Source organism: Alosa pseudoharengus, unplaced genomic scaffold (genome assembly GCF_046254945.1).
Source record: "Alosa pseudoharengus isolate Yale_2024_CS ecotype anadromous, Long Island Sound unplaced genomic scaffold, YU_APseudo_1.1 YU_APseudo_1.1_scf_4, whole genome shotgun sequence".
NCBI lineage: Eukaryota > Metazoa > Chordata > Actinopteri > Clupeiformes > Clupeidae > Alosa > Alosa pseudoharengus.
This window is the reverse complement of record NW_027468774.1, coordinates 23,704,765-23,776,466: the sequence shown is the minus strand read 5'-3', so window position 1 is coordinate 23,776,466 and position 71,702 is coordinate 23,704,765. Positions and strand designations below refer to the sequence as shown.

General features: G+C 43.3%; 4 protein-coding genes across 6 annotated transcripts in view; 3 read left to right on the top strand and 1 right to left on the bottom strand.

Annotated features, from left to right (window-relative positions):
- grin2ba (glutamate receptor, ionotropic, N-methyl D-aspartate 2B, genome duplicate a) overlaps positions 1 to 13,333 on the top strand; it is a 57,183-nt gene extending 43,850 nt beyond the window's left edge. Inside the window, exons 11-14 of the mRNA XM_076266661.1 lie at positions 21 to 181; positions 752 to 939; positions 4,828 to 5,066; positions 11,051 to 13,333. Of these exons, the coding sequence (XP_076122776.1) occupies positions 21 to 181; positions 752 to 939; positions 4,828 to 5,066; positions 11,051 to 13,333 (2,871 nt within the window). The remainder of the gene's footprint in view (positions 1 to 20; positions 182 to 751; positions 940 to 4,827; positions 5,067 to 11,050) is intronic.
- Positions 13,334 to 28,735: 15,402 nt separating this feature from the next.
- tcf20 (transcription factor 20) lies at positions 28,736 to 42,944 on the top strand. Of its 3 annotated transcripts, none has more exons than XM_076265411.1 (6): positions 28,736 to 29,210; positions 32,835 to 41,350; positions 41,461 to 41,554; positions 41,961 to 42,010; positions 42,144 to 42,243; positions 42,543 to 42,944. In XM_076265411.1, the coding sequence occupies exons 2-5, from the start codon at positions 34,034 to 34,036 to the stop codon at positions 42,201 to 42,203; spliced, it is 7,521 nt and encodes a 2,506-aa protein (XP_076121526.1). In that variant the 5' UTR covers positions 28,736 to 29,210; positions 32,835 to 34,033; the 3' UTR covers positions 42,204 to 42,243; positions 42,543 to 42,944. The 3 variants fall into 3 exon arrangements, with proteins under 3 accessions (XP_076121526.1, XP_076121524.1, XP_076121527.1); XM_076265409.1 differs by having other exon boundaries at positions 42,538 to 42,944; XM_076265412.1 differs by lacking the exon at positions 42,144 to 42,243 and having other exon boundaries at positions 42,538 to 42,944.
- Positions 42,945 to 46,530: 3,586 nt separating this feature from the next.
- gsg1 (germ cell associated 1) lies at positions 46,531 to 51,107 on the top strand. The gene is made up of 5 exons (XM_076266659.1): positions 46,531 to 46,831; positions 49,186 to 49,233; positions 49,543 to 49,707; positions 50,007 to 50,118; positions 50,600 to 51,107. The coding sequence occupies exons 1-5, from the start codon at positions 46,531 to 46,533 to the stop codon at positions 51,105 to 51,107; spliced, it is 1,134 nt and encodes a 377-aa protein (XP_076122774.1).
- A 545-nt stretch (positions 51,108 to 51,652) lies between these two features.
- On the bottom strand, positions 51,653 to 57,085 carry LOC143102045 (epithelial membrane protein 1). Its single transcript, XM_076265408.1, has 5 exons — positions 56,978 to 57,085; positions 55,320 to 55,402; positions 54,644 to 54,752; positions 53,110 to 53,250; positions 51,653 to 52,803 (listed from the first exon to the last, which is right to left on the bottom strand). The coding sequence occupies exons 2-5, from the start codon at positions 55,395 to 55,397 to the stop codon at positions 52,643 to 52,645; spliced, it is 489 nt and encodes a 162-aa protein (XP_076121523.1). The 5' UTR covers positions 55,398 to 55,402; positions 56,978 to 57,085; the 3' UTR covers positions 51,653 to 52,642.
- Between the last annotated feature and the right edge of the window lie 14,617 nt (positions 57,086 to 71,702).

Here is a 71,702-nt window from a genome sequence, read left to right as displayed (position 1 = left end):
TTTCCCTGTCTGGATCGCAGTTCCAAAGGCCGAACGACTTCTCACCTCCCTTCCGCTTCGGCACTGTCCCCAACGGCAGCACAGAGAGAAACATCCGGAACAACTACCCGGAGATGCATGGCTACATGGTGAAGTTCCATCAGAAGAATGTGGACGAGGCCCTCCACAGCCTGAAGACTGGGTGAGGAGTTAAGGAAAGAAACTTAGCCCTGCAAAGTCATTGTAATAAAATAAACAGACAAACAAACAAATAAACAAATAAGTAATCATAAAGAAAAAGGAATGCATGAAATTAAGGAGGCATTTTAACAACAACTAACTCTAGCGCACATTTGTGCTTCTGTGCAGTTAGTCATGCAGAGAGTAAAAAATGTATGAAAGTTTGAGGTTAGATTGAAGTTCATGCAAATAGATTTCCGATGGAGTAGCGCTGCAGCTCATTGGGACTTGCTGGTCCTCATTTCAATTTCACATCGGAGTCATCTGCTGTCTGAATCACACACCTCATTTCTGGTATTGTTTTGCAGGCGGAATACAATCTGCATTGTTTTGCATTTTTACAGCAAGAGGGTTAATTATCTTGCAAATGAGAAAATTAGGATTTGAATGAGCAAACGAGCGACTCAATTTGGCAATATTGCCAAATTGAAAGTGTCCAATTTTCCCCCTTTCTGTTTGTTATTCTGTTTCCTTTGGTCAATGTGTTTCTCTTTTGCTTTGTTTACTCTCTCTCTCTCTCTCTCTCTCTCAGTAAACTGGATGCCTTTATCTATGATGCGGCTGTGCTGAACTACATGGCCGGTCGAGATGAGGGCTGTAAGCTGGTCACCATTGGCTCGGGGAAGGTGTTTGCCTCTACTGGCTATGGCATTGCCATCCAGAAGGATTCTGGCTGGAAGAGGCATGTGGACTTGGCCATCCTGCAGCTGTTTGGAGATGGTAAGTGACATCCGCGGTCTACCATCCGCTGTCCACCATCAACTGTGTGTGAGATCCCCAGAGAACTGCCAGTGGGGCCATGCACTCATAAGAAGCACAGGGTTTAAAACTACTGGAATGAGACATTTGAAATTCAATTTTAAGTGCTACTTCCTGGGGCGAGTTTAATTTGCAGTAACTGTGTTTCCTTGGGTCAGATACATTACAGCCAGGGATTGGATAAAATAAAGAATTTGGCCAAGAACATATAATGCAGATTGATAGGAAATGACAATGTATTTATCTTTACGTGGTGTATGGATAGTTTTCATAGAACATTAATTGAAACTATAAATTAACTGTCAGTGTGAACCCTTGTGAGCATCTTGATTGGCTGGAGTTATCACATATCACGTAAAATGCTGTGTCCCCCATGTGGAGAGGAACAATGGTTCCTGAGATTTACCACCCCCTGGAGTCCTTATCTTTTATATGTTGACATCAGGAACTCTTGACTCTTCACATGCCAGCAAGGTTTCTGTGCTGAATGAGCAGGAACACGCCTCTCAATCAATTCTCTCATCAGTCAGCCGATCAGACCCACCACCATTATTTATTGTGTGTTTAATATTTTGGCTAGACTGCATTTATGGCTACCCAACAGCTAGTGATTTATTTTGTTCTCCATTGATGACCTGACCAGCCCCACCATACTGACCACCAGCTGTGATGGACAGAGCTCTCCTGGAGATTTAACTCTCCCTTCAGAGTTTTATTTACAGTGGTGCACCATAGCTTATGAGAAGCAAACAGCCTTCTATCAATCTTGTCCATCTTGTGGGGTAGCAATAGTGAGTTCTACATTGAAGTAAATAGTTAGTTCTCATTGTGTGCCCACTGGATTGTAAGAGCCAAATAAGGGTGTTATGAATATAATATTATTAAGTTTAATAACTTAGTAAGTTGTGAAGTACATGTTGTCAAGTTCAAGTTGTCATGAAATTAACTTGAATAGAATAATTATTTGTAATGATATAAAATCAGGACCATCAAGTTCAACTTAGTAGTAGAGAAGGTAGTAGAAGCTTTGTTTTAGCAGTATGAATTCAATACTTAAATCTAAGTTTAATAACTTTATCGTTGATGTACATGTATACTAATTGGTTTCCTCAAGACATTGTAGCAAACTGATTAAAATCATATTTTGTGCGTACCTATAGAGTAAGCTGTACAATGTACTCAGGTGTGCCTGCAATATTCTGAAGAACTTTGGATTAAAGGCCTATACTGTACATCTAATGCTATAATGTTTTTGGGTCTGTTGTTTCGGTAGTCCACAGGTTACACAGGGCACAATGAATTGTGCACACTGTCTTGTGGGGCTATTGTTGTTATTGGGCATCAGTGTGTTTGGGTTTGTTTGCTCCTGTTTCCATAGACTAATAGGTTGTGGAGCCTTTGGGCTTGCTCCAGTTCTCTTTCGAGGATCGGGATCCTGGGGCACTCCGGAGCCAAGTGTAGTGTCCTAGTTAAGGTGCCAGTAAAGGCACTGTTGTGTTTCTTTTCTCTGTGGACGAGCATGGGAATATGGGTTAGGGTGGAGAGTCAGCTCTCCATGGACAGAGAATAAGAGTGTGTGTGTGTGTGTGTGTGTGTGTGTGTGTGTGTGTGTGTGTGTGTGTGTATGTGTGTGTGTGTGTGTGTGTGTGTGTGCGCCTGGATCTGTGTTCTCCGGTCTGTGGTCTTTATCTGTTTCTTCATGCGCACTTTTTCCTATACAAGTGTATCATTTACATCAGTGTTTCTCAGTGTGGTCCGGGGACCACTGGTGGTCCGCAAGCTATCCCAAGTGGTACGCGAGCAGACGTGGTAAAATATAATATAGATGAGTTGTTTGCAATATTGAACCAACTTGTATGTAAATCCAAACAGTTCTGCAACACTGTCTAAGATATGCCAGTTTAAATCATATGAATTCTCTGATACAATAAGCAAAGTGCAAAGATAATAAGCAAGGTCGTTCAGTGAGTAGGCCTATTGTGTAGGCTAATATACTGTTGAAGTAGGTCTAATCTTTTATTTTTTTTCTTTCATTTTTTTTTTTTTTATTGGTTAAGTGGTCCTTCGTCTGAAAAAGTTTGAGAAATACTGTTTTACATCTTTGTGCTTCGCTGAGTTTGTGCTGAGTTTTGTTCGCTTGACGGGGTGTCTATGCCTGAATGGATCTTTGACTAGATTGTGTGTGTGTGTGTGTGTGCGCGCGCGCGTGCGTACGTGTGTTTGCGTGTGTGTTTGCAAGCGCGCGTGTGCGCATGCGTATAGGTATTACTATGTGTGTGTGTGTTTGTGTGCATAGGTATTAGTGTGTGTGTTGATGTGTGTGTGTATTGCCGTGTGCTTACATTCTTATGCGTAAATGGGTCATCAGGCAGTGTTGGTGAGTTAGTGAGTCCCTTGCCCCTCTCTCCCTCCCTCCCTCCCTGGATTTCAATGTCGCTTTGACACGCTCCAACATGTAGTCCTACCCGCTGTGGCCTAGTTTTCACTACCAAACCGCCCGCTCACTTCCTCCCCAGGACGGGGGACCAGTCCTGACTTCCACCGCAACCAAACCAGGGACCCTGCCGCGTGACTGAAGCCCAGAGACATGACCTCTCCTTGGGGAACAAAGACGGGGAGCTGGTGTGTGAGTCTGGGGTGGGGGGCGGACACCAGCCCATCCGGGCGCTACCCAACATCCCGCTACATCTTCAGCAGCCTGTAGCGAGCCCGCGGGCCTTCCAGTCACATGGGTTGCAGTGTGAGTCTGGCTGTTTAGACAACAGTGACGCACTGGGTTGTACGCCATGATTAATTAATGGCAGAGTGTCCCTAAGCGGGCCAACCATGTGCAGGGATGTGGGATGAGTCTGGGGTGACCCAGTAAATGGTGTGTGTGTGTGTGTGTGTGTGTGTGTGTGTGTGTGTGTGTGTGTGTGTGTGTGTGTGTGTGTGTGTGTGTGTGTGTGAGTGAAAGTAAGAGAGTCTGAGATGCAATTGCTTAAGTGGAGGATAGCACACAGGCGGGTGAGTGTAAAAGGCGTGTGATATTTGTGTCACCGGGGACTGTGTGATCTCCCTGTAATGTGATCTGATGTTTGAGGAGTGCACTAAAATACCCGTCTGTGTTCCTCTGCCTGAGGTCCATCATATTCATAGTCTGTTCGGTCGTCCTCTATGGCCTATTTTTGCCCCAACCTCTTTGTCCTCACACTTTGTCCACTGTTGTCACACCTCACACCCATATCACTTCATCCCGGTCCATCACCACAATGACCACACTTCTCTGTCCCCAATCAAATGTGTGACCTTTCCCAGGACAGAATCACTATGCCTCTTGTAAGAATATGCAGTATACCCTGTCTGAGAACATCAGATTTAGCATAATCTCCCATATGCTGATTTTATCAAGATAACAAAGAAAGGTCCATGTTGTGGCAAACTGAGGTGTCAATGATACCAACCAATTGTAGAATGGGCATGGCTGTAGGCCAATGAGAACCATCCCATTCCCAGGCAAGGGGGAGAGATAATTATCACACAGAATAACAGAAGGTTGCCAGACCTGTTGGTATTAGAAGCCTCGTGTAAAGTTATTTTTTATTTTATGTGTGATTACGTGTGTATTCACTTGTACTGTAGCTCCCTTTCAATTGAACTTATGACTTGTTGAGTTGAGCCTAAGATGATCTTGTGAGTATCCCTTTCTATTGCCTCTCTCTCTCTCTCTCTCTCTCTCTCTCTCTCTCTCACACACACACACACACACACTCACACACACACACACACACACACACACACTCCCCCTCCCTCTCTCTCTCTTTTTCGCCCAGTCCCCTCTCACCTGTTCAATCTGCTTGTGTCCCGCAGGTGATATGGAGGAGCTGGAAGCTCTGTGGCTCACTGGGATCTGCCACCACGAGAAGAACGAGGTGATGAGCAGCCAGCTGGACGTGGACAACATGGCCGGCGTCTTCTACATGCTGGCGGCCGCCATGGTGCTGTCGCTCCTCACCTTTATCGCCGAGCACCTATTCTACTGGCAACTGCGCTTCTGCTTCATGGGTGTGTGCAACGGCAAGCCTGCCTTCACCTTCGCCATCAGCAGGGTGAGTGCGACGTGGCCGAGCAGCATTCATAGGAAGGAACACAAACAGCATGCAAACGCATATTGACTCATGAACACAGAAACAGAGACATCCAGAACAAAAAAACGTATGCAACAGAGATAGCTTTGTTAAAAAAGACTATTTTCAAGACCATTAAAGGTGCGATTTGTAGGATTGTTACCGAACGTTCTGTAGGCCAAAATCAAAACACTGGTGAACGTTCTCAAGACTACCAGACGCGAGCCTGTTCTGGGTTGCCAGATGTAATGAAGACATAGCTAACGTTAGTTGACCTGCAGCTGCTTTAACGTTTCTCCAACCATGACCCAGCTACACATTACGGAAACAGTGGAAACAAAAAATACCTCTCTAACCAACGTAACATATTTAGCTGAAGTTAGCGATGCAGATGAAGTTTAGCATAGGCTACCTGTTGTGGAGAAATATGGCCAGCTCTGCGTCAGACTTGATATTCTTCGTTTCACGAAGACGTCACCATCTCAGGAAGCTCCTCCGATGTCCACTTAATTTGTTTCTTGTTTTAATTTTGGAAATTTGCCTGCCTCTCGTAGGCGTTCATGACTACAACTGACAGCTGTTGACAGTTGGCCTTTGCTAATTTGGCAACCCAAAAAGGAGGATGCGCTAGCCCATTATTAATACGCTATTCTAGAATGAATCGTTCAAAACATAAACGAAAATTCCAAGAGATTCCGCCCCGTAACTCATTTTTTTTCATTGGTTTTAAGGGGTTTTACAGGTTAGAGTAATGTTGTCAAATAAGCCATTACTTCAATTTATCGTGTTTCCTTACTCTCTGACAACATATGGTGATCATTTTTGGAATGGTTACAGTTTATTTTCCATTATTTCCTACATACTGGTCCTTTAACCAAACCATATTAATATACATGCAAGACATACAATTACATTTATTTACCGTAGTTGTGTATTTCAGGTAATATCAATAATTTGCAGTTGTGTTGTTAGCAATAGCAATACTCAATTATAGTTCTACTAAAATGACTTTGAAAAAAAAAAAATGATTTATGAAAATTCATATATAGCGTTTTGGAACCAAACATTTTCTTAAACATGGACAGTTTTCAAATGTGGTAATGATAGTTGTCAGTAAAGCACAAAAAAAAAAAGATTCTAATGCTGTATTTCACCTGCCAGAGGATTTTGAGCTGGCTGATTTCACTCTGTTTTCCATTCATAGTCCTATAAATACAATTTGTTCAGCAAGGACCAGTACCAGTACTCCCTCTGTTTGTCTCGTGGTTTCCTTTGCCTTTGTGTCCACAAGCAAAGCTGGCCAAGCATATGGTCTCCGGTGGCCAAGCAGAGCCAAGCCCAGAGTGTAGACTGACTCTTATTCCCTCTTTTAAGCCTTCAGTTTTTTATCCCAGCACCCATTTCACATCGGGGGGTAAATATTTACTAAACGCTGAGCCAAAATCAATTTCTAACTCAACGAAAATTAGCCAGAGGAGCCGGGAAGGTGGATTTACTTGCCCTCATGGGAGGAAAGTCACCTCCAGGTATTTTGATTTGCATTCCAATTGTTTTGACGTGGGGGTGGCGGCAGAGCTGGCCCCTCTTGCTGTAATTCTGAGTGCCTGGCGAGGGTGAAATGCCTGCAGTCGAAGCCACATGGCTTATTTACCGCTTCGCCACACGCCGTTGAGTCATTCAAGACTGCCCCGAACTTCCCCCACCTGAGCTGCACGAAGCATTCTAGGTATAGAGAGGATGTACTGGACCAGAGAACTCCACTATCCCATAATATGACTCTTTGTACTGTCACTAAAAAAAACAAAGAGCTTTGAAATGTGTTCAAATATGTTTAGATTAATTATCATTTATCCCTGTAACTATGCAACAACCCAACAGTGTAAAACACTTGAGAATGTACTTATTATTCCTTATCTGATGAATGTGACTTGTTAATTACATTAGAATCAAACAATGCAAACATCAGTTTATTATTAATTTGAACAGAACATTATAAATTAGGTTTCAAAGGTTTCAGATATTGACTGATTCAATGACTGAACATCAGTGCATATCCATATAGCATGGCTTCCTCATATGCACACACAAATCTTTCAATTCATTAAATAAAACACAAGGTTTTGATGTCAAAATATTGTGAAAGTACACAACAGTATGAAATAATTGAGTTTAAGATTTTTCCTCAGCCTGCACATTATTAGGACCTTTCCTGATGTACTTTTATAAATATGACACCATACCAGAACCTCACCAATGCAGAAATTACGCAGGCCACTTGAATTCGTTTTTTTTATGTGCATCATCATGCCATCTGCTCTAATACATGTATTTAAAATACGTATTTCAAATACAAAATACTATTTTGTAATTTATTGAGATGATGAAAATGCCTTCGTATTTTGTATCAAAATACTTCAGTGTATTTTTGTATTTTCAAAATACTGCAAAATACTTTCTGTGAAACACTGTGATAACACGTATCTAACTATCTATAAAGCACAACATCTCTGTCTCTGTCTGTCTGTGGCACCATTACATGGTCAAGCGTTTATTTTCCTTTGCTTCCTTCTGTTTTACAGTTTTTTTCTAGACTTTATATTTGTTCTCTGACCTATGAAATATTTCAGTGCTATGGTGACTTGATAATTTCCTACCTCAAACAAGGACATTTCCAACCTCTTGCACATTTTAAATAAGAAATTATTGATAATGTCATAATTATTGGCTTCTAATTGGCTTAACTGATTGGATGGTATTAATGTGACAACCTGATTTTTTATTTGTACTTTTTATTTTGTATCTACATTGATAGAGGTTGTGCACACACCAGTTTCAGGTGTATACAAAATTATTCAACTGTGATGAAACTGTGTGGTGGTGATAGTGTTAAATAACTTAACAGGGTAAAATGCTACCTAGTTTAAATTTCTAAATAAATTATCAATTTGGATAGCCTGACGAGCCAGACTCACATCAATATGTAGGGTCTGGGATCTCACCATTGGCAGTGCTCAATCCGAGGGGTGGGATAACTTTCATATCTTTCAAATTCCCTCTGCACGCAATAGGATAGCGCTACAACTCATGAGCCTCATGTGTTTTGCCACCAGCAGAGCTAGTTGGCTAGTTGATCAAACTTTTGGCAACTTAACAGCTTAACTCTTGTTGCGCTGTTCGCCAGCAGCAGCATTCATATTTGTTTTCAAGTAGCAGGAAATTCATGCGGAACCGTCGCGACTGTGCCATCATTATGTTAAGCGTGTCCACCGACTCTATACACGATGTGATTGGCCTGACCGAAGTTTGGTTTTTACAGCTCGCAAGCCAACGGAGAGTTGCTAGACTACCCTGGATGCAAATTGCATTTGCTGCCGCTAGGGTGCGTCTAGATTCCTAGGCTACCATTTAGATTGTTTGTCTGAGCTATTGTCCCTTATTCGGCAATCTACACCAATAGAGTAAATAAGTATACTTAAAGAAAGGGTTCTTTGAGTTACCGAACATTTCTCAGGGCAGAGGTTTATATTGGGAAGTCTAACATGGGTCATCATATCTAATCTGTTGACTGATTATGGGAGGAGTCTCTTGCTTTCAGATGTTTTTCCAGGTAGTGTACAAGTGAAGGGATAGACGACAAAAGGCTTTTAGAAAGAAGTATTTTGTAGTATTTTGAAAATACAAAAATACAGTATTTTATTTTGATACATTTTTTGGCTGCTGTATTTTGTAGCTTATTTTGATACATTGCCTCCGAGCTCATGTAGATGCAGCGACACTCAACCTAATCTGCATCCACCGCTAGCAGTAGAGCATTACTGACGTCATACTTTGAGCACAGAGTTAAATGTTGTACCACACATCCATAATCTTTTATGGATTATTTTTTTTATTTCTTGCTCACAGTATGTCTCACTTTCAGCCTCAGGCCATAACTATTAGTATTTACACATTCCACTTAAATAAGCTGAAAAAAAGTCCTTGCTCTTTTTTTTTTTTCACCGGCTCACAAATACTGGCATTCGTTATGCACCACATCATAGTGTGGGGGAGAGCATTCATCCAATGCCAGATCCCATAGGACAATCAAAGGGAACGTGCGCTCACACACACACGCACTCCCTCTCTATCTCTCTCTCTCTCTCTCTCTCTCTCTCTCTCTCTCTCTCTCACACACAGTCATAATTGCAAGAACATTCTGTCATTTAGTTTGTTTGTTTTTGATATCTGTAAACAGTTCATAAAGAAATAGTGGAAGTGAGCCGCCTTAATGGAGATGGAAGGCCAGTCCTGTCATTTGACATTAAACAGGTTTGGCAATGAGAAAAGGAAGTACATAGAAGAGTGTCAGTTAGAATTCTGCAGCTAAACCACAGTCAGGCTAAACAATCAGACAAGCATGTAAACAGGCAGAGAGAAACAGGAGGCCATAATGGAGGAGGATGAGGGAAAGGAGAAGCGCACTGCCGGACATGTCAGGGCTGAGGTGTGAGGACAGGTGCAGTCACACATGCAGATGGCCAAAGGTGAGGAAAACAAAACAAAGCAAAGGAGGAGAGAGAGTTGTTGCCTCACACCCTGGAGACGCACTGTATAAAAATAATCTCCATTTGACCCATCTCTGACCCCTGCCCAACACGCTCACCCTAACTGAGGCTTGCGGCATCTTCACCTTTGACCGTGCATGTTGGCTGAAGGATCTCATTAATTGGTCAGTCATCTACAGACCAGAGAGAACCAGGAAATCATTTGGGGGCATTGATTTTAGCCTGTGTCTATCTGTCATCCCAATTTAGTCAAGTCTTATTTGCAGTTTTTTTGTTTGCATAATGGATTAGACATCATGGGCTGCAAATGGCACACTCCATCTTTCTGTCACTGTAGTGGCTGTGGTGCCTCCCTCACCCTCTCTCTGTCACTATATGTAGTTTTTACTTTATGATGTTGTGTTAAATGTAGTCAATGGTGCATGTATGAGCCAGCAGGTATTGTTGCATGGAATTCTTATCACATTGATCAGAGGTATTGATTACTTTAATCCAACATCTTCCCAAGGCCTGCATTGTTATCAGTCATTAGCTCCATCCTCCTCATCTTCCTATCTGCCTTGTCCCACTTCACCCAGCTACAGCTGTTATTCCTCCATTTTTTCTATTTTATGGCTACATTGGTCATAGGTTTGGTAATGCGACAGCAGTATCAGTTTGTTGTGTCAGTTTCCATATTAAAAACATCTGCCCTCAATTAGCCTCATTGATTGGAATGTATTAAGTGTAAGGAGAAGATCATTATCAATAGCTATAAACCATGCCATTTGAAAATTGTCACCCCTAAAGCCATTCTTTGAAGTGACCTGCATAGCCTATGGCCAGTAAAAAGTATTGGCATTTAAATGTGATCAGTAATTTGAAACCTCAGGTAAGATCTTTTGATATAATTTTGTAAAATAATGTCAAAAGGCTAATGCAATTTCAGCTCAAAATCTGTTAGCTTCATTGGCATAAGTTTCCACATTTTACAGTGAAATTAATGAAGGGTAAATGTTCTGTAAAGTGTTTGAATAAAAATAAACTAAATTAAAATGGTTTGTTGTACAGAATGCTGTATATTATGCTCACTGTAATCCCTGATGTATTGATGTATAGTGACTTTGCTGTTATATTGTGAGTACATCCATACCATAGATAGTCTAGAAGCAAGAGTGCTGTATGTGTTCCTGATTATCCTTCCCCCTGAAGGATGTTACATCCTCCCCTACCTTACTGCCCTCCCCTATTTCAACCTTTTGTCTGGGTCTTTGGTCGCCTCCTGTTTACTCCTGTACACTTTTTCTTTCTTAGTAGTGATATATGTCTCTTTTCGGTGGCTTGACACAGAGCTCACTGTTTATGTTGCCATAAAACGGAAATCAGTTGAATTCAATTGGCAATTTGTAACGTCTATGTCTTCTTATATCTTCGTTCCTACAGGAGATCTACAGCTGCATCCATGGGGTTGAGATCGAGGACAAGCCCTCAGCCCTCAATTCACCCTCTGCCACCATGAACAACACTCATTCCAACATCATGCGCTTGCTGCGCACTGCCAAAAACATGGCGTCCCTCTCCGGCGTCAACGGCTCCCCACACAGCGCCCTGGACTTCATCCGCCGTGAGTCGTCCGTCTACGACATCTCCGAGCACCGGCGGAGCCTGGCCGGCCACTCCGACTGCAAGCCGCCATACCTGCCCGACGACAACATGTTCAGTGACTACATCAACGAGGTGGAGAGGACTTTCAGCAACCTGCACCTTAAGGACAGCAACCTCTACCAGGACCACTACCTGCACCACCACCCAGCCTCTGGCTCTATGCTGGGGCTGACTGGACCTCTGCCCAATAGGCCTCACAGCGTGGGCAGCGGTAGTTCCCTGGAGGGGGGCATGTTTGACTGTGACAGCCTTGGAGGGGGAGTGGCGCCGATTTTCACTACACAGCCAAGGTCTGCTCTGACCCACAGGAATATGAGCAAATTTGACTTGTTGTCCAGCCAGACTCCGCCATCAGGACCAGGCTTCAAACAGGGCCTGGCTGACCTCTATGGGAAGTTCTCCTTCAAAGGCGGGGCATCCAGTTCGGGCTACATTGCTGGCCACGACCGGTACTGCGGTGGTGGGGATGACGGCAACATCAGGTCCGATGTCTCGGACATCTCCACACACACAGTCACCTACGGCAACTTGGAGGGCAACGCTAAGAAGCGTAAGCAGTACCGCGACAGCCTGAAAAAGCGGCCGGCATCAGCCAAGTCGCGGCGTGAGCTGGACGAGATCGAGCTGGGCTACCGCCGGCGGCCCCACCACAGCCACCACCACTACTACGGCCACCGCTCCGTCTCGCCGCCTCCGCTCTTGCCGTCGGAGCGCAAGCGAGGAGGAGTCACCTCCTCCACCTCCTACCTCTTCCAGGATAAAGAGGGCCTGAGGGACTTCTACCTGGACCAGTTCAGGCCCAAGGAGGGCGTGCCCCAGTGGGAACACGTGGACCTGACCGACGGCCCTGGCGGCGGTGGCAGAGTTGGCGGGGGCAACTGCGCCAGCCTGGTGTCCGTGGACGACTTCCTGAAAAGCAAACCCAAGAAGTCGGAGAGTAAAGGCTCAGGGGTCGGGGATGTGGCGGGCAGCGGCGGCGACTGGGAATGCCGAAACTGCAGAGCCAGCTCGACTAGCGTCGGGGGCAAGCAGATGTCACTGCACGGTGCAGGAGGCGGCGGGTACTCTGGGGTGGGCTGCGGGGCATCCGGCGGCGGCGGGGGAGGCGGAGGGGTCAGTAGCCGCCCGAGCTCGGCCACGTGCATGCGCTGCGAAGCGTGCAAAAAGACGGGTAACCTGTATGACATCAGAGAGGACAGCAACCACCTGCTGGAACAGCTGGGGGAGGGGAAGGGTGGGCTGGGGGGCCCGACTCAGGCCCAGCGCAGACGTTCCGGCTTCAGTGGCAAGCCCCTGCGTCGGCAGCACTCCTACGACACGTTCGTGGACATGCAGAAGGAGGAAGAGGCCGGCGTGGGCGGCGTCCTGGGCGGGATGGGCCGGGGCGGAGGCATGGGTGGCGTCGGGATGGACGCCATGCTGCCTCCGCCACGGAGCGTGAGCCTCAAGGAGAAGGAGCGCTACATGGATGGCAGCAGCCCCTTCGCTCACATCTTCGAGAGGCACGGCGGCTCAGAGCGCGACCGGGACCGAGACCCCTTTTACGCCGGCGGCGAGCGAGCCAAAGGCCCCGGGTCGCCCTTTGGCCTGTTTCGGGGCGAGGGCCTTCACCGGCGCTCGGTGGGTGAGAGGGACATGCGGGACCGTGGTTTGATGGAGGGAGGGGTTTACTCACTGTCGAAATCCCTCTACCCCGACAGGGTGAACCAGAACCCCTTCATCCCCACATTCGGCGACGACCAGTGTCTCTTGCATGGCGCCAAATCGTACTACATCAAAAAGCAGCAGCAGCAGCAGCAGCTGCCCAAAGGGAGCCGCACGGACTTGCGGAGCTCGGTGGGGGTCACCTCCTTTCTGCCAGCCTCCGCTACAGCAGGGGTAATGTCCAATGTGGCCCAGAGGTTCCCCAAGGAGCTGTGTCTGGGTGGACTGGGCCCCATGGGCAACCATCTCGGTGGGCCCAGTGGGAGCAAGCTGGGTCTGGGTCCTCAGCGACCCTTCAACGGCTCCAGCAATGGCCACGTGTACGAGAAGCTCTCCAGCATTGAGTCAGACGTGTGATGGGGGGGGGGGGGGGTGCGGGGGGAGAGGGCCAGAAGCGTGGCAGAGTTCAGAGAGTTGGAAAGTGGCTAATGGGGGATGGGGTGATGCCATCTCCGCTGCAACCACTCTCCTGAGAGACTAGAGTGTGGTTACAGAGAGCCATCGGAAGATGGGAGAGAGGACAGACACAATCAAACTGGCTAGCCGTTATGGGGAAATGTTTTTACATTTAATGCCAGGAATAGAAGTGTTTTGTCCATGTGTGTGTGTTCAGCTGGGTGGGTGGGGCTGGGCAAAAAACTGCAGGAATCAAGAGAGCAGACACACAGGTACACACACACACACACACACACACACACACACACACACATTTGCGGTTGTTGCATAGAACAAAAGGTTCTCGCGTTACCTCACTTAGCATTAGTCACCAGTTACAGGTAGAGAATGTTCCGTGCTCTGCCAGTGCTTCGGCAAAAGGGAAGGCTATCATTGCCTGCCATTTTAGCGCAAAGCGCCAAAGCCAAATGGAGATATTCAACCCCCTACAGAGTGCTAAGGAGAAAGGGAAGTTGTGGAGCAGAGTGTCCATCTGGTGAAGTGGCAGGAGAGTGAGAAAGAGAGTGAGAGAGAAGGGGAAAGAGAGAACGCGCTAGAGAAGGAAACGAAAAAAACTCTTGTGAATGAAACCAGGGAATGGCTTAGTTTAATCTCCATTCCTGCCCCCACCTGTTCACTGATGCTCTCTCCTCTGCTCTCCTCTCTTCTCTCCTCCACTGCTCTCTTATTCTTGCCCAGCGCACCACAACATGTGTCTTTTATCCTTATTTGCTATGGAAATACAATCATGAATGAAAATATTGAATTCTTACTGAAGTTAACAGGGTACTATAAACCTAATAATACAAATATCATTGTGAATATCAAGGATTAATACTAGTAATGATTATGATAACACTGGTTATGATATTAGGTTTGTGTTTTCTTTCTTTGACGTTTAAAACCTTTAAATAGTACCAGTTTTTTCAATGTCAGCCGACTACGGCAGGAAACTTGTCAACCTTGACTTACTAACCTGAGTGACTATGAAGGTCTTAGGGTTGTTTGTTTTTATTTGTTGTCATCCATGTCTTGTTATTATTTAGTAATTAGCTAATTGTTGAAGACATTGTTTGCTTAGTGGGTAAACTATTGTGTCATCGGAAAACAAGAGATTGAAAAGAAACACTGCAACTGTGATGTATTGATTAAGATTGATAGTGGAGTGTTTCCTGATTGTGGATGGATTCTGACCTAATGGTTGGATGACATGACATGAGCATTTGGTACTCAGAGGTCTTCATCTGTGGGTCTACAAATAATTTATATAATAAATATTTTACGGGAGATTTTATGGGCTAACATGATGGCGTCTGCTGATAGGGGTACGTGAAGGACATGCTAACTAATTGTACCCTGCTGTGATAAAATTGGAATTGATGTGGATGTTGTGTTACATGGACACAGGCCTGTTCTGTTTCCAGTTCCATAAATGCAATGCTCTACTAAACATGAATGTGTTACAGTCCTATAATGTCTTACATGTTTTTAATGTAAGACTAATGTATGGGAATAACAATTTAAAGCAGACCCAGTAGGTTTAATTACAAAATTACAAGAAGCAGCCTATTGCACAGAGTATACCATTTCTCAAAAAGAAAAATGATGGACATATGTAAACCATGACAGAAACTCTACACTACATTGTGCTGCCATTGCATTGCTGGAATTGTGAAAGACACCGTGTCCACATTCATTTATTGATTATTCATACTCATGGTCTGATATGACAAATCCCAACTCATGACTTTAACACTTTAATTTAATTGGCATGGGGATGACATCTGCTGATGAAATTGAGTTTTGTGACTTGGGGGCTTTAGACTTGAGGTTATCCCGTGATAGAGGGTCAATGAAAGAAAGGTTACCCTCACACTGAATGCCATCTAGACAAATACCAAACCCCTGTCTGTCTGTGACAACATGTCTACGTCCTGTTAGCTTGAGACCGTCCCGTTCTACAACGAACCTTCACTCGCGTAGGACGCCGCGTCGAAATATATGCCTTATCATACATAACTGATTTTAATGACAAAAGATATTGTACAGAAAAGCCTGTTGATAATCTTAAGGTAATTTGTATGTACAATTTAAGCTGTCTTATGTTCAAGGGCTGTGGGAAAGATGGATGTTGCAAAGTCTATTAAAAATGATGGCCTTTTGCTTATTGAATGGCACCTCGGAGGCTGCATGAGACAGGAAGGAGGACATTTATGTGGAGTGATCAATGCAATATTTTGATAGACCCATCGGTAGTTCACTAACAAGTACATCACTCTAATTTCTGTTTTCCAACCAAAAAGAGACAGTGATTTCGCCTTATGCTGTATGAAATCATCCCATCATACTTTACTTTCTTATGTATCTTGTTCAATACATTTTGAATTTTTATACACACATATTTTTGGATACCATTTTGGCCAATATCTGTAGTATGGAATTAAAGGCAAAAGAAAGCAATTGTAAGAAAGAGAAGAATGAAAAAATAGATGATAGACAGAAAGAAAGGAAGTCAACACAGACATGTTATCCTTTTCCCTGTAAATATGTTTCAAAACTTTTCACTTTGTCAGCAGTCAGGATGTAACTTTAAACTATCTTTTACAAAAATTTAGGAAATAAACAAAACATAAATAAAAATGGATAAAATAGGAAAAATTCACAAATAAAAAATTAAAATATGCAAAATATAGTTAAGACAAAGTATTACCAATCATAAGTGATATAATAAACATTTCCTTTTGTTTTAATCTCATGTTTACTACTTAATTATAATAGCTTATTAAGTAATATTATGATTCATTTTAATACTATGCTTTCGCCTTTTTTCATTAAAGTGTTGAGAAGCAAGATTCTTTGCTGTATGTTTAGGTGTCTGGTGATAAGGTCCAGTTTAGGGGCCTTGGCTAAGTTTCCCTTGAATTGTTTTAGAATAACTTTTAAGATGCTCTACATGCGTTCACATAATGCACATGAACTCATCTAATAGGTTATAACCTGGGGAGCTGCATCGCTGGCATTCACATAGACACAATATAATTGAGTCCTTCTTTTAGCAGGACTGGATAATTCTCTAATTTCTCTTTTTAAATTATGTTCTTTTGTGTGTGTGTGTGTGTGTGTGTGTGTGTGTGTGTGTGTGTGTGTGTGTGTGTGTGTGTGTGTGCGTATGTGTGTGAACTAACACAAGTTAATGGCACAGCAGCATTGAGGTTCTTGGTTTAACCTTTATCAAAATCGGCGTAAGAACAGTAGAAACGGTCCAATCAAGAAAAGTGTGCCCCAATTTCAGTCCTTACAAAAGTACTTCTCACCACAGAAGATTCACAGTTGAGTCACTGCTCGACGTCTGAGTCACCACAGTATCAGCCAAATCGCAATCAAGAGTGCATGATGATAAAGGAAATGCGGATTGATTTTATGAAATTAACTTAAGTCTATGCTCAGCCTATGTTACGTGCAGATATTTGGGACAGAAACATGCACACAGTTTAAATTGTTTTGACTCCAGGGTATTTGTATCTGATGCTGACGGCATAGTTTCTTATATTTTCTTATATGTCATATGTTTTTAATACTCTATTCATGTTTCTAACCACGTTCTGGTTTGCTTCACATATCGCTGACTGTGTAGATCTTAATATGTAGCCTAGAATATAAATTTGAATGCTCTTCGGTTGGTTTATACATGGTTGGTTACCATTGTCAAAATGCTTGAGAATGTAACCTTACTGATTTGTACAGCTTTGCATCTTTCATTATGATCAAGTAGTCCCAGTATCAAGGGGCACTTCTCCTGCAGAGGTTTCAGCCAAGACTGAGATGTCTGTTGCCCTTTTGCAATGAATCTGGTTTCTGTTGGGGCAAATGCTTTAAAAGGCTTACATTTAAGTGTTCCACTGGGCTAAATCTCAGACGGGAGCTTGTCCTCATTGATAACAATCACATTAATTACTCAAGGTGTTGGAACCCTCTGTACAGTATCACCTCTGGCCGTCCGCACAGGCTGCCCCACACCTCTAAAAGGCTACATCAGGCTGTTTACTGGCATTCGGCGGGAAGGATTGCAGACTAAGCGAGAATACATAAACAGGGCATATTTCCCCAAGGCCCTTGGCGTCCATGGCTCACTTGCTGGATCAGAAAGCCAGAAGTCAAGTGGCAAGCAAAAGACAGGAAAATTTAACATGAGGAAATACAATAATTTCAACCAGGAAAAGGGGAAGAGGCTACACATGAGTTTGGAATTGGCAAGGCACTTACAAGCCAGTTCTTATTCTTTCTATTATATGACTATTTAACTAGTGTTACTATGGGCATATGCCAGATTTAAAAAACTTTACTGTTGTCTTCATAGTACATACCTCCTCTACAACAATCAGTTGTCCATCATTTCAATTATTAATTACTATGTTCAAACAAAAAGCAATGAATTAACAGAGCACAAATTAATACTGACAGGTAATCTAGTACAACAACAAATGCACTACTACCCCAATGGATATCACAGCCTTTGTGGCAGTGAAAAAGAGCAAATGCTTCAGTTTGCACTGTTGTTTAAATGCTACTGGGCTCTGCGCCTAGTCTGTCCCGCATTTCCATTTAGAGCAGATGATGGCAAAGTGTTGATTGCTTGAGTGACAGGTGACATAGCATAAATATGCCTTTTATTTTATTCAGTGTAGTCAGTGTGACTCATGTAATCAGTCCTTTATTCTGAATCATGCTTAGGAAAAATCAGGAAATGTCCAGTAGGCTATGCTTGATTTTATTCACAGGAAACTAAAGTAGTCATATCAAGAGCTCAGATTTATTCTTAGTATTGAGTGACTTTTTTACTTCTCTTTCATGCGGAGCATACATGTGGCTTAAACATAGCACTAGTATACTTTGAATACAGTATTGTTACAAAAGTAAGATTACCAGCCCTAATACCATCACTGAGTTGTTTTGTTATAGGTAATTATACCAAGAACGTGTTGTACATAAGTTTTAAGTGTGGGGAGTTGGCAATATAAACACTTTTTTTCCATTCAGCACAGTAGTTATTGTTTCCTTTCTGAGATTTCTTTACCAAACCAGATGTGCAAGTTGAATGTCTGTGTGCATGTTGACAACTATTGTTTATGCTTTCTAAAGCTAAATGTGCACCATTTCAACTCATATATGATTTTTCCCCTAAACATTCTATTATTACAAAACTGTTTATAATTTGAGAATCAAACTGGGCTATTAAAAGATAGACATCTTTATTTTTCTGCTGCTTACACAACTTGGATCACTCTCAATGGAGGGTGACAGTCATAGGAGTAGGTTTGGTATCACAACTACACCATACCCCCCCACCCCCATGATGCTCCTGCTCCAGTGGCATCTTATGCCATAAATGTAACATAAGTCCATTTTAACACTTTAACTCGACACATTGTGTTCATGGCCATTTTCTTCCCCTCTTTTGTGGCCCTACTGTACCTTTGAAATGTTACCAAAATTTTTACATTGTGCTGAGGAGATGAAAGAAAAATGAGTAATTGTACAGATTATGTATATATTAATAAGAGAGAATGATTACACTTATTCCTTCATTTTTTGCAAGGAAATAATGATGTAAACCTCAATGACAAATTATCAAATCCATTGCAAAAAGCTGCAAAAAATATTTCATCATGGTACAGTACCTGTAATAAGGATACTACTGATATGTATGAGGATAAGTTCTAAAATATGACCTCTGTCTCTTTGTACATGATGAACAAACTAAAAAGTGTTCAATATTAATAAAAAATGCTAAGTCTTGGGATGGTGTTTTATTTTTCTCTGCTCCTATCTTCAAGCCTCATAACATTTCTATGCTTTCTGAAGGTGTATCATCCTCATCTAATACCTTTTGTCCCCCTTTAACTCTTTCATTGTTAATGTTATTATCTGTTTATTATGCATTGTCTCTATTGCATATGCTCTGTTTTCCACTCTGGGTGCATGTTTCTTAAAGAAAGGGAGCTCATTGTTATGCTGTTTGTACTGTTTCTGGGTTTGCAGTACCATATGGATGTGGGCATATAGGTGTGCCAGTGTGGGTGTAAGTCTGTGGGCATATCCAACTCTCTGTCACTAGCCTACAGTTGTAGCTCAGTCACATGTCTTTAACAAACATTACATTACATTTGGCTGACGCATTTTTAACTAAAGCGACTAACAGATGGAAGGTATATACATGAGATCTTCCTCAATTAATCCATATTCAGTATGTATTGCTGTCAGTATTTGTTGCTTTTTAGTGTGCTTTGCTTTTATAATTTGTTGTCTTTAGTGTGTGCATTTAGTATTTGTCGCATTCTAAAATTTGTTGTAGCTCTCCCTCTATAGCACTAAAAACACAACATTAATTTGATCTGTGCGATGATATGCACTCCCAATGCGCACACTGAATCTAGTTCTGAGACGAAGAAGAGGTCTCTCTGCTGCTCTGCCCTAGGGCTGTCCACCTTATCTGCATATTGTAAACTACTTTATGATGAAGACCTTGTCAGAGAAATTATTCCTGAAGGCAGAAGTGTTGAGCACACAAGCAGCAAACAGAACAGATGACTAGACTGAGCCTTGCTGGCTTTTCCTGTCTGCCCATCTGTGTGTTTGGTCTTCTCTTGTCCTCTCTCCTGTGTTTATGAGGATGACGGAGGAATCATCTGTCATTCACTGTAGTTTGCAAATGAGGGAATATAGTTATTAATTGTACCATGTGTGGGTATATATATATGCATTTTTATTTTGACATGTTTTGCTTCAATGTCCAAGGATTGTTTAATCTCTTTTTGTAACTATGCAAGGTTTAAAGGTGTAAACATACAGTACATGTAGGTCAAAACATAGAGAGCTACTTATAATCAGTTGAACTGAAAGAAATCACAGATATTAATGTGCAAAACAATGTTATTGTTTGAAGGAAGTTCCTTCTGTTTACCGCTAAGGTTGCTATTTTATATCGGGTTTGTGTACGAACTCTCTAAATCAGCTCTGTATGAAAGTGAAATACTGATAAAAAAAAATAATAATAATCAGCCAAGCTGACACCTATGGACTCTGAGGTCGACACAGCACATTGAGCCTGGTACTCGGAGAAAACCCATTATACACACCCATGTGTATTTGAGTCGTAGATCATCAGATATTTAACTCAGTGGGAGGCTTCTGTAATCCTGCACCATCTCTCCCTCCGGGGCTGTCTATCATGTGCCTCTATCTGTCCCGGGGTCTCTGCCCTTCTCTCCATCCACCCATGACATCCATCCATCCATCTATCCATCCATCCATCCATCGCCCGGTCATTCATCATCCCCTCCTCGCCCTCATCCCTCTGCTGCTTCAGTACTCCCTCCCTCGCTCACTCACTCGCACCTCTCCTCTTTTCACTCTTATTAATTTTTCAGTCACGTTGGAAAGCAAGGCTTATCAAATATTGATGGTGGTGGTGGTGGGGGGGTGAGGTGTGGGAAACCTGTGCCATACACAGGGTGGGTGGGGGTGGTGGGTGGCAGGACACAGAGACCTCCAGGAGGCAAGAGGTGATTCAGAGCCAAGACAAGAGGACCCGCAGAAGAGAGTGATAGATAAACAGAGAGAAGGGGGTGAAGAGGGAGAGGACAAGAGCGAAAAAAGGGGAAAGGGAAGGATAGCGATATGGAGTTGTATCTATCTATGTAAGTTAATGCAGAGGAATAAACTCAGATATATGGACATGAGGGTGGAGAGAGAGGTTATTATGGCAGAAGGGAAACACAGATGTATGGATATGAAGAGGAGGAGGAGAGAGTGGTTATCATGGAAGAGGGGAGGAGGAGGAGAGAGAGTGGTTATCATGAAAGAGGGGAAACACAGATGTATGGATATGAGGAGGAGGAGGAGAGAGAGTGGTTATCATGGAAGAGGGGAAACACAGATGTATGGATATGAGAGGTGAGAGATGGAGAGAACAGAGGAAACAGAAGCCAGAAGGCCAGGCTGACAAGTGCTCTAATTTAACTCCCACCTAATACCGAGTTCTGTTCTGTTCTGCTCGCTGTCTCTCTCTTCTTCTTCTCTCTCCCTCCATCTGTTTTTCTTCCCTTTATTCCACTCTCTTCCCTTCTCTCACCCCCTCTGTCTCTCCAAGGCCCCTTATATTGTGTGTCAGCATGAGTTATTGGGAATGGTGGTGGTCGGGTGGAGGGAGAGAGCTGTGTGTAATAAAAAGGAGAGAGAGACTGGTGAGTTATGGACGCGAGGTCACTGGATTATGGAGGATGAGAACAGAAAGCGAGGGAGAGAGGGAGAGAGAGGGATGGGCCAGGACATTAAAAGAAGAAGAGGAACAGGTGACAGTGGAGGTGCTGCTTTCACTCTCAAGTTCTAGTGAAGTGAATCTGCACTGTGACACTGCTTTTTTTATAGACCGTGGGTCCAGTCCTTTAGCCAGTCTGCTGCAGCCATTCATATTGTGGGTTGGGGATGGGTGGCTCGTCGTTCTTTACTGATGCACACTGATCCTTTCTTTCTGTCGCTCCTGATGTACAGAGGCATCTACTTTGGAGAAGGTTTACGCACATTCACCAGCTCCTCTCCCTTGTCTCTCCATCGATCCACCCCCTCTCATTCCCCAGCCTAGTCCTACACAGTCCTATAGTCCTCTGTGACACATTTTCATATGTTTTAAACAATTAACTGTTGCCTAGAAACCAGACTGTTCAGGAGGTGGGGTGTGGGGGTGGAGATATCAGGGATTTGTCATCATCTGATTTTCCACATGCAAAGAGTTGAATGCAAAGAACTGTGTTTTCAATATATTATGACTAATAAACAATTCATAAATCTGGTGCTACAGCAAGATTCCCCAACAGACTACGAGGTCAGTGTCTCTAAGAGACAGTGGAGCGAGTGTAGTCTGCTGCATGAAGGTGCTAATTATGCCTTTGGGCTTCCTTATTCTCTTATTTAGACACACACACACACACACGCACACACACGCACACACACGCGCACGCACACACACGCACACACACACACACACACACACACACACACACACACACACACACACACACACACACACACACACACACACACACACACACACACACACACACACACACACACACACACACACACACACACACACACACACACACACACACACACACACACACACACACACACACACACACACACACACACACACACACACACACACACACACAGAGTCAGTGTGTAAAAGAGATCCATTGCCATTAGAAGTGCTGCTCATAGTCCAGTGGGTAAAGTCACAAACTTACGTAAAAATGCAGAGAAGGACATTTGTTGGCATTGACTAGTGGCTCCAGCTGACGGTGCAATTAGGCAAACTAAGCAGCCTAATGTCACAGTAGAGACAGAGGCACACATCTGATCAGCAACAATGTTATCTATGTGATCTTTGAGGACGGCCATATAATTCCTGCCAGATTGTGTAGGTTGTGGACGTGTGCATTGGAGGACTTTTCACAAACTTTGTTTCCTGTTCATTGCTGTAAGGGTCACCTTCACATTAAGTTGTATTTATATTAGTGGGTATGGCACAATTATCTTCATACCTTGTTATAGTATCACCCAAACTAACCTCCTTAAAACTACTTAGTGATCAGACAGGGCATATTGGACACTAGACTATTTTTAATCAAGAGCTTCATGTTCACAAGAATCCTGCAGCAAGAGCAGTAAACCAGCAACAGTCCGCTCTGTGTGAGGCCATCCCAGGTTTGTCACATATTTCTGTAGTACTGAAAGCCTAATAGGCAGCCATTTCTACCATTTTACTTAGGAACATGATTACATGTAATGTCATCTCATGGAATCATGAATCAATTACTACTGAGATGCTAATGGTTGTTTCAGTGCTGAGCTTTTCCATCCTCCTCATCCTCCAACATTCTAGATATATTGTTCCTAACGCTACCACACGGCCAACGTTAGGAATTTTGTCAGTGAAGCACAAACAAAGAAGACGTCTGTTTGTAAATCATTCGAAATCTTGTGATGTGCACTGTTTTAGTGTATCTCTGTACCTGATGTGATCATGTGATCACTGACACAGCCCACTCCATTAACATCTGTTATTCTTCTGACACAAATACAGATTATGAGGACCTGCGTCAGGCAGCTGTGCCGCATTTGTTAATTGCCGCATTGATTCCAGCACTAAATGAGCTGTGACAATTCAACTCCACTGACTCTAAATTGGGTTTGAACTGGTAAATGTTGCAGAATATGCATACTTAGGTGCTCCGTACCTTACTATGGTAACATTGAAAGGGAAATTACCTACGAGAATGACTTACCATAAACGTTATGACCAGCAGGCTTCGACTATTCTTACAACATTCTAAAAAGCACTTACATTATGAACATATAATGCATGTTTGTATGTCAGAGAGAGTCAGTTAATTCCACTGCATCAGGATGAGCGTTGGGAGGGTTGGATGGATGGTTAAATGTGTAGTATGTAAACTATTAACTCCTAACATCACATTATTCAGACACATTAAGCACCAGCTAGATAGATAGACACGCAGACACTGAGCGACCTACAGAGAGATACAGAGAGACACTGGTATGAGCAAGAGAGTAAGGAGAAGACCAGAGTTAAAAATGGTGAGATAACCCTGAGCAATAGAATGGTTGCAAATCAATACAATGCACACAATGAGAGAGAGAGAGAGAGAGAGAGAGAGAGAGAGAGAGCTTAATACAGTAAGGTGCAGCGTGCTCAGAGCAGATCAATCCAGCCCTCAGCTCAGAGGATGAAGTGCTATCAGAGACATACAAAGGGCTTTTGTCTGGCTTTGTTTCCTGGACTTTCTGGCGCAAATAGCCCGTGTAATCATTGGAAAGAGGCAGCTCTGATATCAGCTTTTTTGTTTTTTCGTTCAAAAATGCTTTGTGTCGCTTTTGTTTGAGGGTAATTTAAAGTAAGATGAAGGAGTAGTTATGGGAGCCCACTGCGTGTCTCGCTGGTGGATGTTGGTGGGCTTAGTCAAATACCCATTCTGAGTGCAAGAGAGTTGAAGATGGAGAATGTAGTCTGAAGATTTATACAAGGCTGAACCATAGATCCACAGGGTTAATCATTCCCTGTCTCAGAGAAAGAGAGTGTGTGTGTGTGTGTGTGTGTGTGTGTGTGTGTGTGTATGTGTGTGTGTGTGTGTGTGTGTGTGTGTGTGTGAGAGAGAGAGTTTACATGTTTTTGCATGTGTGGGACAGAGAAAGATGGAGGGAGTGAAAGAGAGAGAGAAAGAGGAGACAGATGGAGTGTAAGGACATGAATAAGCGAGAGAACACTGGGAGAGTGAAAGACAGAAGGTGACGAAAAGATTGGCGATGAAAGGGTTAAAGAGGAACTGGCGAGATGGTTACTGCGGCAACCCAGCCTAACATATTCCCCTCTGCATTTCTGACAGAAGGAAAAGCTATTGAGCAGAGGTTTTTTTGTCATCAGGCAGGGGGTTAAACAGGGCAACTACCTCATGCAAGAGTGGAAGGGTCATTTTTTCACGTGAGGACTTCACGGACCTCGTGTCCAAGGGATGTGTTGTGCTGGCACCTGCCTAATATAGAGAGGCACTATTAGGCTGAGTGATACAAACGACTGTGATCCTTAGAGCAAGGCTTCAATAAGTCTTGCTGTTATTTGATGCCAATCAAAGTCAAGCTTGAGTCACGTTGGCCACATTGTCCTGTTAGAATTCCTTTATAGAACATCGTTAACAATGAACCTCGTGTCATTTCTGTAGGGTGACGCCTGTCAGAAGAATTTAATCACAACTGATATAAAAAAAAAAAAAAAAAGCCTGAAGTATGTCTCTCTCAACACGACGCACACACAGAACTGTGCAGAATGAATGTAGGGGTACAGTAATGGCTTCCTTGACAGATTTTGCAATTCATACACAGTCAGATGCAGAGCCATAGCTTGTCAGGCGGGCGGTCCTGAGATCCCGATGGACAGGCAACACTCAGTGTCCATCAAACTCAAAGGGCACTCCAGACCTGCAGAAAGAGGGGGGCAAGTCAGCAGTAAGAAGGTGTTCAGAGTGAGTCATAGTGGGCGCAGAGTGGCCACCACAGGCAGAAGGCAGGCGGACATCCACGCCGCGCCGTTGCTACCTGCAAGGCTAAGCAGTCGTAATCTAATGGGAGTCTGTTGTCCATCTGTGAGACATTATTATTGTCATTAGGTTCATGGATGTGTGACCAGATCTGTCCCTGTTGTTTGTGTTTCCTGGTTTTCCTTCAATGCTGATATTAAGCCCTCCCTGCCTGCCTATTCTCTCTCTCTCTCTCTCTCTCTCTCTCTCTCTCTCTTTCTCTCTCTCACACACACACACACACACAAACACACACCCTCTCGCATGCTCACACACCTGCTGATAGTGTCTCCTCTGTGACAGGGGAATGCCATGCTCTCCACTGGGTAAGGACTTACTGGGATGCCAAAGCATTGTGACGCCCCTCAACACACACACACACACACACACACACACACACTCTCTCTCTCTCTCTCTCTCTCTCAATCACTCTCTCTCCTCCTCCTCCTCTTTCTCTCCACCCGGTATCCGTAGCGACCGAGGCAGTGAGGCAGGGTTGCGTGGTTGCTAGGCGACATAGTGAGTGTGGCATTTTGGCCCAGTGAGAGGGAGATGTCTGTGAGGGAGATGCAGGAATGTGGAGGGATGCCGCCCCCTGTAGGAGAGAGACAGAGAGAGAAAGTCTGTGTGTGTGTGTGTGTGTGTGTGTGTGTGTGTGTGTGTGTGTGTGTGTGTGTCTGTGTGTGTGTGTATTTGTGAGAGAGAGACAGAGAGAAAGATGAAACAGTCAGGGGCGACATTACAGAATCAATTTCATTTAATGTATTCATGTTTTTATTACTTTGTAGCCCAGCAGTAATAACACTGATGAGTTCCTGCCCTCCAAGTTCTGTTATTCTAATGAGGCTCATTTGCACTGGGTAAAATTAAAGGGATATTTCACATTCCCAGTACTATAGGTTTATTCACCAATTTTATGTTTTAGCCTTTGGTGTCAGAGACTCAAGCTCAATGTTTTTCCTAGATTGAAGATTACTTTTTCCAAAAATCAAGTATCATCATATTTTGAAACACAGGTTACTGTCAATATACACCCACAAAATAACTAGCTGCCTTGAATGTGTCCATCTGTACAACTCAAACATTGTCTGAGGTTTTGTGATAAGACATTATCTCTCTTACCCTGACCTCGTGTGGCAATCTAGAGTATTACATGCTGTACCACTAGACCATCTCATCAGTATACTGCAGCTGCAATCTGCTTCTTTGCCACTCTATTGTTAGGATTAGCACTTTAAGGGAGAAAACAGACCCTGAGCAGATGTATGGAGTTAAGGTTAGAAATAAAATACACACACACACAGAGAGAGAGAGAGAGAGAGAGAGAGAGAGAGAGAGAGAAAGAGAGAGAATACACAAAGGCAAGTAGGGGAAACAATACCATCTGCAGGACATATATGAGATATATGATCACATCAGAAATACATGTTCAAGTACATCATGAGCAATATGGAAACATTCCAATCTAAATGGAAGAATGTATGCATTTGTAACAAATGTCTGCTTGTCCAAATCTCGCATAATAACATATTTGAAGACCATGCTCCCCTATACCAGCTAAAATATTTTGCTGCATAATGTTGTGTAGTATATCACTCATATTTATATCATGCATTTAGAGTATATCATAGTGTTTTCAACTTGGCCATTTTGTGTAAAATCGTGTGCTAAAGTACTAATCTTGATGCGTTTATATTTGTATTTGTATTTTAAATATTTGAATGTACAAAAAGCAGTATAAGATTTTGCTGCTAATTTACAGAGGGGATCCAATTAAGGTAGACAACCAGAATCATCTCTCTCTCTCTCATGATCCATTACCTTACCCTATACTTCTTCATCCTTACCATAGAATAGTGACTATATTGCTTGTTGTTGCAAAATACTACGATGACAGCAATCCTAGAGTAGAAGCAGATAATTAATGTGTGGTCACTTAAGACTTATTACATATATTTTGCCATATTTGGCACTTCCTTCCTGTAAGTCTGAAGTCTGACTGGTTAATGTATGGTGGTGTGTGTGATATAGGAAAGACAAGAAGCATGCAAGTTAGTACATATACGCATGTGTGTGAGTGTCATAAGTACGTAGCCTATAAATTATCCACAGTTAGAGTTCTGTGATGCAGTTGCTATGGCAACCTTGTTGGAAATGGACGTGTATCTGCATAGGGATTGAAAAAACTCCACAGAGGTTTAAAGAGGGAGAGAAAGATGCAGAATTTTTTTTATGTATGTTTGTATGTGTTGAGACAGTAAGAGGGGCTATGGCGGATCCTGAAGATCAGTGCAGAGCGAGAGAGATGCTCAGGACTGCACTGAATTGGACAGAGGAGGAGGAGGAGGAGGAGGGGGGTGGGGAGTTACCAGTACTGCAACACACTCCACACTGAAGACTGTTTGCATGCAGAGTTGAACTGCAATGACAGTACTGAAAATGTCAGGCTCTGTATAGGTTTCGGCATATTGGTTAATGCTTTTCATTTGAAAGTCTTCTTTCAAAAGGTATCGGTGTGTTTGTTGTATTAGGACAAGTGTTTTTGTATATTATTATTCAACAAAGTGGTACACAGGGTGGATATCTTGGCATGAGGACTGCATGATTGTTTTGGTTAAACTGACAAAACATTAAAAAGTTAGCTCCATTAAGTTTCACAAATCTGGCTTCAGTGCTGGAAGTACATGTAGGAGCTGAGCCATAATGTTTAATTTAACCAGAACAGGTTAAATAATCTTTGAAGACACAGAACAAATAGTTTAAACTGCGGATCAAACATGAAAATATGCAAGCTAAGGACATATTTTCAAGTTCTCTTTGTTGTTGTTTTTTTCAACAAGTGGTGCATTTCTTTTTCTTAGTATACCGTTATAAACATCCGTTGTTATTGGCTACCCTGTGTTCATGGGCATAGTTAGGCAGTGCGCAATTTCAGGACATCTGTGGAACAATGAAGTTACTAAAGCTATTTAGGAGCTTTGGTCAGTTTGGTTAAGGTTAAAGGCAGGGAAATGTTTGAAACAGGAGTGATGGGGAATGGGAGGGGAGATGGAAGGATGTAATAGGGAGAGATGTGGGAGGGGGTGAAAGAATATGAGTGTGTGTGCAATTTCAAGGCGGTCTTTCAATTGCAAAAAAGGGAAAATCAGTTTTCAGAGAACGAAAACGATTAACCAATGTACATAGGGCTGCAACATTGTAGAAGGACATACAACTTATTTGCCCATGCAGATGTTGGAATTCATTAGCTGTACAGTTTACACGGCAGCAATGCGTGTAATTTTAACTCGAGCTAGGTGGATTCACCTAAACGGTGTGTGAGGGAAGGAAAGAAGAAGAGGGAACCAGTGGGAAGGGGGCGGGGGTGTATGGACCTCACTGGTTGCGGGACCTATAGGCACCCCGATTGTGCTGTTGTTATTTTTAGAGGTAAGGACAAAAGAAAGATTTTTTTAGAGGAACGGCCCCTTATTTCAGAGAGTGTGACGGGGCCCCCGACTTCGCCGCCGCTGGTCGGGGCTGTCAAGACGACCGACGGAGAGCTAAAAGCGGCGGAGCAGCCGACTCAAGTCCGGGGTTTCCTGCTACAGCAGCGGGAATCACACAAAACACCCTTTCACTTCTCGTGGGGCCTTCAGCGTTCTCAGGTATGCATTCAGATAATAAGAGTCCAAGTCCTTCTCTTCTCCATCATGTTTGTATTGCAAAGCTATTTTGTAGCCTAAATTCTGGGTTAACAGTGGTGATTGTCCCTCAGCTCAACATCATCTTCCACGGCTAAATAACGTTATTTGTGTTAGCCCATTGCTCACCTTATTTTTATTAATCTAATTCTGGCACAGTGTGGCTTGATAGTTTTCTCTTTTGGCAACGTAAACAATGGCAGGCCCTATGCAGTGCGTTTTCGTATAAGAATGGACAGGCAACTGTAATCATTGAACTGGATGTAATGTTACCTCACAATCAAAGGCGAATTGGTATGATGGGTTACAAGCTGGCTACATTGTAGCCACAGCCTTTGCACAATACGCAATAGCGGTTGCTATCTAGATAATTAGCCAGCTTGCCATAGCTTCCTCGAAATCTGCATGCCATTAGGCAATGATACGCAAAAGGTGCAGTGTAACCATTTGTTACAAACAAAGCTAGACCACATTTATTAGTAAACGGGAACATTTTACGATGTATCCTTTGCAGCAGAAATAACGGCATCTTGGGTTGGCTACGTGTTTAATGTAGCCAGTTAGCAGACTGCTAAATCATCAATTGCACATACATTTGGCATCCATTCAGTAATATATTCTACAACGTTGTCCAAATTCAAATTAGGCTAGTCATTTCAATCTGGCTTGTCAGGTCATAGCCCAGTACCGATAGGCAGTTACATAAATGCGTAATGTCAATTGTTGACCACGTTTGTTGTTGTGCAATATAATTTAAACGTGATTTGAGACGTCAGACAGAACCTTTCACGCTTGATGTCCGTCTTCACCCCGACTTCACAATCCTCTGACCTACGCTGCATGACCCCAGACTATGGTCGTGTGACAGAGCCATATCATCCTCCTATGCAAATCATGTTGGGGCGCCCAACATAATCTCATCTATTAATAGGCTATTTATTTTGTAAGTGTCTGCGTTTTGCCTGTAATTCGTAGCTGTTTACCTTTCTATTCCTTTAAGATCTAAATGCGTAAAATCTGACAGGCAGGGGCAACGAATTTCCTAGGAAATTCCTAGCAAATTCCTAGGATTGGCCTTTCTCTCAGTAGGCCTATTGGCTTATGCTGGTTGGAAAGAAATGGAAGAAGTTAGTCAATATTAGAGCATTCCAACCTATTGTTGTGTTCCCCAATTTACTCCTACAAGGCATTGGCCATAAAGTAATTCCTAGTGTATGTTACATCGTGGACATGTGTCAGAAAGCTCATTCATGACAAATGACCCCATTAAGGTTGCCTCACCCCCTAATTAGACTTGGTTCTAATGAAATATCCATTCAGGCAGTTAAGCACAAGGCTTTGTTAACTCAAATCTCAAATCAGATGTACAACACCTGTGTTTGGTGTTTGTGAAGGAAAAATAATGTTGAATTCGATTAAATTCTTTTGTGAAATATGGGGATTTTAAATATATAATATGCGTATGGGGGTAATATGCCAATTTAACTTCATTTTGGACTTTATCAAGATCCCAGTAATTATCTGAAAGCATGATTGCAATAAATATACATGCAGTGTGTTGCCTCAGTAAATAAGAAGTCCTCAGCACAGGATGTTCAATTCAAGTTCATGTCAAGATTATTAATTAACATCACCAAGATCATACTTTTCACAGGTCCACCCATATAGTGTTTATATCTGTTTTACATGTTAGAATACTCAGCTGGCACATAATCAGTTGTGTGGTTGACCCCTAGATGTGTATCTGTAGTGTTTGTGAATCTGTTTAGCCATAGTATGTTAAAAGGAAAGGTGTAATGAACTTGTAGCAAGACTGAGGTTACATGTGTCTCAATAATGCAGAAGAGGGACAAAAAGTCAGTTTCATTGATTTAAATAACATGCACCATTCTACTGATTGAAATTGCACAACATTGAGTGATTGAATTAAAGCTGAATTGCCTGACTGAAAAAAACAACTGAAAGCTCTCAGCTGTAAATGAAGCAATTTAGGATTGAAGAGGGTGTAGACAATAAATGAACATTGACAAAAACTAAATGGAAGGCTGATTGACCACAATAATTTTAACAAAAACTGTCATACAGATTAGAGCTTTTATAGAGGCTGTTTAACATGTCTTATGTCATTGAAATAATTACAATTCAATTGAGATTGAGATTAAGATTAGTTCCAAGATTAGTTTTACAAAGTTGTGATGATCAACAGCAAGGAGGACATGGTCTTGGAGAACTGCATATTATAAGGACATTTATTTAGGTTCCTCTTCTTACCATGACTGCAGTATTGCTAACAAATGCACAAAAGATTGTGTGCCCCATGCACTGCAGATGAAAACATCATCTGATACACATTACTGTTTCTTTCTCTGATAAACCTTGATGACCAGGTATGAGTCGAGTCAGGCAAAGTTGTTTTGGCTCTTGTTATGTGGTCATTAGTCTCTGAAGCAGTATATTTGTCTGTCATCTAGCTGAAGGCATCAGAATATCCAATGACCACACCGACAGTGCACAGAATGGCATGTGTAGAGTGGCGCCACAGTCAGTCGTGGCATATATTCTGTAACAGGGGTGGAGTTGCAGCTGGTAGTGCTGAATTTCAGTGGGAATGGATTGTTGTTTTGAGCAGACAAAAGGCCTCTACTGCAGGCCTCTACCGATCCCTAGTTAGTTGATGTTTTTCATTTTGTATATACTCCTCTTTTCATACAAACAAATTACCAGTGAGTTTAGAGAGAGTTTTAGTTATCTTGGATGATCATTCTCCAAAAATTGTCCACTTCATTTAGTTGGTTTAGCTCCACTGCGGTATGGATTTACTGTACAGAGATGTATGACAGCTCTGCCTACATAAATGTGTTTAGTCTGTGTCCTTTCACTTGAAACGGCACGGCATTTTATGGATACATGAATGGAAATAGGATTGTGCAAACCTTTCATGAAAACCTAAGAGAACAACTATAAATCATATTCTTTAATTTCAATATGAAGATTTTGAGATCAAAACATATAAAAAGTAAACACATAAATTACTATGTGATACTCTATGAGAGGTGACATAGGACACTTGATGATATGCCACAATATGAAGAATATAACCATGTGTAATTTTGCTAATAGTGTCCTTTCTGAAATTCCTTTCTGAATGTTGTTACCATTTGAAAATCTTGGTTTTTGGCAACAAAAGGAAGAAACAACTTATAGAGGGATCTTATGTCATAGACTTACAGTATATTTCATATCATATAGTACTGTATGTTAATACCATATGGTGCAACGGGTAATCTCTCTGATGTAGAATGCCTGAATGAAAATTTCTGACTACAATGTTCAGTACTACTAGATAGTCATACATGAAAAATTAAGGCATCTGCAGTTTACCATAGCAAGGAAGATGGATCTGGGTGATGAGAATATTCCGGTCAAGGAAAGTTCACATTTTTAGGTGTTGGATGAATAACTGCAAGCCTTCATTGTCTGCTGGTTTTCACCAGTGTACTAGCCAGAGTAATGTTGACTTTGCAGTGTATGTCATTTTTATGTTGTTGGAGGAACAAATATTTTCATACTTACTTGTGTTTTTTACAGATGGTGTCCTCCCTTCTCATCAAAAAGAAAGGTCTACATTGACATAGGCCTAACTGTTGAAGACAGAAAACAGACTTGTGATCACAATGAAAAGCCTTACCTTCAGATGGTACCACATGAAGAGGAACTAGGCCAAATGACCTTTTAAATGAATGGAAGGAAAACAACGAAGCAGTGTGGAATATATCAGAGAATCAGATGTTCACACTATAAAGCAAGGAACAAATAAAAAGGGAAGAACAACAAAATTGGAGTGCAAAAGAAAAAAAGGATTTCTGGGGACCAAAGAATTTTTTAAACATCAAAAAATACAGTTCACTCGCAGTATTCTAAAGGAGAGAAATGAAATCCATGAAATCTATTTAATCATATTGCCATTAATATCAGTGAACATATGTCTGGTTAATGACTAGTCATTTTAGCATTTCACAGCTGGGCTGCTAGACAGAAGCGTATAGAACTACCTGAAAACAGCATTTGTGTGCAATTTGCCAGAACTGACAGTTTGCAGTGACTGCAGTCACACTTATGTTGACTCCCTTGTGGGCATTTTCAGCGTGACCACATTGAATTTTTTTCACCTTTTCTGGTGGGACAATGTAATTGACTTTCTAAGGTCATCTAACAGAACTGGTGTACTTTTGAACTCCATTCACCAAAAAACTTTTATTTTTGTGTGTGTGTGCCAAACTTCAACAGCTGCATAGAGATAATAACATCTGCAACGTTTTTCTGAATGTAACTGCTGCTACACTACACATCATCACACCCTCGGTTGCTGTCAGTGGAAATTTGAACTCAATGCTTCAACTTCTCAATTATTTATTTTCAGGCCATCTCGTAAAGTTCAACATATTTACCTGCAAACGTACAAAAACAACACATTTTGTCATTGCATTTCCAGCTTCAGAATCTCTCTTCAAAGTTGTTTTTTAGATATATATTTACTACCAGGCTGCCCCATGAATTGCTGCGTCAGTATCTCCTGGCTGTGATGAACTTGTGCTTATTTTGTGAAAACCAGCTGGAAACTTCATACACTTACGCACTTAATTTTCAGTGACATCTTCTATATTTAACCCATATAGAAAGGCTCTCTGAACAAGCTGTTGGTCCTGGAACATTTCACAAGGTGTCCCTTCCAGATATCTCATAAATAAGTCTGAAAAGTTTCAGAAGCCCCAAACAAAGTTTAAAAAATGCAAAACTTTCCCAACAGTCCTGCTTCTCTTCACCCTGGCTTTACCAACAGGAGTGGGAGCATGGTTGGCTCGCCATATCCACCACACTCAGGGGAACCTCAGATATCCCCAAGATCAATAGAGGAGTATGCTGTCATGCAACAGCAAGCCCAAGCAAACCCTCAAAGTCATGGTCAAGGTCACTTGCTTCATCGCGGGCAGCAGCACCCTGGCCATGCTGCTCACATGCACGGATATGGGTCAAGAAGCAGAGCAACAGGGGAAGTGGTGGCACAAAGCAGCCCCCACAGCGGAGGCAATAGCAACCCCTACAGAAAAGACATGGAGTACTATTTCTCAGTGAGTGGTAGAGACAGAACCAGACGAGGGGCTATGGGGTATGGCACAGGTTTTGGGTACTCAAATATGGACGGGCACATGCCCCACCAGTACAGACATGGCGTGGGGTCAGGTTCGGCCTCAGGAATGATGTCTCCATATCCCCTGGACTATGGGTCCTCTGCTGTGTCTGGGGGAAGTGGCAGCAGTAGCAGTGGTGCAGGGTCATTTTCCCCCTCCCAGCCGTACAGCATGGGCCAGGCCCCCTCTATGCAGCCAGTGTCAGCATCCCCCATGCACCAACGCCAGCACAGCCAGAAATACCCCTCACACCAGGCACTACACCAAGGGCAGCCTCACAGGTCTTACCCTCTGCACAGTCACAGAATACCCCATCAGTTTTCACACTATCCATCAGGATCAGCTGGAATGTACAACTCCCCACCACACAGATATGATGGCAGCGGCAGTGGTGCCATCGATGTTAAAGTAAACAGCTCACCCACCCACTCCAATCCTGCCCCATCAAACAGCACAGGGCCATCTGAGAGCATGGGCCAGCCCTACCCTGCCAGCCATCCACAGTTTTCCCCTCAGTCTCATTCCCTTCACAAACATGCTGGCCACGGCCAGCGCAATATCCAGCACAGTTTGGCAACGGGCTATGACCCTTCTGTAAAAATGCAGCCTCACGCAGCTCAGGCAAGTCATGCATATTCAAAGCATTCGCAGTCCTCTGTTCCGTTGGCTAGTCCTGCCATGCCACAACTAACTCCTCAAGAGGTCTCAAAATCTCCCATGAACTCGCAAACCCAACCAGCCCAAATGCAGCAAAACTTTAGCCCCATATCCAATCCGTCGCCGGCTGCGTCAGCCGTGCAGTCTCCCAGCTGTAGCTCGTCCTCTTCACCCCTCATGGGCATCTCTGAAGGCTCAGGAAATGCCTCCGCTTCCCTGGTACAGCCACCATCTCAGAGCTCCCTCTCAAACCCTCGCAGCAGCAGCCACAGTCACAGTCATGGCAGGTTACTGCAGACTGTGCCTCAGCTAAGTCCAACTCCCCACTCCAACAGCAGCATAAGTAGTTGTGGGAGTAGCATTGGTGGTAAAGGCGGTCACCCTGCTGTCAACACAGGCCGATCTGGAGTTGGTAGTAAGGTAGCAGCAGCAGCTAGGGAAGAAGGGCCACCCTCTATATACCCCTCTTGCCCCGAAAAAATCATGCAAGATCCTGGGCTTAACAGTTTAAATGCCCTTACATCTCAAGTGGCTAACTTACCCAATACAGTACAACACATGTTGCTGACTGACTCTCTGCTTTCCAACAAGAGAGGCAAAGATGGGGGACAACACCCCAATGCCCAGTCTTTGTCACAAGTTGTGCCCTCCTCTCAATCAAAGACCCAGGGTGCTCTGGGACATGGCCCCGGGAAAGAAGATTGTGGAGTGGCAGTTAGTGATGGTGGCAGCTCTGACAGAGAAGTGGTTGAAGATCTCTCCTCCAGGCCAGAGAGAACTGCAGAGGCCAAAGAGGAACAGGCAGAGATTTTCTCGGATGGCGAACCGAAGAGATTGAGGCAAATGAGGGGCACAAGCAATGAGTCCGAACCGAACCGCTATTACCCTCCCCCCAAGAGCCACAGAGAACAGACCACCGCTCATCCCCAGCATCCAACTGAGCAAAGTTGCCGCAGATTGCCACTTCGAGTTGACACTGAAGTCTCTAAAAAACAGTCATCAGCTCAGTATTCAGGTGCTGGTGGAGCTCAAACAAAAACACCTGAAAATCAGACCCCCTCATCATCCTCATCGCCTTCTATGCCCTCTGCACAGCCTAGTCCAAATTTACCCCACTGCCTTCCCCCCTCTTCCATAACGTCATCATCGACTCCCTCCCCATCCCACTCCTCACTATCTAACTGCTATATGGAGTCTGACGCCACAAATGCTGACTCTAAAAATGGGGTTAGAGAAAGGGAACCGGGTGAAATTAAAATGGAAAGGAACACTAAAACTGAGACTGAAGAGGCAAACAAAAAATGGGAAAATGTTCATAGACGAGACCATGGAGGCCTTCCTGAAGTAGATGAATCAAAGAAGATGCAGACTGTAGGCAATTGTAAGGAGGAAATGTTAAGCCCCAAACAAAATGAAAACAAGGAAGGGAGGCCAGACAAGGGCCAAAACTTTGTATCTGACAGGACTTTGAATGCTGCTGAGCCACAACATGGAGGAGTTGGTGTAATTGTGTCAACTCGCCCTGACTGTAATCAACCTGAAATGTCAAAGCATCCTGAAAATACGCCGTTGTCTCCACAATATGGCGGCCCTCTGCACTCTAGTCAACAGAACTTTCCTGAAGACAGGAAGTTCCTTAGAGATTCACGCAGCCACAACGGTGAAGGTGATGCTCCCGTTGACCAATACCCTGGACAGTACGACACATCCTCTAAACCTGACTTTGGACAAATGTCTTCACATATGGGTCCTTATAAGTATGGGAACCATGATATGTCCTATAATACCTGCATGGGCATGAAGAACAGAGGTAGAATGGGTCCAGGAGCAGGGATGGCAGCGAATGCAAGATATCAAGGATATAATCAACTACAGCCAACATATGGCTCTGTACCTAGAAAGAATTCTGGGATCATGGCACTTGATGCTCAAGTGAGGAGAGCAATGGGTATGGGACCAAGACCTGAAGACAGTAATTCTCAGATGCAACAACCGTATCCTAGCCTTTTACAAGAGGTCCTTCAAGGCTATCACATAGACAGGCGGTATGGACGTCCTGAACAAGTTAATGCTCACTTGCAGTCTCCAAACATGGCTCAACCCCACTACCAACCTAGACATCCCTATGGCATGATGGAAGGCATGAAACCTCATGGAGTAAGTTCTCCAGCTCTCATGGGTGGGGTTCAACTTGCAGAAATGACCACAGGGAAGCCTCATCCTCTGAATCAGGTCCAGGGCTCTGGGAATGATCTAGGACCAGGACTGCCTCATTCTTCATGGGATCCAGAAACGCAGAGACTAAAGGGGATGCACTGTGGCTCCTCTGATCAGAAGAGCAGAATAGGTGCATCACCAAATCAGTCTTCCCACATGCAACAGCCCACAGATTTGACTGCAGGTCCTCCCCCAAAGCACATCAATTTAGCTGACTACTCCTTGCCACAGAGGAAATCGTCCTGTTTGACCACTCCTTCAGCAGTACAACAGCTGCTTTTACAGGAAGTTGATCGGCTGGCTGACAGTGTGACCCCCACCAGTCATACACAACCTGCTTCAATTTTGTCACCATCCTCAGAGCGACGCTCAGTTATATGTGATGTGTCTCCATCTAGAAGAACTCCTGAGCAAGAGATGAGTCAGTTTGGGACACCTGCAGCTTCAGTTATACAACAGACATTTTCTGCAATAACACATGAGCAAGACAACAGAAAGGATCCATCAGGAGATAAGCCAGAAGTAAAAACTGAAGAGCCTGTCACCACAATTGAGGCCACAAATCAAAGTGGAGAAGATCTGTCTGTTGATGCTACCAAGAAGAAGAGCAAATGTGCTGTCTCATCTGCAGATATACATTCCAACCATCATAGGACCTGTGGTGGCAGCATTGATCTTGCCACCACCACTCGCCACCATCCACACCCAGCTCCCCATCATTCCATCCAAAACCCTTTGATGTCTCCACAAAGGCCACAGCCCTGCCCTCAAGGACTTGATGTATCTGGGAGCCATGCATCTGTATACACTAGCTATCCATATGGTGACAGTAGAGAGGGAAATGCAGAGCTGAGTAAAGGGCATAATCCCTCCTACCATGGTTACGGTGTGACGTCTTCACAATCCCAGCTCAGTAACAAATCAGAGGGATATCCCCATCCCCTCTCCCTCCACCACACTCACGATGGTGATGCCAGACATGACTGGGCAGCCAATCCCAACAGACCTAGCGAAATGCTGCCCAACTCTGACCTTCACGCACCTCAAAACCAACCTGAGCGGAAAATGATGTCTCCGACAGATGGCCTGACCAATTCATCTCAGTTACCTAGGCAACAGTCACAATATCCCGGAGCCTTCTATGATATGAAGATGTGGGAAGCCTTTGCAGCAAGAGAAAGTGGAGGAGGAATACTGGAGGGAGATGCTTCCCAAAGGATCCAGCAGCCTGCTTCTGCAGCACCTCCTGAGCCAATATCTGCCCAACCCACTGCAGGATCCATACACCCAGAGACTAAGAGCCCTCGGGCAGTCATGCCGGACACAGGGAAACCCCTTCCTCCCATTCCAGCTTCTAATTCTGTCACTAATTCTACTGGTCACACAACCAGCACTGGTGGAAACCAAGGTACTCCCCAGGGCCGTCAGTTCAGAATAGGCGGGTCAGGGGAACCAAACCCGTTGATGATGAGGAGGAGAGTCCGTTCTTTTATTTCCCCAATACCCGCTAAAAGGTTGCACCAGGATGGAACTCAAAAGACAGGACCAAGTTCATATCAATCACCACTCTCCCATGCTGATCCCAGATACCAAAATGAAAGTGATTCAGACACAACTCGTCCCAGATTGCCTTCTCCAAACTCTTGCCCTACACCCAATTCTCAGTCACCATCCTCACAAGGAAAAACAAAGGTATTGCCTCCAAGAAAGGGAAGGGGTCTGAAACTTGAGGCCATAGTGCAAAAAATTACACCAAGTGTGAAGAAAGGGGGTGATTACAACAGCCATGGAGATTCTGACTCAAATTACCCAGATACAGAAGCACCATCTTACTGCTCTGATGACCAAGATATTGGTGCACGTTTTTCAAGTGGGGACAGCAGTTGCCTCCCATATCTTGGAGATGGTCAGTCTTTAGATGATGTTTTAGCATACAGAGGAATGGATGACACTGGGCCTTCATCAATAATTGCATATGATTCACTAAAAGAAAGCTCCACTGGTAGTTCAATTGGTGGTGCGCTAAGAGGCTTGCAGTCGGATTTTGACTTTGGTTTGGGTACATCAGCGACTCCAGTATCTCTTGTGGGTGAAAATGACAAGGATGACCTCAGAATACACTCGGATTTCACATTGTTGGGGCCTTTACCACCTCCACCACCATTGCCTCGTCCAGTCCAGGGCTCTCCACCTCCATCTTCTTCTGCCCTGTCAGATATTCAACAATTTACAAACACTTACCAGCAACTGGAGACTCGAAGGGGGGAACAGTCTGCTGCTAACCTCTTGAGACAAAAGCTACAGGAAACTGGTATGGGATTTGATGAATATTCCAGTAGTGATTATTATGGCACCTCCCCGGCCCATGGTCAAGGACATCACTTGTTATCCCGATCACAGCATCAGATTTCTCCAAGAAGCGGCATGTCAATGTCTGATTCCAAGCAAGAGAGTACTGTGCCCAAGGGCTACTTTCCTTCTGGCAAGAAAAAGGGGAGGCCAGTTGGAAGTGTGAACAAGCAAAAACGTGCCCAGCAACAGCAGAACCAACAGCAGAATATGACCCCTAGTTCTACCACAACTGCTCAGGCTGCATCTCCTGCTGCAGCCTCTACTGTACCCCAGGTTGCTCCCTCTGCCAGCACCAAGGTAGAGATTCCTACAATCTCCACAGCATCACCAGAAATCCCAGCACCCTCAGCAGCATTAGCACCACCTGCTCAGCCGGCAGCAGTGAAAGTGGATATAGAGGGGGAGGAGACACAAACTGAAGTTACTGGCAAATCTGGCAAACACAGACAAAGAAAGGGAAAAGAAGACAGTGAAGATGGAGTGCCAAGCAGCAGGCAACGTAGGAGACGGCGAGCTGTGCCTGTGACTTCAAAAGAGGAGCCAGACCCAACAAACACAGGAGCAAATGCAGGAGGGATTTTCCTAGATAAACAAAACAACGGCTTCTCTCCATATATACATGTGGAGAGGAAGATTGCTGAGCTTGGGGCTGTGTGTACTATCATTAATGCAGAGGAGGAGAAATTAAAGTCTGGGAAAGGCGGTGGTAGTGGCACGGACACTCTCTCAAATCTCGCTCAAATGGTCAAGCGAGACAAAGACATGGCAAAAATGAGAGAAAATAAGGTCAGTGAACCGGTCGACTCAGCCCTTCAGTCAGGAAAAGCTCTGCCCTCGTCTTCATATGTCCTCCCAGGGCCTGTGATTTCTGAAACAGCACACACTGGTCGTCTGCTCTGTTGCCTTTGTCAAAAGTGGGCCAATTATAAACATCTTGGAGATCTGTATGGCCCGTACTATCCCTCTGAGTATGCTTCTAAACTTCCCAAGAATCAACCCCAGATTAAGCAGATACTCTCTCAACCTGGAGCCAGCACAGCGGGACCAAATGTGATGTCTAATTCAGCTGAATCAACATCAAACGACACACAGTTACTGGACTCTGCTAATGTCAAATCCTCAACAGATAGTGATTGTACAGCTAGTCATGCTACCAACCCAACATCTCCTGCTACCACCGTGGGCACAGCTTCTCCAGCAGCAGGTGAGGAGATGCCCTTCCTTTCCTACAAAACTGCCAGTGCCACCATCAACAGGAAAGTGCACAATTGGGAACTGACCCATGAAACACCCACTGTAAGAGAACCACAGAAACCACCAGAGTTGCAGAATGAGATCACAGGTGAGCCGAAGCCACAAAGCCAACACCAGCAACCGGACGATGCCCAGCAGTGGCCGCAACACAGGAAACTCACCTCACATCCGCGATTCAAGCGCAGGCACAAATCCGGTGAAGATTTACCCAGAACCATCCCCAGCAACAACAAAGCCTCATTGCCATTCCAGCCTCCACCCCCTTCCCTGGACTCTCTTGGTCCTCTTGCCCAGCTTGCCCAACTCCCTCAAGTGCCCCTTGACCCAGAGGAGTTGTGGGTGCATGAAGGATGCATAACCTGGGCAAGTGGGGTGTTTCTGGTCAGTGGAAAACTATATGGGTTACAGGAGATGCTAGACGGTGCCAGAGAAACAGTGAGTATACATTTGTGGCTTAAGATGTAGAATGATGAATGAATAATATTTATGTATATATGTGCTGGTTGGTGTGTGCTTCTTTATAATTTTACTCGTTTTACCTCTAGAATTGTTCTCATTGTGAAATGGTTGGCGCAACCCTTGGTTGCCTTAGCAAAGGCTGTACGCTGAGATACCACTACATTTGTGGTATAGAGGCAGGTGAGTCCACAAGGAATTAATGCTCTTGACAAGGAGTACCTGTTATATTTCCAGTAACAATGACAATGTTTTGAATCATAAGAAGGCATCGCTTTATAAAAGGGGAATATCAATCATTGCATTGAGGATTAGAGGTGTTGAAATTGAAGTTGATGAAATTCCTTTTTAATCTTAATACATATTCCTGTTTTACATTTATGTGAAGCAGTCAACTAATATATTTGTGCCTAAATGATTTGCTAAAGCAAGGATGACAAAGCAAGGGTCCCTTCTCATCAAATGTATCAAAACATTGTGTTTACCATCTTCTGTAAAGTGTCTTCAAGACATCATGTTTACTGTTGTATTTGTGGAATTGTGTTATATCTGCTTAGGGTTTGATGCTTAGTCTGTTTTCTACACCCAGACTGTTCTATGAATGAAGAAAACTTTTCACTGAGGTGTCCAAAGCACAAGGTAAGTGAGTGACCAGTTACTCCAATAAAGTGTCCAGTTATATTATGACTGTGGAGTAGTATTATATTGAAGGTTTTTTGTTTTGAGGATTCAAATATTTTTTTCCTCTTTTGATTTGGTTTGTGATGTATAGTTCTCTCAGAGCAGTAGACCAGCTAAGGTTATTTACCTGGAGCAGTCAGAGAGAGGCTGAACTCATAGAGGGGATGTACTCACACAGGAGGTTTGGACATGTGAGTATCAATGTCATTAGCTCATCAACCTTTTTCTAGAAATCTTTGGTGTCTCACACATCTGAGTAGTGTCAGTTGGAGACTTGACTGAGGTATTTCAATTTCAGTGTTTGTACATCTCCATTTTGTGAACACAGTCACATTTATCCCTGTAGTATTTAAATGGGTTTAGTAGTAGTGTATTTTACCTTGAGAAACCTTCTAATTCTCTCAGAGTGCATTTTCCATCTTTCAGTCAGACTTGGTGAGTGTGCTGAGTGAATGCGGCTAATTGCCTTGGTTTGTGTTTCCAAGGTCAGCTATGATGGTGAAGGACTCTGCTGTCTGTTGGAGTAACTGGAGCGGGTGGTGTATGGATGAGCAGAATGTAAAAACAACACTAAAATGGAGTACCAATGACTCTTGAAAAGATCTTACAAAGTGACAAAAAAGAAAATAAGCATTTTTTCACTACACCTGTCAATACAGACAAAGGAATAAAAAGAAAGACGAGCATCATGGAGGAGGAAAAATAATGTCAAAAGAAGGGTTCCAAAGAGGAACTTTGCCTTTTGAGGAAGAAAAATGGACAAACTGCCTCTCTTCTAAAGCTTTCGATTTGTGTACGTTTGGGACTATTTCTGTTGTGATTTCATCAACACTGTTGTTATTTGACGTTCACATTATCTTGTCCAGCAATTCTTTTGAGTGTGTGTGTGTGTGTGGGGGGAGAGGGGGGTTGGGTGGGGTGGGGGGGTGGTTTGGGTGACAAGCCCTTTGAGGGCCAGTCTAAGATGGCTGAACTTAACAGACAACAGATCAAAAAGGGAGGCAGTGTATTTACACGTATGTTATGTTGTATTTTCTTATCATAATCCACCTCTGTATAATTATTTTTAATCGTCCTTATTATTTGCTATCAGTATTCTACTCCTAAATCCTAATGGAAGAATATGAAACTAAGCTGCATCATTCTTTACCGTGACCATGAGGGGACTTGACGGTGAATTCAGAATTGGAATCCGTTCACTCATCAGGACCTCCCATCATTCCTGAAGGACAGGGGAAACTGAACGACATCATTTGGAATGTCGGGGTTGAGTTGCCACAGAGACGTTATTGCCTTGGAGAATGGAAATCTATTGCCTTTTGGAAGTGTGTCTGTTGTGTGTGTACGAGTTTTGTGAGTTGTGACGAGTGAGTATGCGTGTCTGTGTCTGTGTCTGTGTCCATTTTTTGGGGTCCTTTGCAAAGTGTTCTTATTTTTCATCCTTACAATTTTTACAGCACAGAAAGTGTACATGAAAATGAAATGGAAATTATTTTTCAGAAAGAGGAGAAAAAAGGCACTTCTGGTGTAAAAGGATGCTAGATTCTAAGGGTGAGCAGGTGTTTTCAGTGATGCTGGCATTTCCAGTATCATTGACCACAGTTGGTGAGGCTAAACCATCATTGCGAGATTTTGTGCAGAGGAAGGGGATGGGGAGTTGGTTTCACAAAAGCTTTTTCTTGCGTTTGTTTTGTTTTGGAAGCAGGGCCGGATTCCCCTGACTTTGCTCAAAGCTGAAGTGTCACAAAATCAAAAGTGCTTTTGGGTGGGTGTAACAGTTGTCCAGTGTTGGACAGAAAGAGACATATCCATGAGGAAAAAAAACAGTGTTGCCATAAGCTTAAAAGTAAATTCCCACATGGTATTATTATCTTTATCATTTTTTTATTATTATTATTCTTGTAAAAAAACACAAACACGAAGAATGACCATATTGAAAACCTGTTGTTCTAGAAAACAAACTGTCAATATGTATATGAATCATGAATACAGTTACAAAAAAGAGAAAGTTATTCTCTTTTCTTTTTACTCATTTTTTTTCTCCCCATTTCTACTGAATGCAAACTGAAGTCTGTTATAACTTATCATTTTCAGGAGTAATGGCACTATGCTTGTTATAGTTCTGAAGTTGTCATTTCAGCCTCATCAGAGGCATCCATTGGTCTCAAAAAAGGATTGGCTTCTGTTACCATGCCCGTCATAACATGATATTAAACAAAAACTCTCTTTCTGGTCAATGTCATCTTTCAATGTTAGCTGAAACAACTCCAACGGAATGGCCTTGAATTCATCTCTACTGTGTGAAAGATCAGTGTACTTAATGCTAGCATGTGTCTACATCTTCAGTAAGGAATAAGGCTGCTAAACCCATCTGACTGTTGTTTCAGCATGAATTCCTGTTATTCCTGTGTGTGCCTGGGCACGTTGTTCCCATTCACACACCTGAAGGCATACCCACTGTGTTTGGACAGAGCTAGTGGCACTGCGCTGTAGGAGTGATGCTAGGACCTCAGGAGGTGGAGGGCTGTGGGTGAACTTACGCTTACCTCACATCAGTATGGTTTGCTGTTGAGTACTTTTTCCCTTCTCTACTGCTTTGCAAGAATTAATGTCAGATTTTCCCTGTCCGGGGTCACTGCTTCAGTATGTGGGGTTTACTAGAGTACTGGTATTTGTCTGATGGCATCCCTTAGACCTCCCCCTTGTGGTGACTCTTGAGAACTTCACAATGTCTTTACATGATGTGTGAAATGTCCATTGAGACTGGTAGATTATGCCTGTATGTAAAACATTTCAATCTATCAACAAAGCTGAAATATTTTCAGGCCTTAGGTTAACAAGGTTAATAGATTATAAGTAACTGCTGTATGAGTCTCCTTGTTATACTCTTGTATTATTTTATATATGGGTTCAATATTTCATTTCATATTCAATTTTATCATTTTGTATTCAGTCAGTGGACCAAAAGCATTGATTTACATGAAGAAAAACTATGCGGAAGAAACATAGCTTCTTTACTCTGTGCCATTCTGCACTTATTTTTCTTGTGAATTGTTTTTCTTTTAGCTCTAATGCCAGTGCAGATAGAATAAATCACAGAGTCTAATGCAGTAAACGCTTCAGTCAGACGGGTGTAAGGTAGCCAGTGGAGATTATTTAAGGGAATATGGAGCAGATTGAACAGTGTTGTCCTGTGTGGATTTGCTGCTGTATCGATGGATTAAAGTAGACTGGAGCTTAAAACTGAGTGTGCACACACACACACACACACACACACAGACTCACTGACAAAAGAGACCAATGGAGAGTAACAGCTGCACTCACACACACACACCATGGAGGTCAAAAAGGGGTGTGTGCTGACAGGAGAAATTAAATACAGGGATGAGGGGAGGGGTTCCACAGTCCCCAGGTGAAATCTCCACATGGCTCATGGGGAAACAGCGCAAAAAGAAGGGCTAGATGACCAGCGGTAAGTTGAATAATATCGATTTTCTATTATAGACATTGTTTTGTTTTACCTGTTATTTCGACATTTCAAACAACAAGCACATAATGTTAAGCTCTGCTTAATCATCGGCGCCGAAAACAGCATGCATGTATGGCAAAGTAAAGGCGCAATGTAATTTGAATTTGATGTGTTTTTTGTTAAATTCACGTTGATGAACTTCATGTCAACCCCCTTAAGTATAGTGTGGTGTTTGATTAGATTTGTTGTAATTGCTTTGGCCACAGTTGCATTTCCTTCCCCCCACCCTCGGCTGTCCAACCTCATTCCCTCATATTCTCATGCCCATACATCCACTTTGTCCTGGTTTGGTTTCTGCCTCCTAATCCTTAATCAAGTCTACCTCCCTCACAATAGGCCCGGGGCAGATTAAAACTCTCCCCTGCACTGCACACATCTGAAATAACTAATCACAGGGAGCATAGACTGATCAACATAAATTGAAGAGGATTTTACTAAATCCTGCTGTTTTCTAGTGTTTACTGTCAGTAGGGACGAGTGATCTAAAGACGGGCTCACCGGAGAGTGGTTATGCTCAAAAGGAGTCGTCCTGGTTAGATAAGTGCTCACTTCATCCTTGTTTGCATTTCCACACTCTCCTCTTCTTTTCTCCTCAACTGCTTCTCTTGCTTCATCACTTTCCTGAATCTCCCTGTATTTTTTCGTCTTTGTCCTCTGCTCTTTTTTTCTCCCATTTTCTTACATTTGTTCTCTGAAACTTTCTCTCTCCCAGTCTCCATCCCTCTCTCATAATCCAACTTTTCTTCCTTGACTTTCATTCCTCTGTGCCTTCTTCTTCCTGTCATCTCATCTGTCCCTCCTTTCCCTTCTCTTTTCCTTCTTCTCTCCTTTCTTCCTTTCCTTATCTTTCCATTCTCTCTCTCCTCTCCTCTCTTGTCCTCTTTCCCTATCAGTCCATTCCCTCCTTCCCCACCTCTCTCTCCAACTCCTCTCTCCCAGTTCTCCGATGATGTCTCTGCTGGAACGCCTGCGCTCCCCGCGGCTCACCTTCGTGCTGACGTTGGTGTCACTGCTGCTGGGCACGGCGGCCGTCATCGCCCCCTTCTGGGTGGAGGGCAGCCAGAAGATGCCCAAGCCCCTCTGCTCCCCTGTCAAGAAGCTCATGTGCATCCAGGTGGAGGACCTGACCAATGGCACGGCCGCTGATGATACGTTCTCCTGGGAGACGGGCGATGACCGCTTCGTCTTCCCCACCTTTCACTCAGGCCTGTGGGTCACCTGCCAGGAGAACATCCTCAAGGATGCCTACGGTGAGAGCTGGTGTGTGTGTGTGTTTGGGGCAGGGAGGGGGTCAGGGTGTGTGTGTGTGTGCTTGCTTGCTTGCTTGTGTGCGTGTGTGTGTGTGTGTGTGTGTGTGTGTGTGTGTGTGTCTAAACTGTTTCTGACTGTAAGATGATTCTCCTGCCATAGTGTGTTTCTTTGTGTGTGTGAATTAACAGATATATTGGGCTTATATTAGGTTTTTGACAGAGAAAGAAATAGATGGAATGTGTGTGTGTGTGTGTGTGTGTGTGTGTGTGTGTGTGTGAGAGTGTGAGTGTGTGTGTGTGTGTGTGTGTGTGTGTGTGTGTGTGTGTTGCTTGCTTGCTTGCTTGTGTGCGCACGTGGGTGTGTGTGTGTGTGTGTGTGTGTGTCTAAACTGTTTCTGACTGTAAGATGATTCTCCTGCCATAGTGTGTTTCTTTGTGTGTGTGAATTAACAGATATATTTGGCTTATATTGGGTTTTTGACAGAGAAAGAAATAGATGGAATGTGTGTGTGTGTGTGTGTGTGTGTTGCTTGGGCGAGGCATTACTGATGTCGACCTTATAGGTCAGGTCAGTGTTTGACCGATAATGTCATCCAAAGATCTCCTAACCTTGTGGGACACAGTGCTCCAGTGGTTCTTTTTTCAAGACAGTTTTTCCAGTTTATTGTTTCTGATGACCTCAGCTGGTTTAGTGCCTTCTAGTCTCACCCGGACTGGACACCAGAGACAAGAGACTAGGACACACATAACCTGTGGGGGTTCAAGAGGGCAAATAAGTTGCAGTAGAACGACAAAACTACAGTAGAGAGGAACAATGGATATGTGTTACATACATCTGCATGTGTGCGTGACTGGGTACATAAGTACCACTCTGCATAATATGTGTGCAGGTATTTATACTAGGGGCCTGCAGAAAAATTGTGTGTGAAGAAAGTGTGTGTGTGTGTGTGTGTGTGTGTGTGTGTGTGAGCGTGCATGTGTACGTGTGTGTGTGTGTGTGTGTGTGTGTGTGTGTGTGTGTGTATGTGTGTGTGTGTGTGTGTGTGTATGCCTTTGTCCATGTATGTGTATTTGTGTGTGCTGTATGTGTCCATGCCGAAGGTCCTCTAAAGAGGATTATTATCACCCTGCTGTTCGTGGAGATTTGGGTTCTAACAGTGGAACTCAATTATGGATTATATGCAGAAAAGGAGAAAGGTTAATTTAATAATAAAGCCCTGGGGGAATAACTGGTCCGAGCCTATGCCCAGCCTAGGGAGAAGCTGATAGAGACGGATTTTCCTCTAGGTGGGAGAATGGATTAACGTGAATACCGTTACAGAGAACGGTTGCCGGTTGTGGATTCTCGGATGCGTACTTGTTTTCTCTCTGTTGTGTCCTCGATTCTCTTTATTCTTTTTTTCATGTATATTTTCATCACAGGGGACCAGCACTCAACATTTCACTGTGTGATGCAAAGGTGCAAAATAGATTTTTCCTAGGCGGTCACTGCAAATCCTGACCTTGTTTTATTGCATTGTTTTCAGCAGCAGCTAAGCTGTTCTCTCCTGTGATTACTTAGAGGAAATGCAATGCACAAAGAATTTTATAGAAATACAGAGTGGCAGAGAGAGAGAGAGAGAGAGAGAGAGAGAGAGAGAGAGAGAGAGAGAGAGAGAGAGAGAGAGAGAGAGAGAGAGAGAGAGAGAGAGAGAGAGAGAGAGAGAGAGAGAGAGAGAGAGGCTCTGTTTGTAAGGCAAGAATGAAGCAGCCCTATCTATCTTATTTTGGTCATGTCCAAGTTCCTGTATTCTGTGTTGTTTCATACCTTGTCTTTGGCAGGGCTCATTTTCATCTCTGGTACAGATCTGGTCTCTGTTTGGCCCTACAGTCCTAACTGATTGAGTTATGAGTTGAGTTAGAATATGAAGAGGGAACTGCCAGCTCCTAGAGTCCTTTATTTATGAATGCAGACATTTCTGAGATGTCTCTGTTTGCTTCAAACCCAGACTGCTGTAGCTGTTTGCAAGCTCACACACGCATACCCCCCCCCCCCACACACACACACACACACACATACACACACACACACATTATTAACGCACAAGCACGCACAGACACATGCGCGCAAACACACACACACACACACACACACACACACACACACACACACACACACACACACACACACACACACACACACATCCATCCTCAGAGAGAGGATTAATTAGGGATGGCAGCCAAGGGATCACGCACATTGATCATGCGCCTGCTGATGACTCAGTGTTGTTTAATCAGGGGATTCTTCCCTGACTTGCATCTGCACTGACTCTCTCTCTCTCTCTCTCTCACTCTAATTCTCTGTTTTCTTGCAGAAGAGAAATGTCGCAGCTTCAATGCTCTTACTCCCGCATCAGAAAGAGGTAGATGTGCGCACTACCTCACTATACTCAAGCCCAAGCCAACAGTAAAAGCATTCTGCCCTTTGTTCTTTCCGCGGCCTTTCCCTCCAGTAGTAATGAGGTTGTTCTTTGCCTCTCTTATCGTCTGTATGCCAGGCGCTCTCCCTCTGTCTCTCAAATGTCTAAATATACTGTGTGTGCAGGCACTGCTCTGTTGACACTCCTACTCATTCTTTCTACTGTCTTACCCTCTCTCTCCCTCTATCCCCCATTTCTTTCTCTCTCTCTCTTTCTCTCTCTCTCTCTCTCTCTCTCTCTCTTTCTTTGAAGGAATTTTATGGCTGTCGGTGGTCATGGAGCTCATGTACATAGGCCTGCTGTTGATCAGCTCCGTGTTGCTGCTGCTACAGTTGTGTCTGTCTGCCTGGTTCCCTGCTGCACAGCGCTGGGGTCAGCTGGTCAATGCCTACTCTGCAGTTTTCACTGTGCTGGGCGGTACGTTTACTACACGCACACGTGCGTACACACACACACACACACACACACACACACACACACACACACACACACACACACACACACACACACACACACACATGCACAAACATACAGCATTTTTACAGTGTGTAAGTGTTTTATGTGTCAACAGTGTGTAAGTGTTTCATATATTGAAAAATCAAGCTCCATGAGTAGTCCCATTCTTTGACTCTCCTTCTTCTCTCCCTCTTTGTCTCTCTCTCTCTCTATCTCTCTCTCTCTCTCCCCCTCTCCCTCACTCTCTCATTTTCTCCCAGGGCTGCTTGGCATGGTGGCTCACATGATGTTTATGCAGGTTTTCCATGTCACTGTTTCCACTGGGCCAGAGGACTTCAAACCACACAGTTATTTCTATTCCTGGGGTTTCTAGTGAGTTGATACTGCAAACATACACAGACATGCAAACACACAGACACACACACACACACACACACACACACACACACACACACACATACACACATACACACATAGCCTACACTGTGTAAAAATATACATAAATATTGTGTTCCACAGTATACACTTACAATGCCCTGGTGGATACACAGCATTTGCTCATTCTTAGTTTTTATCCACACTTTTCTAATTCCCTCAATAACCCCACTGGGTTTTGGGGTCCTCAAGATCAAAGGGCTTCTCATGTTTTAAGTGAGTGAGTCTGGAGCTCTGTCAATTTATTCAAGGGCTCTTTGGTTGTTGCATGAGTGAAGGCATCCTCAAATGAACTGCACTTAAGATGACTCTCTTCTCATCTCGTTGCCTCTTTCTGCCCCCCTTCTGTTTTTTTGTCCCTCTTTGTTTCTCTTTCTCTACCTCTGTTTCACTTATATTCTCATCCTCTGTCTCTCAGCGTGGCCTGGGTCGGCTTCTTGTTCTGCATGTCCTCGGGCGTCTCCACGCTCAACAACTACACCAAGAAGGTCATCATGCGGGGGCCCAAGCACAAGTCCCTGGTCTACCCCTGCCGCAACTTCACCTTTCCCCCGCAGCCCCCACCCACCGCCTACTACAGCCTCCCTCCCCCTCCGCCCTCGGTCCCACCTCCATCGCCCCCCTCCCCGCCCCTGTCTCCCCTCTCCCCGTACTACAACACCTCCCCTGGGGACACCCTGGCCTCTCCCCTCCCCGAGCTCCAGCAGCAGCAGCAGGAGGAGCAGGAGCAGGAGCAGGAGCGCTGGGAGCATCAGGAGCATCAGCGGCAGCTGCTGCAGCACCAGGCCTCTATGCCTCCCGCGCTGCATCCCTTGCAGCACCCGTACTACTCCAGAGCCGCCCACTCCTCCCCCTCCATTTCGCCGTCTGTGTCCGGCCACAGCTACACACTGCAATACTCTGAGGAGGAGTACAGCCCACTCTGATTGGCCTACGTAACCCCACCACCATTACTACCAACCCTCAACACAACTACCCCAGTCTGGCCCTGAGCCTTGTCTGCAATGAGTGGACAACACACATGTGGTTATAATTCTCACTAATGTAAGACTGAAAAAGTCTGACGACGGCACGGTTTCTTTTTCTGGGCCATTTATGATGTAGTATGTAAAGTAGCAATATGTTTACGTTTCTCTTGTACTGTTTATGGTTATGCAATGCATAGATAAAACATAGCACAACTACAAGGGTGAATGGACCTCTCTCTCAACTGGGATTCAAGTGTGTGTGCTGGCCCCAACATGACTTCTGTTTTCTCCTGCGAATCAGATCAAATGTCATGCTGTGTAGAGAGTGAACACTTCTGGCCATTTCTAACCCCTACTGTTTTCCCATAATAAAGATGCTATCACTGTAACTGTATTTGTTTTTGAATATTACATCACTGATATACCAAATACTACAGCAGTGAGATTTATGAAGTGACCGAGCAAAAATTTGCACACAATTAAAACAATGTTCAGCCCATATGTCCAAAATGATTGAAGCTTTAATACAAATTATTATTCTCATGACACAAAAATCACAAAAGTCTGTATTAGGTATACAACGCTCGAACAAGAAAATAAAACACGATCATATGTACACGTGAGTCAGAGTGCGTGAGTGGAGGCACATGATTAAGGTCAAGTAGACAAGGATCACGCCAGTACCTCCTAACAGTGTTCCTCACCTGTCCAACTCAATATTTCATTTAAAAAAAAGAATACCACAAAGCTTTTTATCAGAAGCTTAACCTTAAACACTTCACGGGTTGACCTATCCAGTTTTAGAGTCTGAGGTTAGTATTAATGTTTCGTTTGTCATTATTATTATCATACAGTATTACACTTGTTGTTCTGTTATTTGTGCACATATATTGACTAGTTTATATTTGTGCCACTGAGGGCAACCCTGTGGCTTGTTCCCATAGTGTCAGTATTGTTGGGTATTGTGAGTCACTAAGCTGGGGAGAATGATGGGGACGACTCCCACTCTGAGATTGGATTCTATTCTCCACACCCAAGAGAGTCTTCTATTTGTCTTCCTGCAGGGCTTTGCGTGGCCTGACTTGGTTTTATTTGGGGCAATAATTGAAAAATCAATCAAATGTTTGCAGGATGCGATAATAGCTTGAGAACGTCTGAAGTGATGCATCCCTGGCTTAATAATATGTTTCTTGCTCTCCTTCTTTTTTCGCTTTTCTCTCTCTCTTAATCTCTCTTTCTCCATCGTGGGCGCCATCTGGCAATTCTGAATGCTATTAAAATTGTATTCACTTTGAAATAATTAATACATTAATCAAATGACATGGTAGAAAATGGATGAGGTATAAAAATACAACCTCTTCAAATCCCCCACCTATATATCCGTCTTTACATGTATACAAAAACATAAACAAAAAAAAACACATTGCAGAACGAAATCAAACAATATCAAGCCTTATCATTTGTTAGGTGTAGTGCACTTCATGGGCGGAGGCTCACGCCGTCTTCTTGCGCAGAACAAAGTAAATGATGCAGGAGATAAAGGAGAGGACGAAGGAGATCCAGGCCAGGATGAATGAGGAGCCGTACCAGCCACTGGCCTCGTTCTTGTGAAACCTGTCTGTGTAGATGGACGCGGCGATCATGATGCACAGGCCTGTGTGGAAGCAAGGGATGAACAAATGAATAGAGAGAGAGAGAGACAGAGAGAGAAAAGAGAGAGAGAAAAGAGAGTTTATGTTAGAGAGAAAAGAGATTTTATGTTAGCCAATTAGCCTATGAGAATTCAAATAACTACATATGAGATAAATTGTTTGTATGGATGTCAAGTGCACGGAGGTAAAATTCCAGCTATGTGACAAGTGAAAGTGTGTTTTGCCTACAAACACAAGGTACGTATCTGTGTGTGGACACAGAAAACAAGTATAAGTAGGACATAGCATTTGAATGGGATGATACTTACAGGCTAGGAGCTGAAAGATGCCAGAGAAGGCAAACCTCCTTCCCTTGTCGAGGGTGAAAAGCTGGGCCACGAATACAAAGAGGCCCAGGATGGAGAAGATACAAGCTAGCACTGAACTCGCTTGCACTGCCTGGAGATACTCTGTAGGGGGCGACAGATAGTGACACTGAGTTTCACCAGGAGGACTGATGTTGGCATAAACACAACAGCTTTTCTATTTACATTACATTACATTATATTACATTACATTTAGCAGACACATCTTGACCAAAGTGACTTACATATGTCAGCTATATTACAACTTGGGGTTAAGTGCCTTGCTCAAGGGCACAGCGGTGGAAGCCAGGAATTGAACCGACAACTTTCAGGCTACTGCACGCTAGCCCAGCTCCTTAACCACTACACTACCACCGCCCAATCAACACTACTTGGAATTCAGAACTAACTTGAAAATTGATCATGAGGCGTGATGCACATGTTGGTTATGATATGCTGTGAGAGAGAAGCCTCTGCTGACACCCTAATGAAAGAATAGCTGTTGGAGTGTTTATAAGGACACACCCAACACAAGTCTTGTCTAAGACTTTTGAGATGGCTGCTTCTGAAATACTTGGCATTGACTGGTGGGCCCTCCCTTTAAAATCCCAGCAAAAACATGTAGCTGGTCTATCACAACATACTTCAGATTTGTGATTCACTAAATAATTATTGTCTGACACAGAAATCACAAAGCAATACAGCTTCATTTCAGCCCTCCATAATCAATCTATTTTCTAAACAGGAGCAGAAACACTGTCATAGCTGCAGAGCTGCTATAAAAGCTTGTGTGACATGATGTGAATCACAAAAATAACTGAAACACAAAAGCACACCCACTCAATTACACTGAACCCCCGATTCCCAGCCAAGCACATCTATATCTTAACCCTCCAGCAGTGTGTTTGTGCGTACCAACCAATCACCCACATTTAGTACTACTTCTTCAGTAATTAACAGTAATACTACATACTTCTGTTGCATGTATTTCAGGAGGAGAGCTAGGGGAACTTGAAAAATCAATTTCTGTAGTCAATGAAATAAATGATCATGCGGTTTGGCAATGTGAATATTTCTTAATTCCTAATCACTAATACTAATACTAAAACTAATAATCCCAATAACAATCTAAGAACCACGAAAATGTGCCTCAATTACACACCATCGCATCTAGTCCGACTGTGAACATTGTGGTAGGCCAAATAATCCCTTATGAAAAACAGGTGAAAAACACCAACAAAGATTTACCCTAATGAACAAAAAATAAGCATACTTTGTCTATGCTAAATGTGTGGAGTGTAAGATTCTGTTATTACAAATACAGATTAGGTTTGGCCCATAGTACCCAGCCAGAACTATTTGCTCCTTCTATAACCCTAAGGTAAAGAGTTTATATATATATATATATATATATATATATATATATATATATATATATATATATATATGTCTCTTGTGATACAGAGGCTACAGTCAGAATATACACATTCAAATATACCTTCACTGTAGGTGTGGATATCAGGAAGGTCAGTATAGTTCCATGCTCCATTCATCCACACCCAACGAGCCCAGATATCAGTGGAGATGGTGTCTGTGACCCACCAGGCCTAGGGAGAGAGACAGACAGGGAGAGGGGAATAAGACAATAATGCACAATATGTCTTTCACGTTCTTTCACATTCTTGTGTGTGGGAGCATGTTTGGGCGTGATCTCCTGAAGCAGGAAAGACAGGTGTCTCAGGGAGGAATGCACAGAACTCCAGTGGTGTCCGGTATTTGCTGCACTGCCACACACATGTGTGCGTGTGCCTGCATGTGAACGGTGCACACACACACACACACACACACACACACACACACACACACACACACACACACACACACATCACACATCACACACACAGACACTCAAACATGAAGACTCACTCACTCAAGGTGAGATTTCAGTGATGAAACACTGACAGACCTGTCACAGCTCTGGTATGACAGCAAGCTGAGAAATGCAGCAAGGTAAACAATATGAGACACTCAATGAACCTTCCAGGTACAGACTGTGTAGATCATATCTTTAACTACAATATCCAACATCTAGCGGATCACAGTAAATCTTCACCTGAGAACTGAGGTGAGGAGATTTGGAGATGTGATAATGTGATGCTTGTGTGTGTGCTTACATTGTTAATGGTCGCCACAAGGAGGAGGATGATGCCAGTGAGATGAAGGAGGAAGATTCCAGCTAGAAGTACCAACATGGTGACTGAGAGAGAGAGAGAGAGAGAGAAAGAGAGAGCGAGAGAGCATGAGATTAAATAGGGAGGAGAAAGTGGTTTTAGCAGTGTTAAACCAAACAGAACACACCCCATTACTGATTAACTACATATAAAACAAACTTTGAGTGAATAAAATAGAATAAAATATGTTATTTGGAGGTTGATGAATTGCACCACAGAATTAAACTCACGTGTTGCAACCTTGCCTCCCTATATAGGGTGTGGCATTGCACAGCGTATGACTTTATACTCTAACTTATTTATTAGCACGTTTATCAGCTGTGCGTTAGATCAACTGCTCACAACATATTTAAGTAGACTCAAATGGAGTGTTTGACTGTTTGCTGTATTAAAACAGGAGATGTAATATTCACAATGGCAGGGGAGTGGTGGTAGACAAGGTGTGTTGTAACTTGCCTTGGTCTTTCTATTGAAAAAAAAAAAAGCCACACCTTAACCGCCCAGAATACCTTTTCTTTCCCCTGCCCAGAGACACCTCCCCAAGGTCGGCCTCCAATAGATGCACTTCATATGTTTTAGACTTCAAGTCATTAAGAAACTTTCTCAAATACACATGTGATGCTATGGTATTAAACACATGTAAAAACCAAAACCAAAGAAATCAAATGTATACATTGATTTACTTGCCTACTTGTCATTATCTCCCAAGGCACCACATACCAACAATGACAATATAGAGACAGTCAGCTCTTATCCAAACCGTCAAAACAACTATGATTCATCATGATCATGGCTGAGGCGCTAGGCTCACATGGCGCTCCCAGGTGTTAAATGCCAGCCTTTAAATGGCATTAACACATTGATTGCACGAACGTCTGCGTAAATATTTTGCATAGGCCGACACTGAAACGTTCTGTGAGGATACATTCCTGTGCTATACCCAGCAGGAACAACCTAAGACTGACCTGTGCAGGCCTTCACAATAGTGGCTCTGTTGAAGGTACCCTGTCCCTCTTCAAATGAAGTTAAACCCTTATTTCATTGAAGACTGGTGTAAGATAGAATGGCAGCCCGACAAGCACAAAATACGTTTTATTAAAGTTCACTCAAGATAAAACAAAACGGAAAATTTACCAACATCCTAGACTAAGAATATTGACATACGAACATGATGTGTCGAGATCACTTGAAAGGGCGTGCGCCGATTTTGGGAGACTTCACCCATGATTTCACACCAGCGTTAAAGTGAGGCTTATTTAAGGCGTAGCCTCCTCCTAGTTCAGACACTCTCAATTACACGACAATTTTGTTTTGAATATGTGTCATTTTTACCTGTAATTCGAAACACAGTGTTTCAACAAGCCAAAATCCACGAGCTGTTCTCAAATCACATTGGCACTTGGCAAACCAAATTACGATAAAGCCGGTAATTTACTTTTTAAGTTCATGTTATTTTAAACTAAACTAGGCTATAGCCTAAAGCAATAAAATAAGCACTTCAAGCCAGGAATAGAAATACCCTATAGGGGTAGTCTATTTTTAAGCGTTCCATGCATTTCTTTGTTGACTATTTTAACGCGTTTCTAAAATAACAGCCTTACCTTGTTTGATGCTTCTTAACTCTCTTAACTGTTGTCAGGACTTCTGCTCACTCCTTTACAACTTTGCAGCCTACTGTACTCCTGCCTCATATGAGCGTGCACTCAAACTCTCCAAAACGATCCCCACCCACTGACCAACCTCCAAACAGCCTCCTCCCCCTCTCCTCTCTCTCTGACACACAAACACACACGAAACATATACATTTTGACTTTCAAGTGGATTATTATAGGCCTACATGAAAGAATTCATGGCGGGCGTGGGTAAAGCCGAGAAAAACATTTGAGCCGCATCCATAGTGACTCCATGGTAATATTTTCTCGCATTGATTTATTTGAAGTTTAAATTGAAGCGCACAATAGATTTATGGTGAGCAAAGTCTCACCTCATTGTAAATGAATACATCTCTAACTGTAACACATCACTATTTAACTAACCGGGATTGGGCCATTATAATTCGCCCTAATATTGTCTCGCTGTAATGCTCATTGTTTACTACTGTTGTCCAGGAAAGCGCTCAGAGGAAGCCATATGACTCATTGGCGTTTGAGGAAGCTCAAAATATTGTCATTAAAGTCATCCGTGCTACCATGGAGACCAGTGTAGCTCCCAGAGTAATCATGGCAATGCTGTTGTGTGATAACAGCCAGCCCCAGGATTTGGGTGTGGCGTTACAATCTGCTCTCCAATCCATTGACTGTTCTTCCTCGCATCCCATCCTTGCCAGAGAGGAGTAGTCAGAACGAAAGAATGTAGTTGGTCTGGGAAGAACTGGAAGAGGGAGGGCATGTCAGAGAGAGAGAGAGAGAGAGAGAGAGCAGCACATTTTTGTAAAATGTATCATTTTCATTCCAAGGGCAAATGTCACTATGACTAAAGTTTTGAAGCATTGGCATTGGCTTATTAACTGCGTTAAGTGAATGCACACTGTTCCTGTTCCAGCCACCTTTTCACTTTGGTGGTGGTTGTGGCTGGTGGGTGAATGGATGGGTTAGATGGGGGTCAGGTGAGATCTGCCACTGCTTTGAAGAGCAGCTTGCCTGCACAATATGTTGACCTTGACCCTAGGCTTGTGGCATTCTGTTATGCTCTGACCTCAGTTGGGTAGGATCCTTAGGGCTTCAGGCAGATACTCATGCCCAATGATGACCCCCCCCCCTTTCTGTGAAAGAATCACTATGTCTCCTTTTCTGTATTCCAAATTCGCTTCAATTTAGAGTCAACCTCAGATGTCGCTCCCACAAAGTCATGCTAATATGGACACTGCATTAAGATTCAGCATGCATGTTCTATTGTCTGCCACTTTGCTATACAATAAATGTTTTTTTAAATGTCTTTAAAGGAATACACCAACTTTTTTGGAAAATGAGCTTATACCATCCCAAAAAGTTGGCATGTTCCTTTCTTTCATTTATACAGTTTTAAATTACCCAAAGCAGCAACTTGTTTATTATTACCAAGGTGGTCTATGTTTAGTTGTTTTGCATGTCAGTCAACAAGACTACCATTACAAGTAGCCTATGGGGCCTGTTCATAAGCCTCATAATAGTCTTCTCTCTCTCTCTCTCTCTCTCTCACACACACACACACACACACACACACACACACACACACACACACACACACACACACACACACACACACACACACACACACACACACACTCTCTATCTCTCACTCTTACTCAGACAAACAGCCCTACAGAGATAGAAAGAGAGACATTTAGAAAGTTCCTCATAGAAAAGACTGGAAAAAAAGAAAAAATTGTGGGGCCATATCTACACTACAAACTGTATATAGCTAGCTTGAATGGAGACCCTGCCTTTCACTATCTTTCTCTCATACACTCACACACAAAAACAACTCTTACAGACAGAAAAAGAGCAAGAGAGACAATTACACAGACACACAAACCTTCAATTCTGAGGGGCTTAGGGCGAGGGTGTGTCAGAAATAAAGGACCCAGCTGACTATCAGGCATAACGTGTAAATTGTGTGCGCGTGTAACCTTTGAAAGGCTTGGCTGCCGAGGCCATTCTTACACGGCCTGCCTCCTGGACAATCACAGCTTTGTGTGGCCCTCTCTAACGATCAGTAAACTGGAATGGCCGAACACAAACTCATATTCCAACAGCAAAAACAGGGCCCACGGAAAACCGAATCTGGCAAAGAGCAGAGTTGCATATCATCCTTGTGCAGAACATTTCCAAGGTGTGGGGAATCTCTGCGTCCCGGTGGGACTATGGGAATGCTTGAGGGTGTGTTACACTACTCGATGAGAGTACTCTGCATGAGTAGTCTCAGTGCCCATGTGACTCAATTGTGGGGTTACTCACTAGCCTCAGTGACAGAATGTTTCCACACATGCGCAGGACAATGAGCAGTGCCTGCATGCCAAGTGAGTAAGCGTGACCAAAAACCACCCTTTTCTTTTCCTTTTTTCTCCTCCATAAAACTGTCTCATTGTAAAGGGTTTCCCCCTCTCTATCCATCCCTCACTAAGTCTAGCTCCACTATTGCTTTTGTAGCTGACTACTGGAGACTTGGATGGTTTCTGTTTATATTTGCTTTCTTTTTCATTGGCCTTATCAATCATCAGTCATAAACATGCTGCTACAGTAGATCTAGATGAAAACATGAAATAATACCTAAGCCCCCCCCCCCCCCTCAAGTTGATAAAACCTCACTATGTATCACCATGTTGGGTAATGGTGTTTCGCCATCTGTGGAAACAGTAAACTTACCTGTTTTCCCTTTTCCCACACACAATTGTGCAATGTTCTCTCGTCCACTTATTCTCACACCCACACACCCACACACACAGTATGGCGAAATACAGAATCTCACATTCATTCTTTTTTCATGAACTCTTTGGGTTTGTGATGCAAGCTCACTCCCATCCACCCCGCCCCCACAAACACACACACACACACACACAGACAAACACACACATACACACTGCCAACAGAACAGCTGGCATATCCAAAGCAACCAACTACTTCCCACTTCCCTCGAAGGGGACAGCTTGCCTCTCCGTCTTCCGTCGGGTGTGGTGTGAATGGTGGCTTCCATCTTGCTCATGTGTGCAATAGGAGGTACCTACCTCCCAGTGTCTTTCGCTACCTACTTCTCAACCAATCACAGCAGAGGTCTTTGGCAGTACCTCTCCAGCCTTAGGAAACTGGCGGGTGTTCAGTACCGAGGGCCCAGTGGCTTGCTAAGTCTGGTTCCTGTTAATGTGGGTTTCCATTCCTGTCCTTCTGTAGTAGTCTGCAGCCCATAGCTTATTCATAGTGCGTTCGTCCTGTAGATGCACAATGAAAGGGTAAACACAATAGAACGGCCAAGTAGCAGAATCAATATCAAGTAGAGGTTCAAAGACTTAACGTCTCAGCTAGACTTTACTTTCCCTGGCCAGCTACACAGCCGGAATAAGAAATCCTACAAAGAACACTTTTTTTCAGTCAGATGAGGACTTGCAGGTTGTTGAAGCTGAGCGTACTATGAGGGTGTGACAGACCTGATGAGAACACCTCCATTTAACTTTTCAAGCACAGTCAGTTAAGAAAATACAATGCTTTCTTCATGATGGCTTTTCTTACCACTGAAAACATAATTTGCTCATGAGTAATCAGTGACTATTTTGAGATTTTGTTTTTCATCTGAAGTCTTCCAGAGAGTAAAATGACTAATCTCTCACCATGCAGGAGAAGCCAGTCAGGACATCTGACAACTTTTCCAGTTTTCAAAGGCTAGTATATACAATGCCATGTACAAATGTCCTAGGACTATTTAAAAAAACTGAAATGAAACTTCTCTTTTGATTTAAGTCTGTCTGTAGATCAACATAGAAAAACTATGGTGTTGAGTTCATTTCTTTAACATAATGGTAATTGCTTGAGCCTTAAAATGTGTTCAGTATATGCTTATTCCATTTGATTTTATTTCTGTTTGAAGAAATATTCACATAAAAGAAAAAAATTCTCAGTTTTTGAATCACTTTCTTCCAAATTTACCCTGGCATCTAGGAGCACTTCATACTCACTATGCCATACATCAAAGAAAAAGATGATAAAAACAAGAAAAAATGGTACCGTCTCATTACTGTGTTTTTGTTGCATGCTGTGTTTTCCCTTGACATGTCTATCCACTTGACTGTATACATTGTTTTGGTTCAAACATTTTGCCACATGAAAAGACCAAAGTCTTTCACTTAGTTGGTAAGTTTGAGGGAGTATTTACATTCCAGAAAGAAGAAAAACTACTCGTATTCGTCTAGGCTGTTCGTTGCCATGGTGACCACTTTCTTTTTATCCACTCCCTTGCCCTGGCTTCCCCTTTTGGCTTGGTCTTCATCTTTTTATAGTGTGTACATTTTTATCACATTAAACTCTGGATGATCATTCGTTGTCTTCTGCCTAGAACACTGCCGTGCTCCTCCTATTCTTTCTGTGCCACCCCCCTCGCCACCACAGCCACTGAGCCTTTTCTGTCAATGAAATCCAGACATACATATTTTGGTTTGAAACTTTGAAAAGAAAACAGCTCCTCGCAGTAGCTAGGCAACCCAAAATATGAGTCATCATTCAGCCGCACCCATCATCCCCCACCCCCTCTCCTCTCTCTCTTTCTCACACTCTTAATCTCTCACTCAGTCTTTCTTTACTGTGGTATTGTTCAGTCAGACAACAGTGTACAAACTATGAAGGAGTTTCATTTGTGTGGATCAATTATAAAGAAAAGTTATGTTTGTACTGTGTTTATGGGTGTGTGTATGTGTGTGTGTGTGTGTGTGCGGGTGTGGGAATGCATGTGGTTTTGCTTTTGGGTGACGGCGTGATGGTGTATGTTTGTACAACTAAGACAGAGATAGAGCGGCATATATTAGCTGGTATTGCACCACCTATCGCCACACAGTAAACTTAATAATGAATCTTACAGAGATACTCCACTAAAACGGTTTATGTTTGTTTGTTCATTACCCTTAGTTTAGCTTAGCTTTTTTCAGCTGCCACTGTAACTTACTTCCTTACTGTTCTGTTCTCACTCAGGGCTGGGCTGCCCAGAGGCTCCACGAGGGGAAATGCAGCTGAAACACTCTGGAGAGAACAACAGATGTGTCTAACATAGCTCTGCTGACCTCTAGTGTAGAGTGGCAGGGGGACAACAGTCAGGGATAGGCCTGGCTATTAGAAATTGTCCACCATGGATACAGTTTCAATTAGTGATGTCAAAATGTGGGTGGTGTTTGTTTGTATGTGATGTTTTCTGTCAAAAGCAACCATATTTGTAGACCTCACATAGCAATGCAACCCTGAGGCAGTTATTTTTTGAGTGCCAATGCATAACCTATAATGTGTGTTGAGTCTGGATCCCATATGTTTTCCTAACATAATACTTTGGTATGAGATGGTGAATGGTAGGAAAACAGATAAATATAAAAAATGGGAAAACATCTGTCATATCAGGAAACAATACAAAGAATAATTAGTAAGCAAAAACAAAGGCAAAAGTAGTAAAAAAAGTAATAAAAGACAAAGTAGAATAATTATCAAGGCAGATTCAGAATTTGTAACTCGGCACAGTTAGCAGAAAGCATCTGAGAACAGTTTGGTCTTAAGTCTAGATTTAAAACTGGCTACAGTTGGGGCCTTTTTGATGTCATCCGAAAGTTGGTTCCACAGCTGAGCCGCATAGCAGCTAAAAGCTGCTTCACCATGTTTAGTTCTAACTGTAGGTTTTACTAGCAGGTTTTTCACCTGGGACCTGAGAGGACGAGAAGGTGTGTACTGCTGAAGCATGTCTGACAAGTATTTAGGTCCTGCTCCTTTTACTGATTTATAAACAAGCAATAGTGCTTTAAAGTCAATTCTGTGACTTACTGGAAGCCAGTGCAAGGACTTAAGAATTGGAGTAATGTGGTCAGTTCTTTTAGTTTTTGTTAGAATCCTAGCTGCTGCATTTTGTATCACCTGAAGCTGTTTAATAGTCTTTTTAGGAAGGCCTGTGAACAGTCCATTGCAGTAATCAACCCTGCTGGAGATAAATGCATGAATGAGTTTCTCTAAGTCATATTTTGACATCAGCCCTCTGAGTTTGGCAATATTTTTGAGGTGGTAAAAAGCTGATTTAGTTATCGCTTTCATGTGGCTGTTGAAATTTAGATCACTGTCAATTAATACACCAAGATTTTTAACAGTATCCTTTGCCTTCAACCCTTTTGTGTCAAGGAGAGTGGCAACCCTAAGTCTTTCCTCATTTTTACCAAATATAATTACTTCAGTTTTTTCTTTGTTCAGCTGAAGAAAATTTTGAGACATCCAGGTGTTGATTTGTTCTATACACTGACACATAGATTCAAGAGGACCATAGTCGTTTGGTGATAGAGCTAGCATTAACTTTGAAATCATTGGTCCAGCCTAACCAATCACATTGATCAGGGTTTCCTAACATTACCTCCTACTTCGCCTAAACTTTACAAACCGACAATAAACATAATTGGCAGTCAGTAAACAATGTATGTTGGCCTACCTTTGCTGTGAATAAATGTACACACTATTCCGATTGCAATTTTTGATGTTTGCAGGTGTTGCTACCACCACTTACCACTGCCACTTTCGATCCCCTCTTGTTGCTGATTGGGCAGGTAATCTGCTGACCAATGGAAACATTAGTGAATTATGGTGTTCCAGACTATCTCCTATCTATAAAAATAGCCTGATTCAACTCAAAGCTTGACTGATACTGTATGATGGATGGAAGCTGTATGCTCAATTGACTCAAAAGCAGCATTTTAGGAAGTTTCAGCTCTGAATTAATTTAGGCTACTTTATGTCAACATCTGTGGAAAGTATTGACCTATACATGACTCTAAAAATAACCTATAAAACAAAAACAAAAATCTGTTATTGGTTCTGTTAACGATGACAATTAAAGTGTATATTAATATATTTTCTTGGTATGATTGGTCTTTCATTGTCATCCATCCATATACTGCAATACATTTATTTCAAAGTTGACATAGAATGGATGATCGGAGTGTTTTACCTTGTTGTCTTATGTTAACATAGAAGGTGTGCAAACTATTGTCAAAAGTATGCTTAGATACTATTTTACAAGCCCATTCACAACCCTACAATTAGGCTAGGAAATAAAATGGCCAGCAGCTGATTTTAGCAGATATCTAGCGCCCCCTCATGATTATTTATCACCTACATGCATAATTAAGTGAGCTTTACGCTAATTGGCTGCCTTGCAGCCAAAGACTGCTCAGGCTGATCAAAAGGATGATTTGTGTTACAGTCTGTATTTACGTCACAGTCTTTATTTACGTCACAGTCTTTTGTTGTTCAGACTCGCCCGTTTGTAATGGTCATTTCAAAGTTTGAGATTTAGATAAAGGAGGAAACAACTGTGTATCCCATTTTGTGGCCAGGCATAGAACTCTCCTTATTCAACAAAGCCAAGGGGAACATTTTTTCATTCTAGGTGATTTTTAAATTGAAGGTTGACAGACATGAAAAACAGAGCAAAATGTTCACCTTGGCCCAATGATCGCACATTCTGACTAAAGATGCGTAGGATGCACCACTCTTCTCTCACCACTTGTTCCTCATCTCATCTGGTAACAGAGATCTGACCCTTACTGCATTTCTCATGTCTGTCTGTCCTTGACTCCTCCATTCTTGTTGCATTCGGTCCTCGTTTCCTTTCACGCTTTAATTAGGAGGTGGAATTAGGACGTCCCCTGACCCATTCTGATCTCAATTGAGATTTGAGCAGCGATCTGGTGTCAGCCAGGCTGGCGGCCATGAAAATGACTTATTCATCTTACTAGACTATAAAAACTTACATTCACCTTTCTTTGCAGACGACAGCTTGTGCTATTCTGTAAGATCTAGTTACCGTCACCACAGCCAAATTCATTCCTCTGTTGACTAGCACTGTATTTAATATACTGTAGCACTATATGGTGCAAAGTGGTATTACAAGAGACTACAACACTAGCTGGATTGCATACTAATTTTAGTGGTTATATTTTAGTGGGCACTAGGTCAAAACGGGTGTGTCTTCACAATCTGTTGATATGTCTAGGTCATTTTTGAACGTTTTAAACAAAAAAAACTGCACACATGTAATACTGTGCACAATACTGTGCCACACAAGTCCCTCTGAATACAATGAGGAATCATCACCAAGAATATTTGCCAAATGAGCTCCTGTAAAAATGTCAATTAGTTGCACAGCTGATGTGATGAAGCTGAAGATGAAGAACCTAATAATAATAATAAGCTGCTCTGTGATGAGGATTTCATTCATATGGGCAACGTGATTTCCCACAAATCCAATATCATCACAAGTTTGCTGTAAATCTGCCGCAAACATTTAATTTTTGTAAGGGAATAACACTCACTCACAGTTTTAGAACTTTCTAGAAGCATAGAACTTTCCTACATAATGGAAATATAGCCCCTCAGATTCTTGCTGCCTCAACCATGTTTTTTGGTCAAGCCCTGAAATGTACATTTATAAAATTCACTAGAAAATCTTTCCCTTTATTTTTTAATGACTTATACTTTTTTTTTAGGTCTCCTGCCTTCATGGTGACATGAATATAGATGTCGTAGTAAGGCCAACAGGTTGTGAAGATGCATACACTCTTAAAATTAATGTTTTAACACATATTGTGTAACAAATAAAAATGGCAACAAACTGTGTTGTCCCTATCTGGACAAAGAGATGTGTTAAAAACAAGGCAAATTGTGTATAGTTCTCATTTACTACATTTCACCAGAACAACAGAGTGTTTATATTTAGTCTTTGAAGTAATAACATGCTGAATCGACTTTGAAAAGCAATGTCTCTCACAGACATGTAATTTACAAATTTGCCACAAGAGGGTATCATTTGTTCACCCCCACATACATACACTTTTCCCATATGTATTGTACATTGCTCCAAAATGTTATACTCACAAACAACCTGCAAGTGTTCAAGTGTAATGGTTACTGGATTTTCAAGAACCATTAAAGTTATGATGTATGCATTTGTGGAAAGGTACCTTCCTATTAAATCACTAACATATAGTGCAATTATGTAAGTCAAGAGGGGACAGGCATCCTATACAAGTGTTTTTTTACCTTAATATAACAGTTTCAAAGGCATTTTGATATTGAAACTGTATTGAATACCTTTAAAAACACAGGCTGACTTGGTAACTGATATTCATAGTCCTAGCGTAAGGCGCGCAGCATCATCAAAGACTGTTCTCACCCGAACCACAGACTGTTCACCCCACTCTTCTGCGGGAGGCGTTACAGGTCTCCCCACACCTGAACCAGCAGGTTCAGAGGAAGTTTCTTTCCTGCGGCTGTCACCCTACTGAACTCTAGCTCTGCATTCAGGTTACATCCAACCAACAACCCCAGGGACAAGGAGGCGGACATCCCCCCTTATAAGGTAACGTTCGGTTACGGGTGTAACCTTAGTCATATTTTGTACCACTCTGCAGTACATCTACTTCTAAATATTGCTATAAACAGAACATGGGCGGAATATGGTGTGCATGGAAACATAGTCAGTGAGTGTTTGATTCAACATAAACAGGTGTGTTGAATGCTGTGTTGTTAGTGCAAGTGCAGATATGTGTTAATGTTTTGATATGTGCCGGGGGTATTTTCAACGAAAAACCTACCACACAGGATGTTGATAGCATTGCAGACTTCTCTTCGTGCACTTTAGCCCTAGTAGTCCAGGCAAAGTAGCGTTTTACAACAGACTAATTGTAAAATAATTTTTTGCAGCTTAGATCATTTCTATGAGGTGTCCAGAAGAACATACTAAAAGTCCTAAGAAATCCTAGTTGAGGAAATATGTTAAATTCTCATCAATCCAAGATGTGTGCCAATTAGACCAGGCAACAATAGGCCTACACCATCAATGGGGCTATTTTTTTCCTTTACTCCTATCAAAATTAAACTTTACACAATGAAAGTACCCATGAAAAGTATTTTTTTTTGTATTACAAGTTTTTTTGAAAATTAATTTGAATATGCAAATGAGCTATACACTAATCAAATATGCCCAAAATACACCCAAATAGGCTTAATTTTTCCTTTACTCTTACCACAAAAACTGATTTAACTATATAAACCATATATTTTCTGGAAGGTTAGACCCTCCTTTCTCACCCTCCCCTTTACTTTGCTGCCCATTCATAATACATAGGATATGAGTAAATTGGGTATATGGCTCATACCTTTGGGTCTGTGCCATTTAGGAAAAACTGTTTCAACCATATAAACCATATATTTTCTGAAAGCTTATACCCTCAGGATGTGATCTAACATGACATGAAACATGTCCCATCCTCCTCATTAGTATGCTGCCCATGCATAACACATGGGGTATTGGTAAATTGAGTGTGTTCTGATACATTTTGGGCTGTACCATGAAGAGAAAACTAATTAAACCACCTAAACCATATATTGTCTGAAAGCATATACCCTCAAGATGTGAACTAACATGGATTTTGACATTTGTCACCCTCCTCATGACACGACAGCCCAAAAAGGTATTATCCATATACACGATTTACCAATACCCAATGTATTATGCATGGACAGCATACTAATGAGGAGGGTGGGGCATGTGTCATTGTACCCATTGTAAAAAAAAATGTTACCTTCCATGTATATTTTCACTGCGATGATTGATTGTGATAGGAGTAAAGGAAAAAATAAGCCCATTAGGGTGTATTTTGGGCATATGCGATTAGTATGTTGCTCATTTGCATATTCAAATTAATTTTCAAACAAACTTCTAATACAAAATGTTTTACTTTTCATGTAGACTTTCATTGTGTAAAGTTTTATTGTGGTAGGAGTAAAGGAAAAAAATAAGCCTATGGGGGCCTATATTTGATTAGTGTACAGCTCATTTGCATATTCAAATTCATTTTCTAAGAAACTTGTAATACAAAAAACTTTTCATGGATACTTTCATTGTGTAAAGTTTTTTTTTTGATAGACATAAAGGGAGAAAATAGTCCCATAGGAGTGTATTGTTGTCTGGCCTTATACTGGCACACATCTTGGATTGATGAGAATTAAACATATTTCCTCAACTAGGATTTCTTAGGACTTTTAGTATGTTGTTCTGGACACCTAATAGAAATTATCTATGCTGAAAAAAATTATTTTACAATTAGTTCTATTTTTGGCTCCAAAATGGGTTACTTTGCCTGGACTATAGTGTTGTCAAGATGAGTAAGACAGAGCATGCACACAGAATGCTTATCTGAGCCATGCTGCAGTGTCAATTTTGATTCAGGGCTGATTACTTTTAGTTTTTTAAAGATTTTTAAAACACCTTTGTTTTATATTAGATTAGATTCAACTTTATTGTCATTGTGCAGAGTAGAGGTACAAAGACAACGAAATGCAGATTGTGTCAAACCAGAAGGGCAAAAAAGCAGAAAAGTGCAATGTATATACAGGTGGTGCATAGACAGGACAAGAAATATAGTGCAGTGTAGACAGTAGTATACAGTTGGTTTACAGAAGGTGGTTTAGAGTAGTATAAATTAAATATAAATATTTGCAGTGTATTAGCAGTTCTCTATCGTATCGAGACTATCTCTCCACCCATTACATATTCCATATGTATGGGGAATTGATCTACCGGATCGTGGAACGTGGATACTTCTTTAAGACACACCGGTGGCACCGGCCACGCCCTCGATTAGTGTTGTTTAAAACACCTGTGCTGGCGTGAGGTTAGTGCTTAAATATTGATCGACACACGCCTCCGAGCGGCGTAGAGGTGGAGAGATAGTCTCTTCACTCAGAGAACAAAGGTTACACCCATAACCGAACGTTCTCTATCGTATCGAGACTCTCTCTCCACCCATTACATATTCCATATGTATGGGGAACCTCTGTAAGACACACCGTGAGGAGTCAGTGCAGATCAGGCACCCGCGTAAATAGATAGATAGATAGATAAATGAATGAACTATTTACACTATTTACAACCCCCAGGCTTGTGAGCACTGCCAGACGCAAGTGTTCCTACCTTCGACCCAGTCGCAAGACGCTATCCTGGGCTTACCAGCCCTGCAAGACGCAAGGGCATAGTGGAGAGGTGAAGGTTGCTCAACCCCCCCGCCAGACGCAAAAGAGGTTGAGGTAACAAAAATGGACAGCCCCTAGGGCCATAAAAAGGAAAAGGAAGCTTAAATCCCAGGTGCTCCCAACACCCACTCCCCAAAAGACGGGCTGGCTGCCACATTAAGGGAGTAATACTTTTAAATGCAAAAGTTGCTGGTGTTGACCATATAGCAGCTGAGCAAACTGCCAGAAGCAGAGTGATCTTAAGCGATAGCCACTTGAGTTCTACAGAATCGACCGGTTCAAAAGGGGGGCATCGGAGTGCTTTCAGCACCCTATCCAGATCCCACTGGGGCACACCTGGAGATCTCTTTCGTGGCATACACCGTTGGGCCCCTTTCAGAAATTGAGAAATCAGTGCACAGCAGCGTTCAGGTAGACTACGGTTTCCTACTCTCGATGCCTTGATAGCAGCTACCATACCTCTGAGGGTAGCAGCAGACTTCCCTGGCTCCAACTGCCCTTGCAGAAATTGAAGAATATGCTGTGAAGTGGATTCAAGGGGGTCCACCTGATGGGTTTCGCACCAAGATGTGAATCTGCCCCAGCGAAAGGCGTAGGCTGCCCGGGTCGATTGTGCCCTTGCCGACTCCAATGTTTGGATTACTGGATCTGAGAGGCCTAGGGCCTGAAACTCTGCCCTTTCAGGGGCCACGCCCACTGTGCCTGTGCCTGTGTCAACAGATCCCTCCGAATGGGGAGCTCCCAAGGGGTGCCATTCAGAAGCAGAACAATCTCTGAGAACCACAGCATGTGAGGCCAGTTCGGGGCTATCAGGATTACGTCCGCACTCCCGGTCCTGATCCTCCATAAAAGAGGATGAAGAAGGCCGAAGGGGGGAAACGCATAGAGCAGACCCAGAGGCCACTGATGGGCCAGAGCATCCATCCCTAAGGGCGGGTCGTCCCTCCTCAGAGAGAAGAACATGGCACAATGAGTCATCTCCCTCGAGGCAAACAGATCTGCTATGGCGACCCCAAAGCGTCGCCATATCTGCGCAACCACCTCTGGATGGAGTCTCCACTCCCCTGGCTGAGGCCCTCCCCTGGACAACAAGTCTGCCGCAGTGTTCAGGGAGCCTGTTAAGTATGTGGCCCTCAGGGACAGAAACCGTGGGTAAGCCCAACTCCACAACTTGTGGGCCAGGCGTCCTAGGATGGGAGAGCCAAGCCCCCCCTGCCTGTTGACATAAGCAGCTGCCGCTGTACTGTCGGTTTTGACTAACACATGGTGGCCCCTCAAGCGTGGGAGGAAACTTTGGAGTGCAAGGCGAATTGCTGTCAGTTCCAGTGCATTGATGTGTTGGCCCAACTGTTTGCCGGTCCAGACACCTCTGACCCCAAATCCCGCATGCACCGCCCCCCAACCTTCTTGTGAGGCATCCGTTGCCAGTAGTTGGTGATGCGTCACTGGGCCCAGCCTGCTGCCTCTCTCCAAGTTCCCTGGGTACCTCCACCATTGGAGAGCAGTGGAGAGACGCCACGTCACCCGAACTCTGGCTGACGAGGGGGACTGGGGGTTCAGACCCAGACTCAGAAAGCAACGCTGTAGTGGCCGCATATGCAGCAAGCTGAGAGGAACCACATGAACAGTAGCCGCCATCAGACCCAACCGGCGGAGACATAGTCTCCAGCTCACCTTCCTGTGAGGGCGAAAGAGAGAGAGACAGGACCTGATGGTCTCCTTCCGCACCGGAGTCAGGGAGATCTGAGCAGCCCTGGAGTCCAGAGTCGTACCTAGGAACTTGATGACCTGTGATGGCTCCAGTTTGCTCTTTCTTACATTCAGACGAAGCCCTAGGCTTAGAATATGTTGTAGCAGCCTGGATATGTGTTCGCGGCACTGCTGCTGTGACTGTGCACATAGCAGCCAGCCATCCAGATAATTCAAAATCCGGATGCCTTGCCGGCGGAGTGGACCAAGGACGGCGTCCATGCACCTCGTGAAAGTGGGAATGGGAATTTGAAAATAGGCGTCCTGGAGGTCGATTGTAGCGAACCAATCGTCTTGGTTTATGGCCTGACGCACTCTTGGAATTGTCAGCATCCTGCATCGGAGGGGGCGCAGATATTTGGTGTCCCCCGTCTCGCACTGGTCGCTGAGGGCCGGGTGGAGAGAGTAGAGGTGGGTGCAAAAATTCGATACCCTTCGGTCATGGTAGAAAGGACCCATGGTCTTGCCCCTAGTGCTGCCCAAGCTTTGGCTCGGCCCGACTGAAGGCCTGGGCAGCTGAGGCACTGCGCACCGTCAGGACTGAGGTGGCGGCCGTTGATGCCCTTGGCGATGGGTTTGCCCGCGATGGTATTCCAGCCTATGCCTAAGGTCCCCTGGGCCCCAGCCAGGTTGAGATGGTGGGGCCTGGGGCATCTGGGCTCGGGGGTATCGACCCCTCTGGCGAAAGGCTGATGAGCCTGCTAACTCATGGGCATAGCGTCTCGCTGCTTGGGCCTCCTGCAGCATCGTCAATGCACCAGAACCGAACATGGCAGAGGGTTCAACCGGCAACCCGACAAGAGAACTACGGTCCGTCAGCTGAAGCCGGGACTGTGATAGCCAC

Excerpts from the sequence above, each read along its gene's own strand:
- tcf20 (XM_076265411.1), top strand. The coding sequence starts at position 34,034 with ATGCAAAACTTTCCCAACAGTCCTGCTTCTCTTCACCCTGGCTTTACC. Across the intron at positions 41,555-41,960 it reads CATTTGTGGTATAGAGGCAG|ACTGTTCTATGAATGAAGAA; the intron begins GTGAGTCCACAA and ends TTCTACACCCAG. Across the intron at positions 42,011-42,143 it reads TGAGGTGTCCAAAGCACAAG|TTCTCTCAGAGCAGTAGACC; the intron begins GTAAGTGAGTGA and ends TGTGATGTATAG.
- gsg1 (XM_076266659.1), top strand. The coding sequence starts at position 46,531 with ATGTCTCTGCTGGAACGCCTGCGCTCCCCGCGGCTCACCTTCGTGCTG. Across the intron at positions 46,832-49,185 it reads CATCCTCAAGGATGCCTACG|AAGAGAAATGTCGCAGCTTC; the intron begins GTGAGAGCTGGT and ends GTTTTCTTGCAG. Across the intron at positions 49,234-49,542 it reads TACTCCCGCATCAGAAAGAG|GAATTTTATGGCTGTCGGTG; the intron begins GTAGATGTGCGC and ends CTTTCTTTGAAG.
- LOC143102045 (XM_076265408.1), bottom strand. The coding sequence starts at position 55,397 with ATGTTGGTACTTCTAGCTGGAATCTTCCTCCTTCATCTCACTGGCATC. Across the intron at positions 53,251-54,643 it reads TATCCACACCTACAGTGAAG|AGTATCTCCAGGCAGTGCAA; the intron begins GTATATTTGAAT and ends CGCCCCCTACAG. Across the intron at positions 52,804-53,109 it reads CATCTTTCAGCTCCTAGCCT|GCCTGTGCATCATGATCGCC; the intron begins GTAAGTATCATC and ends GCTTCCACACAG.